This window comes from Etheostoma spectabile, chromosome 1 (assembly GCF_008692095.1).
Source record: "Etheostoma spectabile isolate EspeVRDwgs_2016 chromosome 1, UIUC_Espe_1.0, whole genome shotgun sequence".
NCBI lineage: Eukaryota > Metazoa > Chordata > Actinopteri > Perciformes > Percidae > Etheostoma > Etheostoma spectabile.
The window spans coordinates 21,845,701-21,904,327 of NC_045733.1; the positions used below are offsets into that span (position 1 = coordinate 21,845,701).

At 41.4% G+C, this 58,627-nt stretch overlaps 4 protein-coding genes across 6 annotated transcripts; 1 reads left to right on the forward strand and 3 right to left on the reverse strand.

Annotated features, from left to right (window-relative positions):
• Positions 1 to 7,050: 7,050 nt before the first annotated feature.
• On the reverse strand, positions 7,051 to 10,200 carry LOC116692205 (uncharacterized). Its single transcript, XM_032520300.1, has 2 exons — positions 9,347 to 10,200; positions 7,051 to 7,987 (listed from the first exon to the last, which is right to left on the reverse strand). The coding sequence occupies exons 1-2, from the start codon at positions 10,125 to 10,127 to the stop codon at positions 7,104 to 7,106; spliced, it is 1,665 nt and encodes a 554-aa protein (XP_032376191.1). The 5' UTR covers positions 10,128 to 10,200; the 3' UTR covers positions 7,051 to 7,103.
• A 13,523-nt stretch (positions 10,201 to 23,723) lies between these two features.
• LOC116692215 (kelch-like protein 23) lies at positions 23,724 to 31,590 on the reverse strand. The gene is given in 7 exon segments (XM_032520312.1): positions 23,724 to 24,586; positions 24,589 to 24,780; positions 24,955 to 25,107; positions 26,756 to 26,892; positions 27,505 to 28,074; positions 29,323 to 29,580; positions 31,331 to 31,590. Coding segments are annotated over 7 exon segments (1,689 nt in total). The 3' UTR covers positions 23,724 to 24,467.
• A 7,763-nt stretch (positions 31,591 to 39,353) lies between these two features.
• phospho2 (phosphatase, orphan 2) lies at positions 39,354 to 44,545 on the reverse strand. Of its 2 annotated transcripts, XR_004331923.1 has the most exons (5): positions 44,281 to 44,545; positions 43,172 to 43,250; positions 42,744 to 42,838; positions 41,046 to 41,928; positions 39,354 to 40,200 (listed from the first exon to the last, which is right to left on the reverse strand). XR_004331923.1 is itself a non-coding variant. In XM_032515531.1 (4 exons), the coding sequence occupies exons 2-4, from the start codon at positions 43,240 to 43,242 to the stop codon at positions 41,363 to 41,365; spliced, it is 732 nt and encodes a 243-aa protein (XP_032371422.1). In that variant the 5' UTR covers positions 43,243 to 43,250; positions 44,281 to 44,545; the 3' UTR covers positions 39,354 to 41,362. The 2 variants fall into 2 exon arrangements, 1 of the variants encoding a protein (XP_032371422.1); XM_032515531.1 differs by having other exon boundaries at positions 39,354 to 41,928.
• Positions 44,546 to 44,619: 74 nt separating this feature from the next.
• On the forward strand, positions 44,620 to 53,091 carry LOC116689116 (synapse-associated protein 1). Of its 2 annotated transcripts, none has more exons than XM_032515505.1 (9): positions 44,620 to 44,971; positions 47,558 to 47,676; positions 47,958 to 48,024; positions 48,816 to 48,889; positions 49,022 to 49,161; positions 50,070 to 50,221; positions 51,327 to 51,373; positions 51,486 to 51,642; positions 52,217 to 53,091. In XM_032515505.1, exons 1-9 carry the CDS (start codon positions 44,767 to 44,769, stop codon positions 52,345 to 52,347), a joined length of 1,092 nt encoding a protein of 363 aa, XP_032371396.1. In that variant the 5' UTR covers positions 44,620 to 44,766; the 3' UTR covers positions 52,348 to 53,091. The 2 variants fall into 2 exon arrangements, with proteins under 2 accessions (XP_032371396.1, XP_032371387.1); XM_032515496.1 differs by having other exon boundaries at positions 44,622 to 44,971; positions 51,324 to 51,373.
• Positions 53,092 to 58,627: the final 5,536 nt, after the last annotated feature.

Consider the following 58,627-nt stretch of genomic DNA (forward strand, 5'->3'; position numbering starts at 1 on the left):
TTTTAGGCGGTAATGAATCAATCTTGGGTGTTAATAATTTAATCTTAGGTGTTAATAAATCAATCTTAGGTGTTAATAAATCAGTCTTAGGTGTTGATCTGTCCTGCTGTTTAATTTTTACGTTTCTCCTCGTAATGAAGACTTTCAAATGGCTTTGCCAAAGTCCCGTCGACATTATGAGCGTTGTCTGCCTATGTTCGAAGTTTGCTAAAGGATAGTCCACCCCTACGACACTAGCCTAGCATATTAAATATTTATCAAAATCACAGCAACCACTACTAGTGATCACTAGGGAGTCGGCTTTGCTTTGGTTGTTGAGAGAAAACCCCAGTGCAGTTGCTACACAGGTCCAGGTTTGTTGCAACAGGGGCACTGGCAGCCCTGGCCCCTGCCTAGACCCGCCACAGGTCCTAAAATCTTTTCACAAACTGAAGACAGCAGTCTAATTGCATCCTTATGCCCCGCACAACCTTCACAGTTTTAGCGGAGTTCCTCAGCCCAAAACTCCATTTTGTGTGCCATTCTCTGGTTCTCTCTATTTTTCCTTGTTGTCTGGAAAAAAACTCTCGTGATCCAAATGCAACTTTCAACTCCCAGAAAGAACTTTCCTGGATTTATGGTAAGACCTGACAGAGATGTCCTTCATGTGAATGAGTGCTGTTGCCATGAGAGTCTTTAGATGACGCGTCACACGGGTAAGCTGCTGAAATTGATTCTGTGCTAGAGAGAACTTTTATCTATTAAGATTGGAATAGAAACCTGGCCTCTCTTGAGACAGGCGTGGTGGTATGATGCCCTGTGACTTTGGTATGATGGTATGCGGCTGTACGAGAAATTATGTGTAGACATGAGTCCCTTTCAAACTTGGAATGTAACCCTTATTGAGACATTAGCTGTATGCGAGAACGCAAATGTCTCAATTGAACAGACTCTACCCTCCCAGCTCCCTAGTAAGTCTGTGTAGTGTCTGATTGAGCCCTTGTGGGAATAGAGCAGCAAGTAAATGGGCGGATTGATGACATTTCCATCATGTGACTGGCGCAAATCCAGAAGGATACAAACATCCGAATATACTTTACTTTAAGATCTAACCGGAGAGACGGCGAGATAAGGGAACTTCTTTCGGCAAGAGCCTGTGACGAAATTGTCAGACAAAGTTAAGGAATGGCAAGAGACTCTGTTGTCAAGGAGACGAAAGGTAACATCTCTAAAAATAGAGTCGTAAAGGGTAGTGACACTGAGGGTGATCACAAAAAGTAGCACTAACATGGACTAATTAGTGTGAAGGTAGTCTCAAGTTTATAGAATGAATTTTGTTGCTTAACGTTTTTATTTTTAATTCAATTCAATTCAATTCAATTTTATTTATAGTATCAATTCATAACAAGAGTTATCTCAAGACCCTTTACAGGTAGAGTAGGTCTAGACCACACTCCAGAATTTACAAGGACCCAACAGTTCTAGTAGTTTCCTCCAGAGCAAGCAACAGTGCGACAGTGGCGAGGAAAAACTTCTTTTAGGAAGAAACCTGGGACAGACCCAGACCCAGACCCAGACCCAGACCCAGGCTCTTGGTAGGCGGTGTCTGACGGGTCGGTTGGGGTTAGTGGAAATAACAAAAATAGAAAAAATAGTAGTTTGTAGCAGTTCTTTGTAGTAGTTCATGGCATAGCAGGGCGCTGCGCGGCATTACAAGGCACAGCAGGATGTAGCTGGGCACCGCAGAGTGTGGCAGATGAACCTGGCACCGCAGAACGTGTAGCGGGACCATGGCGACAGCTGCTACCATGATTTTGGGGCATCCCTGATCCGAGGGAACATGCTGGGGAAAAAAGAACATAAGGACTCCGGGGAATGACTCCCCAGAGCTAGGTTAGTAACACGCATTTCTGGGACATGGATGCTCATAAATGAAAAGATAGAGAGATAGAGGAGAGAGGAGCTCAGTGTGTCAAAATAAGTCCCCAGCTGTCTAAAACTATTACAGCAAAACCAAGAGAGACAGGGTAAAGAGAGGAGCCTGGTCGGGCTAGAACTCTCCCCAACCGGATCGGGCTGCATGCCAAGTCTCCCTTTAGTTTTATTATATGCTTGATTATATGATAGATAAATCTGACAACTATGACGAGAAGCAGGTGGGCCGGGTTAGGCGAACGCTGCGACTCCTCACTCCCTAACAATATTCAATTTTATGCCCTAACTATAAGCTTTTTAACTGTTTATACTTGTGTTTTATCAGTTTTTTGTTTTTTTGTTGTTGTTTTTTTAAACTGAAATGTTGCTGAAATGTGCTATACAAATAAAGCTGCCTTGCCTTGATTATGACCAAATTTAAAACCGTGGCCGTGGTGGGCATCGACATTGTGCTATGAACAAAAGACACTGCAATTTCCACGGGATTTTTGTGTCACGCACGCTCGACCCAGACGCCACGCCTATCCGACACAGATCTCCTGTTCTGTCCTGCATGTGTGAGTCGGGTGTGCCTGTAGCCTGGAGACCTCCTGCCTCACGGCTCCTGTCTCATGCCCTCCCGGCTTGTCCCATCCCCGAACTTCAACTTTTCAAAATAAAAGCTTGCGCGTTGTCCGCTATGTTTCAAATTTTCAACTAAACCGTAACCGCCATCAAACAAATGAATGAAATCCTTTAAAATATATTTGTCTATAAGATAAATACAGACTACCATGCTAATGAATAAAATACTTAAAAAATATATTTGGTGTTTTCTGTGTTTTTTAACTAAATAGTAAGATAAATGCAGACTATCATGCTAAAAAATAGAATACTTAAAATATTGTTGGTGTTTTTCAACTAAATGGTAACAGCAATCATACAAATGAATAAAATGCTTTAAAAATATCTATCTGTAAGACAAATGACAACTATCATGCTAAGAAATAAAATACTTAAAAACATATGTCTGTCTATGAAATAAATGCAGACTATAGACGAAGTAAAAATCCATTAATTTGATGGTGCCTTCTCTAATTTGCTATGTTGTATATTTGACCCCAGAACTTAACATTGGACACACACAAGCATGACACAGGAACAATGAGACAGGAGGTCTCCAGGCTGCAGCCATACAATCTTGACATACTGTATGTGAAGTGGAACTCTGACATTAATCATTTCCGGCCCTGGTTCTCTGGACATTGTCCAGAGTTCACAAGAGAAAACAGCTATGAACTAATATGCAGAAGCATCTTTCTCACCTACAACCTGAACTAAACCAGGACAGGGTTTCCTCTCTCAGTGTTGCATGTGAAGGTTCCCAGTTCTCTGGGGGAAAATACATCAGTCCCATTTGTTTGCTAGCAAGTTGCCAACAGCGCAATTTTCACTCCTGTTTAGCTCTGGTCGGTACCAACTCCTAAGGGGAAATATCTGGCTCTTTAGCTGCTGAATGTTCTACCATGTTCCACAGCTGGTCGCTGAAGGTGTCTGTCAGCTGTTTATTGCAGAGCAAGTAGTGTATAGTGGGTTATTAGAGTTTTTTTTTGCTGATAACAGCTGTCTGTTGCAGTGGAAAACAACACTACGAGAGCTGTGACAGTGAACCAAAATGGCAAAGTTGCAGCCGGACTGCTAAATAATGAGCTGACACTCACTATAAAGCTCTGTAAAACTGTGAGGAGCTGCAGAGTCGGGTGATAATCTCTCTTTACATTGTCATTTGCCACATTGTTATAAATATCTATTATAGCCATGTTAAATTTTAATGCTGCAACAAGCTAGTTGTTAAGAACTTAGGAAGGGCTTCAGGCAGAGGCTTGGCAGTGCAACCCAATAGGGATTGGTCAAGGAAGGATTGTCATCTGTCATGTACTTTTTCTCCATTTTTACCATTGTTTTTTTTGTTTTTTGTTCAACCTTCTACATTCTGGCCTGCCTACTATTACAATAAAAATTATATAAAGGACTTTCACCGATTTGCTGCCTCAATTCTAGCTCAGTCTGAAATAGAACGCCCCAGACGCGTCCGTTTTTTCTCTGGCTCCTGTTTCATGGTAGGTCTCCACCACTTTGTTACTGGGTGAGCCATTGTCTTCTCATGTCCCTTGACCCATGCTCTGACCTCTGGTGACAGAATGAGAATCTCACTAAACCTGTTCTGTGGTTCTGCTTGGTCACTTCCACTTCTGGGAGAGCTCCCTTGGTGGCAGATCTCCCAGGGGACCTTGTCCTGCTTGATGTCAAACTCTGTGGGCTTCAGTCTGAAGACCTCTACAAATGACTTCACAGATAGCTGGCATGTGATATAGGAAATATAGCATCTTTTTTTCAATTCTGAAAAGAAAATTGATTGTCTGATGGAAATTGGATATCATTTTATAAATCAACCATGAAGTTAGAACACATGAGCCCACAGTGGACACCTAAACTACACCAACATTTATATTTTGATTCAGCAAAAATATTTGATATCTCATCTTTCTGGACAGAGCATGTATTAGTTATTTCACTGTAACATATTGCACACTAACATCTACATTTGATGCAGCACTCCTGAACAAAAGTATTACAGATTTAATAATACCAGACAGGCAATCTGACAGACACAATCTGGCAATTCTGGCAAATGTAACATGGGTCTAGTGGGCCGCAAGTGCAGGGATAAAAAAAAATTGTGAAAAAAATGTACCTGCCAGCCGCAGATCTCTTGTTGTTGGAACCGGTCCAGACAAAAAGTGCATATTTGTGGATTTTATTCCAACCGTGCCCTCAGCTCTACAGATGTTTTAACGTCTTTCAAGCCCAAACTACTGTTTTGATTCAGTCTCTCATCAACCATGTGATAGCTACAGCATTGTAACATAGTGGCGCATTCCGCAGCTAAAGAGACATGTATTTCTATCAAGAGCGAGTGGAGACCAAACTAGACCTCAAAGTGAGTATTGGACTTCAATATCCAAAGTCCAAATTGCTTTTTGCCAGCTAAATGACAACAACAAGTTCATAAGTTGATGATGTGTCAGTGTTGTTTATTCTACTTGTTCTACTTTCCCCAAAGTGGCCAAAAAATCTATTAATGCTGAGTTACTAAAACTTAACATGTACCATTAACATTAACATGTACCTAACATGAACCATGGTTCATTTGCTGTAATCATCAAATAACTTCAACCATGTTGGCATTTTTTTTTTTTTTACTATTTTGCAGAGAAATATATTTTTCACGTAGTGCTGAGTTTTGCTTTATCGGGTTGGCCTAAACATAGGTTGAGGTTTTATGTTATGAAATGTAATCATGAAAATTAAAGTTCAGTTATATTCTAGGTATTTCTCATTGAACTGTTTCAAATTGGTACAAATTGAGCCCTTGTTGTTTTTCATGACCTGCATGTTACATAGTGAATCACATGGTGTGCAGTGCTGCTGAGCAGGTTGGTTAACTTGATAAACGTTAATTCTAAGGAGTGTTGTAGAAATATTTCTATAGTGTAGAGGTGTTATCCTCAGTATTAAAGTTGTGTTCCCTGTAAAATGTATAGCCTCAGGACACAGATAATTAGCTTAAACTATGATTACCCTATAGCCCAGGAATGGGAGTGTATGTTTTTCTGTACAAGGCAAAGAGGTAAAATGGGAGGGATAGCTCTTGGATCTGTGTGTGTGTGTGTTGTGTGTGTGTTTGTGTGTGAAAGCTGCTAAATCTTCCCGGCGACAGGAGGAGGACGCCTTCAAGCGAGATATGTGGTTAGATGGAGTTCATAATCTGAAATAGAGTTTGCTGGCTTGAACCCTGTATACATTTGTCTGCGGTCAAGGGAAACTTAGGGTCATTTTTGAAATTACAATTGTGTTCTTAAATGCTGGACTTCAGTAGACTTGCTTAACTGAACTCTTCTTCTCATAATTTATACTGTTTATTGATTCCCAGTGGGGAAATTACCATTTACACCCTGTTTTGTCACTACACACTGAACTAGGCTTGAAATACACACTAGCAATGTCAGAGTGAGGGGGGCTGCCAGCTAGACCAGCCCTTTGAGTGGTTGTGGGGGGAGGGGGGGTACAGTGCCTTGCTCAAGAGCACCTGGCAGTGGCCAGGAGGTGAAGTGGCATCTCTCCAGCACCCAGTCCACACACCGTACTTTTGTCCATATGGGGACTTGAACCAGCGATCCTCCGGTTCCCAACTCAACTCCCTACCGATTGAGCTACTGCCCCCCCGTTGCCACCCTACTCCAATTGATCCCTGTGTAAACTCATTTCAGATGAAAAAAGGAGTGGGAATTACTAATTGGAGTCATATCTGACAGGCCTTATGGGCCTTTTTTACACATAATTCCCTACAGTGAGTTGTGGTTTATATGTGCAAAGGATATAAGCAAGGCCCAAACTGGTCACGCTGACATCTTTGCATTGCAAATACTGTAAGTGTACCATAAGATACAAATGTTCCAGTGTGCATGGGTGTGTGAGGGTGAGATGTCTTGAGTCCTTTAATAACAAGTTCCTTTAGCTACAGGTGAGCAGAGAGTAAAATACAGCCTACAGGAAAGGAAATGAAGAGAAAAAGAAAATACTTTTAAATAATAGTAAATTGAAGAAATATTGAGATGAAAAGTGCTTTATTCTAACCACAAAATAACGTTGTCATTTGGTGTTTCATTGCAGAACTGGTCTACATCTCTCCAGTATTCTACTCCAAATTACACATATTATTTCTTTTAATGAAACACATCCAGTTATCTTTAATGACCAACAGCTGTCAACAACAAACGTATATTGACGTCAGACAACAGATACTATAAAGAGGATTTTTGTTAATAACATTTACATTCATGCTTGTCTGATTAAGAATTAAGAAAATATGGCTCACACTGTGTAATTTCAGATACCACCTCAGTGGCAGAAATCTACTTTTCCAGGTGTAATATCTTAAAAGTTTTTTTTTTTGTAAATTTGTAAATACATATTAAATGCAATAAATACATACAACAGACAACATGCTGTGATTCAGCATGTTTATTTGTCTTAAATCTAGAAGCTATAGTTAATTTCTCAAATTTGTGAATACAAATGCTATAACCACTCCAAGCACACCTCCACAAGCAAGTATCTACATTTATAGGATCTGAACTATATGTACTTTATAATTCCAAGCAAAGAAAATTCCTTCTCTCCAAACAGTCCCTTTGTGGCAAAATCTGCCCGGTCTGGGACATTGTCCCACAGTTCATCCTGGGTGCAGGGCAGGCAGGCGGGGACTGCAGCAGAGGCTTCCTGTTCACCCACAGCCACTCTCCTGCCAGGAAACGTAGACCTACCCATACCTCTGGTGTCTGGGCATCCAGGATCGCTCTTCTGGCATCTGAGTTGTCTCCTCCAAAGTCCATGTCTGGAAGATCGTAGGTATGACCTGAGGATGGGTCGTCTGGATTAGAATCCAGATTCCTGCAGTGTTCCAGAGCCTCCTCCCATGTCTTGTTCTCTTTCACCAAGATTGGATTATCATAACACACAAATGCACATTGGTCAGTGCAGAATATATCAAACCAAGATAGGCTTCCGGTAGCAACACAATTCTCTTTTCCCTCGTAGTTATTAGGCTGATTGTATGTGGAACTCCACTTTCTGTAGCTGCTTAGATCTCCATCTGACCAATCCCAGTCATTTTGATTAATTTGTTTTCTATAGAGACCAATCCAACAGAGATTGTTGTCCGAATAATCGCATGGACTCTGTACTGCATTCATGTCATTCTGATTTCTAAAAGTGGCCAGGTCGATATGGTTCTCCCTGCAGTACTTTTGGGCCGAAGTCCAGTTCATTTTGAGCGGAACATAAACATACCTTCTTTGAAAGGTCTGAACGAGCAGAGGAAGGCAGAAGATGAAGTTAAGGATGACGATGAAGAGACAGGTGGAGCTGCTCTTCGTCAGCATGATTCCCCGGAGGTGACTTGACTTTGCTCCAGGGACGCGTTGACGTTCAGCATTCAGATCTTCTACTCTACTCTGTTTACTCCCCAAATCTAAAGGTTGACCAAAGACAGGAGCCTGGGATTGGCTCGGAGAGTGCTACCAGCCCTCCCCTATTTCAAACTGGCCAATTAAATCATCTGCTTTGATATGGGACGGCAAAACACCACACACACACACACACACACACACACACACACACACACACACACACACACAAACAACACATCAAAGGAACTATTTAATTTAATGTGTATACTTATTTTTGCTTTTTTGCTTTTGCAATATGTTAAGTATTCAAAGTCAAGGTATAGTAGGCTATAGTTAGTGAAGATGGAGATTAATTTAATAATGTTTTATTGCTTTGTAAACAGGCACAGTACACATGAATAGATATTTTTTCTCTTCCTATTTTGTTTCAGTAAATCCGAGAACCAGGCACAGCATCCTTTCAGTCAAATATGCATTTTCATATTATTATGTAAACTGCAAGTCACTGTCGACATGGCACATGGAGTGGTGTGTGTGTGTGTGTGTGTGTGTGTGTGTGTGTATGTGTGTGTGTGTGTGTGTGCGTGTGTGTGTGTGTGTGTGTGTGTGTGTGTGTGTGTGTGTGTGTGTGTGTGTGTGCCATATAGTGCCATACAACAACTTTATAATTTGATAATGCGTCAGTGTTGTTTATTCTGCTTGTTCTATTGTCCCCAAAGTGGCCAAAAAATAAATTATTGCTGAGTTACTAAAACTTAACATGTAGGTGTCTAACATGAACCATGGTTTATTTGCTGTAATCATCAAATAACTTCAACCATGTTGGCATTTTTTTTTTGTGTTTTGTAGAGAAATATATATTTTTTTTAAACATTGGCAGTGGTTATTTCACGTAATGCTGAGTTTTGCTTTATCGGGTTGGCCTAAACGTACTACATGTCTCCAGTATTCTACTCCAAATTACACATATTGTTTATTCAATAAAACACATCCAGTTATTTTCAATGACCAACAGCTGTCAACAACAAACGTACTGTATATTGACGTCAGACAACAGATACTATGTAGAGGATTTATGTTAATAACATTTACATCCATGCTTGTCTAATTAAGAGTTAAGAAAATTAAGGCTCACACTGTGTCATTTCTGTGTAATATCTTAAAAGTATTTTTTGTACTATTTGTAAATACATATTAAATGCAATCAATACATACAACAGACAACATGCTGTGATTCAACATGTTTATCTGTCTTAAATCCAGAAGTTATAGTTAATTCCTCAAATTTGTGAATACAAATGCTACAACTACTCCAAGTACACATCCACAAGCAAAAATCTAGAAGACAGCTTATTATTGACTAATAAAACAAGTATCTACATGTATAGGATCTGAACTATATGTACTTTATAATTCCACGCAAAGAAAATTCCTTCTCTCCAAACAGTCCCTTTGTGGCAAAATCTGCCCGGTCTGGGACATTGTCCCACAGTTCATCCTGGGTGCAGGGCAGGCAGGCGGGGACTGCAGCAGAGGCTTCCTGTTCACCCACAGCCACTCTCCTGCCAGGAAACGTAGACCTACCCATACCTCTGGTGTCTGGGCATCCAGGATCGCTCTTCTGGCATCTGAGTTGTCTCCTCCAAAGTCCATGTCTGGAAGATCGTAGGTATGACCTGAGGATGGGTCGTCTGGATTGGAATCCAGATTCCTGCAGTGTTCCAGAGCCTCCTCCCATGTCTTGTTCTCTTTCACCAAGATTGGATTATCATAACACAGAACTGTACGTTGGTCAGTGCAGAATACATCAAACCACTCAAGTTTTCCCGTTGCAACACAATTGTCTTTTCCCTGGGAGTTATCAGGCTGATTGTTGATGGGACTCCACGTTCTGTAGCTGCTTAGATCTCCATCAGACCAAGCCCAGTCATTTTGATTACTTTGTTTTCTATAGAGACCAATCCAACAGACAATGCCAGCCTGAAAATTGCATGGACTCTGTACTGCATTCATGTCATCCTGATCTCTAAAAGTGGCCAGGTCGATATGGTGCTCCCTGCAGTACTTTTGGGCCGAAGTCCAGTTCATTTTGAGCGGAACATAAACATACCTTCTTTGAAAGGTCTGAACGAGCAGAGGAAGGCAGAAGATGAAGTTAAGGATGACGATGAAGAGACAGGTGGAGCTGCTCTTCGTCAGCATGATTCCCCGGAGGTGACTTGACTTTGCTCCAGGGACGCGTTGACTTTCAGCATTCAGATCTTTCTACTGTACTCTGTTTACTCCCCAAATCTAAAGGTTGACCAAAGACAGGAGCCTAAAATTGGCTCAGACAGTGCTACCAGCCCTCCCCTACTTCAAACTGGCCAATTAAATCATCTGCTTTAACCCTTGTGTTGTCTTCCCATCCAAATTTAAAATCAACACTTTTGTTGACGCTTTTTAATCAATGTTTTTCAGTTTTTGACATTTTCACCACTATGTAACACTACCTTATTAACTTTATTTTTACAGTTATTTTGGGGAATTTATGGTCAATAAACCTCATTTTTAGGAAATTATACCTAATGTTTGAGTTGGAAAAGCAGAAATTAGGAATTATTTAGACTAAAATTAAAGGAATGGATGTTGATGGATAATCACAGACTGGAATATGTCAACTTTTACTCAATACTATTTCAAAAGCACTGCAACTCCCCCCTTTTTTCCCCCAAAGGTTAAAAACCCAAACGGTAGTTGGATTGGTAAAAAAACCCTTTTTGTGGGAACAAATTGCTTTTGGGGGTTATGGTTTTGGGAGGGTTTTTGGGGGTGGGCGGGGGACAAGGGGGTTTTAAATTTTTGTTTTATAAAATCCCCCCCCCGGAAAATTCAAAAAACCCGAAACCCGTCTCCACTCAAAACCCGCCAAAAGGTCTCCCTCATATTTTTTGGGGGAATCCTTATTTTGGAAACAATTTTTTTGGGGGGAAAAAAAAAAAAGGGGAAAATTTAAGGTAAAGAAGAGCCGGGGGGGAGGCCCCCAAAAAAACCCCAGGGACTATTTCTGGGATTGATTGCCGATTTTACCCCTTTTTAAAAACCCCAAAAAGGGGAAAAAAAGGGGGAAAAAAAAAAACCCCCCAAAAAAAAGGGGTTAGTTAAAAAAGGAATTTAAATCTTTTTAATTGGGCCCCCCAAAAAAAAAATTTTTGGAAAGTTTTAAATTTTTTGTTTTGAAACCCCCCTTTGAAAACCTTTAATTTATTTTTACTTTTTTGGGGAAATTTAGGAAAAAAAATTTTTTTTGGAAATTATTTTTTTTGGGGGGAAAAGCAAAAGGGTTTTGGAAAAAAAAAGGTGTTTGAAAAACCCGGGAAAGTAAATTTTAAAAATTAAAAGCTTTAAAAATTTTTTTTTTATTTGCAAAAATTTGGGCCCCCCAAAAGAAAAAGTTTTTTCCAAAGGGATGGGTAAGATTTTGATTAAAAAAAAGGGTTTGGAGGGGGTTTTTGCCCAAAACTGGGTTAATATGACGGAAACCTAAAAACCCCCCAAACCCCGGGCCCTTTTTAATGTTAATGAATTTTTTTTGCTTTTTTTTAAAATTTTGTAAAAAAAAGGGTGTTTTTTTTTGGGGAAGGGGGTTTTTTTAAAAATTTTTATTTTTTTAAAAGGGGAAAAAATGAATAGACTTTTTTTTTTATTTTAAAAAAAAGGGGCCGGAAATTTTTCAAAAAATTTTTCGAAACCCCCAATCCCAGTTCCAAAGGTGTGTGTGTGTGTGGTGTGTGTTTGTGTGTGGGTGTGTGGGGTTTTTGGGGTGTGTGTTTGGTGTGTTGTGTGTGTGGGTGCGGGGCGGGGCCGGGGGCGTGGTGTCTATGTGCTGCGCGATATGTGCCCATAGTCAGGTTTCTTTTTTGTTTTGGGGGCAAAGGACAGACAACCCCCAAAACTGGTCTATGACCTCTGTCTCTTTGCTTCAAATCCCCGTAAGTGTACCATAAAAAATACAATTTTCCAGATGCAGGGGGTGTGTAAGGGGATGTCTTGATCCGTGAAAAAAATTTTCTTTTTGGCTACAGTTGAGCGAAGAAAAACAGCCCACAGGGAAGGAAAATGGGAACAAAAGCGCTTTTGGGGATAGAGACGGAGAAAAATGTGCTGTACCTACCACAAAATAATTGTTCTTTGGTGTTTTTTTTCTAAAAGGTCCCATCTCTCCGTTGCTGCCCACCAAAACAAAACTAAAAAAAATACCTCTTGCGTAGCCATATGGTATTTTTCGCTCTCCTTTGGACAATTTTTTTTTCCCCTGACGTATTATCCAGGCTTCCGATATGTCATCGTGGGGGTAAAGGGGGGGAAAAAGGAAAAAAAGCCACCCTTACCATGTAACTTTTTAATAATTTATACTCTTTATTGATCTACACACACATGCTCAGGTCCTCTACATGCACTAATGGAGAGATGTCAGAGAGAGAGGGCCGCCAGCGCCCCGAGCAGTTTAGGGGGGTTCAGTGCCTTGCTCGAGAGCACCTTGGCAGTGCCCTGGCATCTCTCCAGTTACCAGTCCACCACCATACTTTTGGTCCGTATGGGGACTTGAACCAATGCAGTGTTTTTTGAAAAGTAAACCATGTAAACCTATACTGGTATAACCACTAAATACAATTATGAGCCTGGAAATGAGCAGAATAGGAACACTTAAACATTATTCTAAAAGCCCTGCGATGTAGAGATTTTGATAAGCTCATGAACAGGTGTTATATTGCTGTCACACAGCAGTACAGACAGCCCTCATGTGCGACATCAGAAACTTTAAACCAATATCTCACTTGTGTAGGACATTTTTTCTTTTTTGCACACATGCCTCAACCACTGATATTGGCTGCCCCAGGTATCTTACAATACCTAATTTGCTTTCAACTTAAAAAAAATCTAATCTTATTATCTTTTATTGTTGTACAGTAAGGTGCTTACAGCAATGTGAGACTATTTTCCTCTGCACAGCACACTTCAGAAGAGGGAATTCTGCCTTGTGCAGACATTAGGTTAAATGTTGTGAAGATACTGAAGCTCACACCGAAATAACACTGGGCAAAACTTAATCAATACGGTCAAGTTTGCATCTGTGAACGCTGGACATCTCAGAAGGCAACCGGTGTAGCCTTGAGTATGTGAATCAGGTCCCGTGCAGTGAACTAGTTCAGCATCATTTCCATTTCAACTCTTCAGCTAAGCAGGGGTATCTGCTCTTTCCAGTTCGGAAAGCCAGAATCTGTGTGGTGAGATGACTGAATGATATCCAGCTTGGGAGCTTCAATTCATCTCAAAGCGCAACTCTCGCCAAAATGCAACCTCGGGTCTTTTTGTGAATGTACCTGAGTCAAACTTTTGTTTAAAAGTCATAATTAGGACAGAAACGTCACTTTTAAGATTGACTGTATTCTCGTTTTGGGTCAAAAGGCCTTTTGAATGGGAGAGCTAGGGGCGCCATTATGATCGCATCAAAACCACTATTTTAAAAACACAACACTGTGGCAGTAGCTCAGTCCGTAGGGAGTTGGGTTGGGAACCGGAGGGTCACTGGAGGGTCACTGGTTCAAGTCCCTGTGTGGACCAAAAGTACGGAGTTGGATTGGTGGCTGGAGAGATGCCACTTCACCTCCTGGGCACTGCCAGGTGCTGTTGAGCAAGGCACCGTACCCCCCCCCCCCCCCCCCCCGCTCAGGGCACTCACTCTGACATCTCTCCATTAGTGCATGTATAGAGCCTGAGCATGTGTGTGTAGTTCAGGACATTGTGTAAACTAACAAAGTGTGGACACAGAGTGTAAATTGTAATTTCCCCATAGGGGATCAATAAACAGATTAAATTAAAATAAAAGAAGGCTCGTGAGAACACTGTGAACATTGTGTTGGTTTTCCCGGTTGCCGTCCATCTCACCAGTCTCGGGGGGGCAGTAGCTCAGCCCGTTGGGCGTTGGGTTTGGAACCGGAGGGTCGCTGGCTCAAGTCCCAACACGGACCAAAGTATGGTGGTGGACTAGTAGCTGGAGAGGTGCCAGTTCACCTCCTGGGCACTGCCAAGGTGCCCTTGAGTGAGGCACTGAACCCCCAACTGCTCGGGGCGCTGTTCCATGGGCAGCCCCCCCCCCCCCCCCCCTCACTCTGATATCTCTCCATTTAGTGCATGTACAAGTACTGAGCATGTGTGTGTAGCTCAGGCTTGTGGGTAATAACAACAGAGTGTACATTATAATTTCCTCTTGTGGGACCAATAAAAGATACATTATTATTATTATTATTATTATTATTATTATTATTATTATCATTATTATTATTATTATTATTAAAAGAGTCTCAGTCTCTGAGGTCTCTGAATGCAACGTAACAGGGAGGAGAGTCAAGATGGAGCTTAGTTCCATATAAATGCACAGTTGTTTTAATGTTAGTGAAAAACAATATTGACCTTGTAGTTGAAAATTAGCCTCATATAAGAATGAGATTTCCTCCTACGGAGTCCGTTCATTCGCAGTCAGAGATCGACTCTTTTTGACTGACAAGATGGCGGATAGCGTAAACGACTGCTAAAATGAGTTGTTAAACCGTTTCTTTTAGTACACTGTGTACACAAACCACGTTTTCAAAGCTGAGTTCATGTGTAGAGCCCCTGGTGATCCTTGGAGCCTAGTGTCATGTTGTGTCCGGCCGTCTAACAGTGCTTATGGTGTCTGATTAAAAGAATGGAATCATACATTGTATGCAACATCTGATAAAGATGTTACAGGATTGTACTATAAAAGATAAAGTATGATGAGGACCAAATGAGTCTGGCTCAGAGGAAGTACATTTCCAGGATAATCGCCTTTCGCTCCCGTGTGTTGCCGTTCTCAAACTCTGTTCGCTTCAGAAAACAACAACAAACTTGGAGCTAGCAAAATACACGCCATAAAAATGTCAAGTTTTGAAGATGATTTGAATCATGCGACAAGGCAGGGGACTGCTGGGACGTGTTGGGACGGATTGCACTAAGTAACTTTAAATGTGTATCGTTCATTTCACTGTTTTCACTGCAATACATCCTGCTGCTACTGCTATTTGCACTAGTCATAATTGTCTTATAATACTTTTTTAATTTTACATATTTTATATTGCACGTACTTATATTTATACTGTTACTCTTTTTACTTGTCTTCTGTTCCTTTTCTTTTTTCGGAGCCTTGCAACGTAATCTGTATGAGAATGTGCAGTTGAATGACTATAAAGTCTATCGGTGGGTATTGCTGTGGACAAAGTACACACAGGGATACACTAGTAGGAGAAAATTATGTTTAACCATGTATCCAGCTAATTTTAATAGCTGAAGTTACTGTATTGAGTCAACAGCTAACTTCATTAAATCTTGTATGTGATTGGAAGATGATTATGGTCTTCTTAGGTCTTCACTTCCGGGACCTTCTCGTATCCCTCGGGTCAGACTGACCCGGGACCCTTTTGGGGTTTTATATACAATTCTGAAATAAAACTTTTCTTCATAATCTATTAACAAATATTGTCTTTATCTCAATTTCAAACCATTGAGATAACATGTATGTTTAGGGAATGCAATCAGTCTCAATTAAAAATGGAAGTGTGATTTGTTTTTTTTCATAAAGTTATACGTTGTGTTAAAAATCCACCATGTGATCCTTCTTATCTCTGAAAAAACATAAGTGGTCATATCCACAATAATTTCTGAATTGAGTCAGGAATACATCACAGGTTATATATTTATATGGTTATATGTATCACAGAAAAAAAAGCAAGGCCATTGATTTTCAGGTAGAAAAAAATGTATATTTGTACCAATTTTCTTCTTGTGAAAATTTAAAATGGGTCAATTTGATCCGAATACCATACAAGGGTTAAACAAATGCAAACAACCCAGAGTTTAGTTTTTTTCTCCTATCCTAGAATGTGTGTGTGGTGTAGTCAGACCTCTGTCCACAGCGCTGTGGAGGAAGGTCTGGCAACACCAGACTAGGACAAAATAAAGTTATTGAGTCCAATGCAGAACCAGGATCTACTTAAAATCCATTTTACATTTTTTTTTTTCATAAGCTTAATCTTTATTGTTATCACATCTAGGCTTTATTTATTGTCTATTTGATCTGTTCTATTTGTTAATTTTCTGCTTATTTTACCTAATGTTATTCATAGTTAGTGCTATTTTTTTTTTTAAATCTTGACTTCCCCAGGATTATAAATATGCTAGATACTATTGTAATAACATCGTCATCTGTGTATTATGAGGATACAGGGGACAGAAAGTATCAAAAAGACACTAAAATGTGTATTAAGGACATCATCTGCACTCTTTAAATGTGAAATACTACAGGCAGATTACTTTTGATATTTCTCTAAAGATAATACCACTACATATTGTGCTATTAAATTGTCGGCCCAGATTTATCAGGCCAGCGAAAGTGACAACAGCCCACCAGCAGCCTTTTCCTGGCCGAGAAGAGACGCGATCGCTTCTGAAGTGTGAGGACTTTTCGACACCGGCTAATTAATTGTAATAAGGCAGGCTGGCACATACGTTGGTAGTGACAGCCGTGGGGTGAGAGGCGAGGGCTCTGCTTCCCTACTGAAACCAGTGTGGAGTCTGAGCCGTCAGGCCCCTGTGCTCCTGAGACTTGCTCTGGCACTCACCTAGATACACATCTGCTCTGATTAATCGCCTGCTTCGCCCAGTGCATCCATTTCATTATCAGCTTTAAGTGGGCGAAAACAACAAGGATCAGGGCATGGAGCAGAGCTATGATGAGGAAAGATGAAAGCGGGGGGGGGGGGGGGGGGGGGGATATATTGGGTGTGTATAAGAGGTTGATTTCCAACGACCCACCTCATTTATTCTCTTGGTCACATTAAATAATGTATGACCTTTATCAACCTTCATCGATAACCAGTACCCACCAATCCTATCTGCTCACACTCAGGTCCCTCAACCTTTTTATTAAAGAGACCTTATTATATTCCTTTTCACTGTCATATTTGTACTCCTGCGGCCTACTACAATAGGTTTGCATGCTTTCATGTTTGAAAAATACATCATGTTTCTCTTACTGCCCTTTGCTGCAGCTCCTCTGCATGAAAGAGTCTGTCTGAGCTCCTGGCCCGCCTAGCCCAGTGTGATCTGATTGGTCAGCTGGCCCACTCTGTTGCGATTGGTCAACCAGATTCAAACAAGCCTCAGGCAGCACCTGTTAGCAGCACAAATGAAAAACTGGGCTGGCATTCTCAAAATATGACATCATTAATAGAGGATTATTAAACGGGAATGTGGGCGAACGGTTTACAGACAGTTGTGCTGTCTGTGGGAGAGAAAGCCCCATTAACACTAAAAGAAAATCCCCAAAAAAGCATAATCAGGGCTCTTTAATGGCTTGCCATTGTTGCCACAATCAATAGATTCATCAAAAAAAAACTATAGTAAAAAGGTAAGACGTAGTAAGGCTTTGTGGGTGAAATATTTGATGACACAGGTTGTTTCCTTGTTGCAGCGTGCACCTGGCTAAGTAATAGTAGCGTCACTAGCTGGATCAACACCCCGATAAAGCACGGCCAGATGTTTTCACTGCATCTACTCGCGGTTGAGAGCCTTGCTTAAGGGCAACTTGACCAAAGGATTTGAGAAGGTTATAAAAGCTACTTGCTTCCCAGCCTTTTAAAAGCATTCTGCAAGTGTAAGTGGTTTAGATGAGGGGGCTTTACCCTCCACAACATCACTGATCAAGGATGAACACTTACTTAGGCTACATCCAAAGGTATTCAGCCGGATTCTCTTGTCCATCAGTCCCTTTTATTGATTTTATGATTGTATGTGTCCTTGCTTGTCAAGAGAAAAGCTCCTCTGAGTTTGGTTTCAAGATGTAGAAAAAAACTCAAAAGAGCATGCTACAAACCAATTATACTTAGACACAGACGTTGTATTTCTTGCCAAGCATAGTCCCAGATTCAGCATAGAGCAACACTGCCATCCCCTGGCATCATGTGTTCATTACTCTGACTTTTCGCCGTACTGAAAGAGCGGTTATGCATGTCTGGTGTTCAGCCTTCAGAGCACAGCAGTGGAACTTGAAATGAAATGGGTCAAGGAGATTTAGATCTGGGCCATTATTGTCAAAGAGAACAATGAGCATAGACATTGGAGTAATTGGTGGAAAAGGGTAAGCATTTGTCATGTAAGTTCAGACTGGGATCTGTGCATATACCTAATGGGGTTTCACACAATTTACAGAGACATTTTTTTTATTGCAGCCAGTACCATATTAGCTATTCCCAAGTATAATTAATACGTGACACCCTTCAGCTGCTTGTTAAAGACACCCTCTATCTCTAGCACCACAGATGGAAACTGTAAAGTCATGGATTACATTGTACTGTATATTTACATTTGAATTTATTCAACTTATGTGGTGATTTCATTATCAATCAATCATTTTCAAAATAAAAATTGTGTTATTCTTTCTGACATTCAAACATTGAACTATAGTCCAAGAACTTGTAGAATAAAATTGATGTCATCATATTTATAAAAAAGGTAGTAAAACAATCATTAATAAACTAAAATGTAAAATTGAATTAGCCTTGTAGCATCGTTAACGTAGTTACTAGAGACTACAGCAGTGATGGCAGGACTGTAAGGCTAAATGCTAAATGCTAATGTCAGCTGCTGACATCTTCACAATGACAATGTTCACCCTGTTCACCATCTTAGTTTTGCATGTTATAAGGCTTTTTTGTGCTAATTGGCACTAAACCCTAAGTCTCTGGAGGTATTAGACAAATTGAAATGCTGACCTGATGATGGCCTACAGGGAAAGTTTGGCTATTATTACAGAGGTTATTACAGTTCATCCTGAGGGGGACACAGATGTATGTGTTAAATATCATGGCAATCCATCTCATAGTTGTTGAGATATTTCACTTAGAAAAACAAAAATGTCAATCATGGTCTGGACCAAAGGGCCAATGAACAGACGTGCCATCCCTAAAGCCAAGCCACCAACATGGTTAAATATAAAAAAGAAATTAAAAACTACGTTTCAAACCGTAGCTTTGTTGATTTGCTTAAACACTCAGTAGCAATGATGGACAATCAAGTTTAAACACGTTACAAAATACACATATAATGCAGCTCCAGTTACATGAAGAGTTTCTTGCTCTCCTCTTACTCTCTGTCCCCTGGATGGAACCTTTTCTCTGTAACGACCTGTGTACGACTGCACAGAGAGAAACTCCCTGGGCTTCAGGAGTTCAGATAAGGGTGAGGTCGAAAGACACACAGATGACCGGAGACTGTCCCTGCGTGTCTGCCTCTGTCTGCCCCGCTATCTGCTGGACAGCCTGTCAATCTGTTTTCATCTACTTCTTCCTTTTACTTTGTTAACTCTCAAACAGCCCCCACACACACACACACACACACACACACACACACACACACACACACACACACACACACACACACACACACCACTCCATTCAGAATAGATAAAACTCTAAGTTGATTAGGAGTTACTAGATAAACTTGCTTAAGGATACCCAGGAACCAGAGCCAGGTTGCCTCCTTTTCTGGAGGAGTAAAAATCCAAAATTTGAGTTTAACCTCACTGGGCAAAGCCCAAGAGCCTCAAACTCTGTCTGTATGTCTGTCTGCCTGTCTGTCCGTCTGTCCGTCTGTCCGTCTGTCCGTCTGTCCGTTTGCCCGTCTGCCCGTCTGTCCGTCTGTCCGTCTGTCCGTCCGTCTGCCCGTCTGTCCGTCTGCCCGTCTGTCCCGTCTGTCCGTCTGTCCGTCTGTCCGCCTGTCCGCCCGTCTGTCCGTCTGTCCGTCTGTCTGTCTGACTGAAGCCCAGGAATAAGGGTAGGATATGTGGTAACTACTGTCATGGGGCTAGCCCATGCCTTCATGTAAATCTGGGGTAGCATGTGGTATCATGCTAAGCTAACCTTTGTATGTCCAGTACTAGGGAACGGGTAGTGTGATCATTAACATTAGCATATGGGCTTGCATCAATGAACACATGGTTTCATTTTATTTCAGTACTTGTCAAACGACTAGGAATCATGTTTGGATAAAAGCAACACATACATAATTCATTTCAAGTTATTTATTTTAGTTTCATTCACCTGTTCTCATTGCAAGCAGGGATCGGGGTCGAATTGGCAAACAGGAAGTGATAAAGTCTGGAGTAATTTATAGAGGGGAAGATCTGGAAAAAAAGTAAGTAAAATAAGAGAATCATGAAACTTGCCTTCTCATGAATGGATTACAATAAAAAATGGCTCTCAAATGTCTTACCCTCGAACACTACAGGGTTAATTTTGCTTTCAGGGCCTCCTCTATTTTGTATTTTATTCAACAACACTAATCATGCTCTTTTCTACTTTTGTTATTACCCATTTCACATAGTCAGTTATGTTTTGTTTTGATTTATCTGACTATCTTTCGAACTGTCCTTCCCCCCCAAAAACGACCCCATAGGTTGTTTGCACAAGCAGCAACCCAAACAACCCATATCTAAGGTTTTTTGTTAGGCGGCACCGTCTAGTGGCCACAGTAAGGTCTGAATATGTATATCTATATATATATATATATATATATATACACATACTCACACTATATGTATATGTATATGTGTATATTTTATATATATATATATATATATGTGTGTGTATATTATATATATATATATATATATATATATATGGTAATGTAATGTGGTAGTTAAAGGTTGGTGAAAGGGGGGGTTGGAGGGTCTAACAAACAGGACTTTCACCTAGCGGATCTGTCTTTGTGTCCTGTTTGAAAATAATATAAAATGGCGAGTTATTTAAACGTTACACAGCAAAGGCTGGGTCATGACCGAAACAACGAGATCCAGGGTAAAAGCGGCCGAAATGGGTTTCCTCAGGAGGAGGGGGCTGGGTCTCCTTTAGAGATAGGGTGAGACACTCAGTCTTCCGAGAGGAGCTCGGAGTAGAGCCGCTGCTCCTTCATGTCGAAAGGAGCCAGTTGAGGTGGTTCGGGCATCTGGTAATGATGCCTCCTGGGGGCCTCCCTAGGGAGGTGTTCCAGGCACGTCCAGCTGGGAGGAGGCCTCGGGGAAGACCCAGGACTAGGTGGAGAGATTATATCTCCAACCTGGCCTGGGAACGCCTCGGGATCCCCCAGTCGGAGCTAGTTGATGTGCCTTGGGAAAGGAAAGTTTGGGGTCCCCTACTGGAGCTGCTGCCCCCGAGACCTGATACCGGATAAGAGGACGAAGATGGATGGACACACTACATTGTGTTTGAATTACAAAGTAATGTTTTTTAGATCAATAGGGCCACATGTTTTTTCTTGATGGAGCTTGAGTTTGCTATATTATGCTATCATACCTATATTCTACACAGTATTTGTCATTGTTTTGGATTGTCACCCTAACAATTAAAATATGCATAAAGCAAGCATATTTGTCCGGTCCCACGTTGATAAGAGCATCAAAGGCTTGAAAAATACAGTACATTTAGAACGGATAAAAGAAATGTGCGATTAAGAAGAAGTAGAAGATATAACAAATTATGGCTTTTAGGAATGAAAGGTTGTATTTGCTTGGTCTGGTATGAGCAGTAGCGTATGGTGGCTAACAGCTAGTGTGTAATTACTGAGTCAGATCATTGTTTTCACAAGTTTTCTCTGCGTGTGCTAGTGTTACATTTCATTAATAACTATTATCCCATAATTGGGGTTGCTGTTCAGCAAATGTTAGAGCCTTTCATTTTAAAAGTTTACTGAACTCTAATAGGCTGTTTTTCACACAAGGCATTTTGAAATGTCACAGTAGGAAAAGCACAGGTGTCAGGTAAGGAAAATAAAATTAATGACGGATGAATTCACACTGTCATGGATCACTGGGACGCTGCTGGAAGTGAGCCTTCATTAATGGTGTTACTTACACCTGCGCAGTTCCTGCTATGAGAAATATTGGACTGGATTATTTCTGCCCCCAAGAAACGTGCAAAACAACAGATATCAGTCTGTCAGATTTTTTTAGTGTATCTGAAATGTGGCAACATCTGTTACAGGGCAGACCAGAGGTTGATAAAAAAAACAAAAACAACTATTGACGTGGCAGATTGAGTTCCTGGAAATTAGCAATCTTGCTAATTCACTATGAACGGTTGTGGCATTTGGTTTCTAGCATGGTGGAGTGACGCCGAGAACAAAAAGTGGCTGATGGTCAACCATGTGGTACGTAGCCATAAATGTAACCCCTGGCGGCACTGGCCGCTCTACACCGACCTGTGCCGGTTGTGTTCCACCGGCACACTGTTTAACGGCAGGTGGACGTGTTAGGTAACAGACGTTAGGTAAACAAACCCTTAACCCTCGTGTTGTCTTCCCATCAACCATTAAAAAAACACTATTATCGCTTTTTCTGACATTTTCTTCCCTTTTTCAATGTTGTGGGTGCTTTTTTTAATGTTTTTTTCCAATATTTCTAATGTTGACATTTTCAGCTTATTTCAAAGACCCATTTTTTGTGATGAAAAAACTAAAAAAGGGACAAATTTGACCCAACATGAGGGTTAAGTAATTTCATTCTCGCAGATGCACCTAAAATATTAGAGCTAACATAGCTACTGTTGGCTTCGTTACCGTAGTGACTTATTTCATGGATGTATTAACGTACCACAGTGGCATATGCCATCAGCCCCTGTGGCTGGTCGGTTTAGTGGGTGGCTAGTGCCCCCAGGGGATCAGTCTATGCCGCTGTACCATAGTGGCATGAGCCTGACAAGCCAGACCCACATGAAGATGTTGAGTCTGGGAACTCCACAATGGCAGGGCTTAATCCGAGGGGTGGGATCAACGGTTGTCTTTCAGATTCCCTCTGCACGCGATAGGATAGCGCTCAAACCAACTAGAGCAACAAAGAAGATGACGTAGTCAAAGCGAAGAGGGACTTCAGAGCCGTTCTTTGTTCTTTTCTCAAAGTAAACCCTAACTCCAAGTCTCCCAGAGCCATGGCCAAAGCCGATGCCGCAGCCATCTTCTTTGTTTTCAAGTAGAAGGGAATTCCCGCGGAACCGTCGCAACTCTGCCGTCATTGTGTTAAAGCCCGCCCACCAACTCTATACACGATGTGATTGGCCTGACTAAAGTTTGGTTTATCCAGCTCGCAAGCCAACGGAGAGTTGCTAGACGACCCTGGCTGCAAATTACATCTGCTGCCGTGCGTCTATTTCTAGCCTACAGTGGCATGCCAGACCCACTTTTCGATCTCGGCGCTACTGGCAGGGTGGGTGAGAGTGAAAGCAAGGAGTGGCTCAAAGTAAGGGGACAAGATCTGAACCGACACATGGTGCACCTACTGTATATACTGTGGCCAACTGCGCTACCATACTTTGTTGAATATGTAGCCACAGCTACTAATTTTAAAGAAATAGTTGGTCATTTTGAGAAAGCTACAACCAGGAGATAGTTAGCTTACCATAAATAATGGAAAAGAGTGAAACAACTAACACAAAATGTAACAAAAGCCGCCTACCAGCACCCCTAAAGCTCTCTAATTAACAGGTTATAACTCTTTTGTTTAGTCTGTACAAAAACACGAGCGGTTGCAGTTTTACAGGGAGTCATGTGCTGAATCTTTGCTTGGTGGCTGTGCCTTCCTGCAATAACTAGTGAGACTTTAAGGTGCTGGTTGGTAGATTTTAAATTCAGACTCTGCAAAATAGAGTCAACTTCGAATGTAAAGTTTATTTTGTTTGTTGCTTTAACCCCAAAAATAATAAAATGTACATGATAATTGAACATTCCCTTTCCAGTTTATTTTCCTGTTTTCTCTGCTAATTTGGAAGGGAGGGGGGGCGCAGTTCAGGAGACAGACCCTGGGGAAAACCACATACGTACTGTACTAATGAAGCTTAGCATAACTTTATTTAGGAAGACTTCTATGCTTCATATATTTTCTCTCTCTCTCTCTCTCTCCTGACTCTGTGCGTTCCCAATTTCATTTAAACCCACGATCTCAGTGACCTCTCGCGTTTCCATTCAAACTTTAAATCCGCTCTCCTCTCTGCTGCTGGTAGTTGTGATTTCAAACTAAATGGATGCAACGCTCACCTCCAGTTCTCATCATTCTCAGTACCCAGGGTTCCTCCATCAGAAGCCCCGTTCTACATAACATCCATCCAGATCTTCAGGCTTCCTTTACCCCTTCGTCACCTCGACCAGTGTCTAGACTCCATAGGGGGGATATTCCTATATATCCATGGCCTCTATACCCCTAATATTTAACATTGAGATAGAGTCTATTTACTAAAGACTTTAACATATCAACCTATTATGCACTATGCTCATCAACTGTTTTCACTCTTAAATATAGTCTCTCCTGATTTGAACTAATAAAACTCAAACCAGGTGGTACATCACTGCCTACTGGGAGCTGTTCAACCAGTTTACCCTGTTGACACTACAATCCAAGAGAAGATGATGATGCAGTATCTTTGACTTGACAGTCTTTCCACACTATGTGTCATTATAAACACATATACAGCCATGCAAGCGTGCTGCTTCTGTCAGATCTCCGACTATGTCCCATGTATCTGTTTGAGGGTCATATTTCTCCACACTCTGCAGGTAGGTCTTTTAGAGCAGGAATAGCCCCCAGTGACGTACACGCAGCCCAGCATGGCCACTGCGCCGCACTCTATCCTCCCCTCCTTCATCATAGCAAGCGGGATCCATTCTTCTGTGTCTGGGTCGAAGCGATCCGCGAGGGTGGTCTGGCCCCCTACCAGGTACAGGCTGCTGTTCAAAGACACCAGGCACATCCCGTACTCTGCTGGGGGCAACGACATGACAATATGTGGGTTTCAGGCCAGGCATTTCCACCTAAAGGCTAAATTGGAAACAGCTAAGGTTGGTGCTATCTCTTACTGCATGCACAATCAAAAGCAGATACTAATTCTTTAGTATTCCTGAGAAGCTGGTTATTTGATAATTAGATCAGAACCTGGATGGGGGCAAGTGGTTAGGATACTCCACTGATCGATGTCCACCTTGTAACTCTGGATCTTGTTGTAGCTGCAGCTGCCCTTGAAGCCATAATTACCACCTGCTACGTAGATTTTGTTTCCCAACACTGTCGCGGAGGCGTTCCCTACACCTGGAAACACGGACAGTATAGAGTCAATTTAAAGTTTGACCTTTAGCGAAATAGACTTATTTGCTTTCTTAGATTCTTAGTTAAATGAGAAGATTAATAGCTGTCTATGTGGTATTGATCTTCTCTTCTACGTCTCTGCAATGAAAAGCATGTATTTAAGCATTTTTCCCAAAATTATCAATGAACTGTTCATTGATGTTAACTTGTTTACAAAAATTCTATTGGAGGCATTCACATGGAATATTTGCAACACGTCCTCACACCTAAATGATAGAATATGCCAAAGACTTCCAAAAATGACACATATAACTATTCTAATTAACAGCGTCATACACATTTTAAACACGTGGCCGTAATAATAGACAGTCCCGCAAGAAAACCCTGAGTATGCAATCGCATTATTCAATGCATAATCAGCCAATCTGCATATTTATGCGGGGGGGCGTTTTTTTTTTTTTAATTACGCCTCACTTTCGCCGCATAAATTCATCGCATTTCTGTGAGTGATTTTTAATTTTATTTTAATTTTATTCTTAGGTATGTGTGATATATGTGTGTATATGTGTTTTGTTGTGTTATGGTTGTCTTCTTACTGGATGCCTAAAATTTCCTTCGGGATGAATAAAGTACCTTTTCTATCTATCTATCTATCTATCTATCTAAATTGCTGATTTCCGCACAAAATAATGCAGGGCTTGCATGATTTCATAATCCCCGCATTTTGGTTGCAAAAAAGTCACATACAGTATGTCTTAGCAGAAAGTTGAAAGATGTTGCGTTAACTTCACACAAAAGCACCCATTTGCCCCTGTTGCCATGGGAACGTTATGACGTGATGAAGTCACGCAACAAGACAAAAACAAGACAACAATCTTTTTTTCATCCAACCGCAATTTTTGCAAGTTCCCGCAATTTCATCGCATAAAATTGCAAAAATATCCCGCAAGTTCCATCACATTTTTTTAAGAAATCGTGCCGTATAATAAGGATTTTTGCCCACAACAATCCAAAAAAAAACGCAACATTTGTCTGGAAGCACTGACCAGATGGTGGCAGTAAATAACATGACCATTCGATCTAACGTACCAGTGTTAAACATGTACTCAGGTTGTGAAATTGCACTAGTTAAATTTAGGCAACAAAAATACTTAGGGTTAGGAAATCATCAGGGACTGCCATGGACGTAACTACATCACAGAATTGGGTCCATAACAGTTATTTTTTTAAAGTGACCGTTGATTTTTGCTTTCACAGTGAACACAAGTGTCCTTAGTCAAAGTCCTGTTTGTTCAACCCATCCACCCCCCCAACCTGCCTCCTTATGTGGCATTTGTCACGTCACCTCCGCCTTTTCTCCCATGATTATAACTATGGCCACTAGAGGACGCTGCCTATTAAGAAATTCAAAAATGGGTTGAAGCTGCTATGCCTATATGGCCGTTTTCTAAATGAGGAATATTTGGCACCCATCATTCATTGAAAGTCAAGCTTTACGTATTAACCTTTATGAATCACATAGTTCAGTCACCAGTTTAAAATGTTGTATGATCTCAGATTTGATACTTTTGACAAACAAACGCTCATGTGATACCTGGATTACAATAAAACAAAGAGCAAAGAGAGGAAAAAAGGACTTGTAGAAACACACCATGCGCCATATCAGCCACTGCCATCCACCTCCTTTTCAGTGGATCAAACAGTTCAGTCCGCGACATTACTGAAGCTCCTCTGTAGCCTCCCATGACATACACACAGCCACAACAGGCCACAGAACAGTGGTAGTACCTGGGGGGGGGGGGTTCTGATTAGTATTAGATACATTTTAAACCAAATTTCAAACAGTATTGCCATGATGGAAAGAGTGGTAGCTTTTGTGTTGAATAATTTGATCGGTAATGCGATAGTGGAGAGCAAGTACATTCACTCAAAGACTGTACCTCCGAACAATTCTGAGGTGCCTGTACTTTGCTTGAGTATTTTTCATTTTCTGCTACTTCATACTATTACTCCATTACATTTCAGAGGGCTTATATTTCTTTACTTGATTACATTACTATGACTGCTTCAGTTACTCTGAAGATTTAAATTGAACATGCCAACCTATGGCCAGTAAAGTAGTTGCTATAAGCGCCAATGTAGACTAGCTACAAAAATATCCTATGTAACATTCTGTAAGGGGTTGATCTCCACTATTAGTATTTCATTTTTATATTTTCAGTACATCTATTGTTATATAAAAAATATTGATTTTATAGCAACTTTGAGTAAAGAATCCTAACACTTTGTCCAACACTGAAGTCATGCCAGGAAACTCTGAGCCTAACAAAATTATTCTTATTATTTTTTTAAGAAACAAAGCTTAAAACAAATCGCATCAGACAGTATGTTTGTAAGTACCTGGCAGTCAACATGGGCTGCCCTTCAGTCCAATAGTCAGAATCGCTGTTGTACTCCCAGACTGTATCCAACACCTGTGTGGTGTTGGTTCGGTACCCCCCGCTCACATAAATGGTACAGCCCAGTAAGGCCACCGCATAGCTCTCCTTGGAGTGATCCGGCATGTCTTTACCCCGCACCCAATCCCCGTTCAGGAGGTCCCAGCGCTGAATTTCCGACAAAGGGCGCCAACGGTAACCCCCAATTACGATCATCTTGGAGCTGGCTCTCATCCTATCAAATCCCATGGAGGCCTGGGTGAACCTGGGCGCGGGGGTGAACGTGGAAAGGAGGCTGTCCGAGTCATTTAGCTCATTGTAACCACGTATTTTCAGCAAGGCATCGCTGAGGTCCATTGGGTCAATATCCAGTGCCAGGGAGGAGAGACGTCTCGTTCGCGTGAGAGGGTCACGGCCCAGCCACCTGACCAATGCCTCCGCCACCACTTCCTGGTTCTCCTCTTTTAGGACAGTCCTCAGGCTTTTAGGATCCAGTTCTAGAAATTCTTCTTCTTTGATCACTTCCTGAAACCTGCAGCAAAGTGGTCAAATTTAGAGCCTTCCTGACATTAATTAGGAATCTCTTACAGAGTGACGTTGGCAACCATACAGTAAAAAAATATGTATATGTAGAGGGCATGGATGTGTAATAAGAACTGGATCCAAGAGCCCTGTTCATACCTCTGAGAGTTGCACAGTGGCACATGAAGCCAAAATGACCCAGGTAGTGGGCCCTGCTTGTGCATCGTGCGGCCCATTGAGCAGGCGGACTAGAGACCTCCACCTGCCGAACCGGCTACTTCCAGATTGAAGTAGAGTGAAACAAGTCATTTTGCAGAGGTTGTGACTCTCTGAAAAATGATCAACTGATTTACAGACGTCTCTTTCGCCCAAACAGTATATTTGGGACGGAGTGCATAACGTGACGGGCTGAGAGTTGCAATTCCACTGTTTGGCCACTACGTTCAAATTGCTTCAAAGCCTGGCGCACTTCCTGGTGGCCTGGTAGAGCGACTACAGTAGATCAGTATCATATCCTAGAAGGGAGCACTTCTATAAAAACTACGATTTTTGTCTGCATTCATTTTTGTACAGTACAGTATCCACATAAGGTTGATGAGCCCGGGGTCTTGGGTCTTGAGGAGTAGCATTTATTCACCAACAAAAACTGTAACATTACACACACATTGCTATGTTCACAGCTATAACATTACTGCTTACTTCATGTTCACCATCACAAACACTCTGTCTCTATGTCTCTCATTGGCTAACATCACGCACACAACCTACGCACATTATACATTACGCACATTACGTTATAACTTAAAGAAGTTTGCCACTTCTATAACATGTTTTAGCTTGACAACATCTTAAATACTTTATTTTTTTAATTCCCAGATGCTTAACACTGGCTGGGTGTAGACTTTGACCTGGTGGGCCGCCAGGCTTACAATTCACTTGTGGAAACCCTGTCTCAATACAGCATCGCCGTATGAGTTTAATAAAAAGAGGAGCGTCTGTATATATGATGGTTTTGAAAATCATACCTTCAAGATTTCTAAATACCCTGGTATACCATGATACCTTGATAACCGTCCAAGCATATTTGTTAATGTGTTAAATTTCCTTTAATCACTGCATTGTGGAAAAATACTCGATGGCATGGAAAGCAACAACTACAATTCACTTTTGTGCCGCTTTCACTTTGTCTTCTAAAATGTTCATTTTCCCCATTGCAAAACTTTTTCATTAAATTTATAGAGAAAAACTGATTTCTGACCTGGCGGCTAGCAGCCTGCGGGCTTCTTTCTCCAGGGTGAGACATGTGTGGAGCTGAGAGAACGCCAGCATGCCAAGGCAGTTGTCCACATCCAGCAGGCGCACCAGGAAGGCCTCGCAGGCCCTCTTCACGGCTCCGAGCGGCAGCAGGTCAGCGGTCGTCAGCAAGCTCTCCACATTCAGCTGGGTTATGGTGAGTCTGGAGGAGTAGATGTAGTCTAGCAAGGCTGACAAGACCTCCACTTCCACTACCGGCAGCCTGAGGAGAGGAGGAGAGGAGAGGAGAGGAGAGGAGAGGAGAGAGGAGAGGAAGAGGAGAGGAGAGGAGAGGAGAGGTTTTCAAAGTCCCTTTATTGGACCATTTTCAGATCACAGAAAATCAACATACATAACCAATCTGATACAGGCGGGGCAGAAGTGTGCTGCACCAATCACATCGGTGTATCTGATATAGGCGGGGCCAGAAGGGGAGCTGAACAGATGATAACGGCGCTGCAATGTCAAAGTCATTAGTAAACATTACAAGATGGCTACCGATGAACACCAGTTGATTGAAATGGTTTTGGCCGCTACAATGAACGAGTTAAGACTTGGCTTTTTATCTAAAAGAGGAACAGAAGACCTTCCTTTGCAAGAAGGACGTCTTTGCGGTTTTGCCGACCGGATATGGCAAGAGTTTAATCTAAGTGTTATCCAATTACATGCAGGGAGATTTTCAAATGCATGCTTGGTGCCGCCCTTGGGTTGGACCATTTTCATTACTCACTGCCAGACCTGTAATCTGTAGGATTTGGGTCTGGATTTCCAGGCTAGTACTTCCCTGGAGCAAGGTGAAAAGTGAAACCACTGGAGGTCAAGAAAGATGGACGTTACGCTTAAAAAAAAAAAAAAAAAAAGTGACGTTGAAAGAGCAAACAAATGTTAAAGCCTCTATGCACGTACACAGAATGGACTTCAGAGTGAAAAACGGTGAGGAAAGAAACGTGGCTCAGGAGGTGAAGCTGCCCTTCACTGTGGGGTTATGGGTGAATGCTAATGACCATTTGTTAAGAGTTTCATCCATTAAGTTAGGAAAGCTCTATATAAGTGCAGTCCATTGACTATCTAAGGTACCTATACATTAGGATAGTGACAGTGTCCTATAGTATGACACGCATTCACAGATCTGTCAGTAAGTGTAGAAAAAATACAAAGACACAGATGACGACACAGGCAATTCATTTCCAGTTATAGGTGGCACTATTGACACGTCATAAAGAATAAGGGCGAAGCTAGGGTAAGTGTGTCATAATTACTGAAACACAGTGCATATTTTACAATGTGCCAATATCTTGTGTTCCCCAAGTACTGCTGAAATCCATTAAGGGGTATTTAACATGACTCACGTCCCCTGTTACCATCTGGTCCCGCAGAACACAAGACCCTGGCTACACTTTCAAAGGGTTTTGTGATAACTTATTGATCCCTTAAAGAATCTTTTCTCCCTTTCCTCCTCCCCCCCCTCTCTTACAGGGAGGTCAGAGGTCACGGGGCTGGCAGGGCTTCATTGTCTGCCTAAAGGCTGGTGCAGCTCTGCAGATGGTTGCAAAGATGAGCAACGCGGATCATGAACCAAGCTTGTCCGCATGAAAACCGTTACGTTTCCTGTCTTCCAACTGAATGCCAACAAGGTGTTTACAACGCTGCAAGCCACATTTTGAACCGGTGAACTCCATGGCTATGTCGATGCTGTTGATTTCATATTTCTTATTCCTACATTTAACATCGCCCTAAGTGCTTTTTAGTCAGCCATTAGTGTCATCCTTGAATATTTACTGTAGTGTTGCTTACACGCTGAGTCAAGGCAAACCTGACTGGTCCGTGATTAGGTTGATGCAGATGCACAGGGTGGGTCAATGCCGAGTACGGGTGGATGGCGGTGGGGCATGGAATATGAGTGCTTGGCTGTCTTTAATTGGCATAATCAATCTACGATGAGCCCTACCTTTCCCTCACACACACATGCATACCTGACAAGGCTGTCGGTCCTCTCCCTCATGTCGGCAGTGAACATGACCCTGAAGTATGAGCTGCGTGCACAGAGCGCCACCTTGTGGCAGCGCAGGACCTGGCCCGAGGAGCACTGCAGGGCGATGTCTGTGAAGAGGCCTTCGGAGTAGAATCCTCTCAGGGCACCCAGCACCTCCTCAGGGTGGCTCACATCGTGGAAATCATACGCATAGAGTTCCTGGGCTCTTGTGGGTGACGCGGTTGTAGTCTGTCTGTGCATTACAAAATAAGAATTGGTTTGGATAGACATTGTACGGAGCCCCTAAGCGACATGGGAAATTCTTTTTTTCTTGCGCGCACCAGAAAGTCTCAAGTATCTCATGCTCACAAGAAAAAAAAATCCCAGATACTGTCTGGTGCGCATGAGCTACTTTCTGATGAGCAAGAGATACTTTATTGTGAGCATGACATCCTTTCTGGTGCGTACAATATACTTTCTCAAGAAACCAATCAAAGGCTAGCGACAGAGCGCAGACGAAGTACTGCTAACGTTACGTGGCTATAGGGCTGGGCCATGTAGAGAAATCAAATATCACGATATTCTTGACCAAATACCTCAATGCCGATATTGTGACAATATTGTATGCTTGACTATTGGTGCTTTAACAAAATGTTATTTACACAATGAGATTTTTGATAAGTATTCTCCAGAAATTATTTAATGACTTATTGGGTAACGGTAAATAATAAAACAGCTACAGTCTGGTAAGTTCAGAAAATGACATCACTTTACTGTAACGCAGCCTGTAAACCAGGTACAGACAGCTCTTTCCACGATACATCCAAAATCTAAGACGATATCTAGTCTCATATTGCAACATTAATACATCAAAATCAGAATCAGAAATACTTTATTGATCTCCAAAGGGACATTTTGTGTTGCAGTTGCACAAATAGTAGAAATATCAAGTAGAAATAAAAATAAAGAAATATAAGGAGTGTGGATATGTACGGTATTTACATAGTTAAAGTAATTTTATGATACGGTATTTAAATAACTAAGGAGTTGTAATGTGAACAGTAATAATAATAATAATGGTAGCAGTTGAGTATTGCACATATTTCAAGCCAGTGTTATTGCACAAAACAGAAAATATTGTCCAGTTTCAACCTCTCTAAGTGTCCATGCAGGAATGAGAGGAGTGATATATTGCTAAGTAAGTTAATCTTCCATATTCATAGCATGAAATCGGTGAACAGTTGCCTTATCATCTTTATGTTAATAAAGTTAATAACACTATCAATACATTCCGTTGTGTTTTTAGGAAAATGAATACCTCCTCCTTGGCAGCCGTTCTGACCGCTACTCAGATTGGTTCATCATGCGCACCACAAAGTTTCTCAGGAAAAAAACAAACAACACCTTTGGGTGCCCGGGGAGCTCACCTGGTAAAGCGTGCACCCATAAACTCAGTCCTCACGGCAGCGGCCGCGGGTTTGGTTCCGACCTGGGGCCCTGTGCTGCATGTTATTCCCCATCTCCCCTTTCATGTCTAAGCTGTCCTATCTAACAAAGACCTGAAATAAAAATAATAATCAAATAAAAAATAAGTATATCAATCATTACTTTATTGAATACTAATAATACTAATAATTATTATTAAACACCTTTAGGGGCTCCGTAACATTGTCAGTACGGTTGTGACATATTAAAGTTACACTTGGTCTGCATGTCAGTTGTAATGTAGACGTCTTTGGGGTTTTCTGTGATGTTAGTCTGTGTTTTTTGGAGAAATAAAAGTGTAACGTATCAGAAAAGAGGGATGTAAATTATTGTGGTGCCCCCGAGGTCTCTCACCCCATTATTCAGTTCGGTGTGCAAATGAGACAGTTGCCCGCTGAAATCAAGGATTGCTCCTTTAAATATTTATTAACACTTCCTGCATAATTTATGGTGTTATTGTGATATAATACATATACATGCATCATTTGCAGTGTTAAATTATGGTGTTGAGTTTCTCCCATAGATCTGTTTGCCCTTGAATAGCTCTTGCTAATATTATAAAACACATGGAAAAACACATTAGAAAACTATTATTAATTGGCTGTTAGGTAGCCTACAATTAAGCTACAATACTGTCCCTTGTATTATGATTTTTAGCTTTGCAACTCGTTGGCATTAGATATTCCCCCTTCATAATGCACTTTAAAGTAAGTGGTGAAGTATATTTTTTGGATTAGTTTTAAAAAAAAAGAAATAGAAAAAAAAGAAGCAACAAAACGATATTTTGAACATGATAAAATCAATAAGAATGGACAATGGTCATAACATACCTGGTCAACATAGTCCACAGGATTTGATGTCGGTTCCACTGAATTTCAAAATAATTAGCAAATATAGCTTTTGAATTGCTCTGTAATCGATTCTAAGGATTCATCTTAAAGTCATATGCCGTTTAATGTGGAAACGTAGCCTTGTTAGTGGAAACACACCGTTAGGCCACTGTTAAGCTAGCCAGAATAACTTCTGGTCGTGATTTTCAAAATAAAACGCCGGTTTCCATTTGAGCTCACAATTCTCTTCCTGAAGCATGAACAAGCATTTGATGCAGACCGTTAATATTATATATAATATATGTACAGTCTATGCTTTGATGATAACCTGATAACTATACCAGTGGTGGGCTTCAAGGTACTGGCCTGCAATCTAGACTACTTTAAAAGTAACAGGCCTATTTCTGTTTTCTGCCTCTAAGGAAATTTGTTAGTTTGCTAAATGTTACAGTGGTAGCTAACTTACTTGCAGATGGAGATTTTATATACAAAATATTTTATCAAAATGTGATGCATTATTGTTGGTTGAACACTATTTTATGCAGTCGGATTTCTGTCTGTCTGAATGTAGGTCCTACATGTAGGGTTCTGCTTATATAGAAACGATCAATAGTAATGAGAAAATAGTATCATATTACACTGACCGCGTTATAGCCTACTACATTATAAAATTTCCTTGTTTGTTCTGCATTTGTAATTTCAAAATGTGAAGCTTTTATTTTGGAGACCAATTCAATACAGTTCCGGTTACGTGTGTCCAACTTTACTCAGCTGCCCCTGATGAGCCTTCTGAGCGCGTGAAGGTTTTGACTGATGACTGACGCCTTTTCTTCGCTTCAGTGGTGTAGCCTATGTGTAACGAATATATGAATATCGTATGGTCTATGTGTAACAAAGGTATACGCATGTACCCACTTAAAAATGCCCAATGACACGCAACAACATACTGTCCATTATATTTTTTATATATTTTGAATTGTCATCTGTATTTTTCTTCTTTATGTAGTAAATAAAGGTATTTCCACCGTACATTGGTGCGTACAAGTGTATCCGAATATAGGAAATGAAGTCGTTGATGCTCAAAACTTCCCTTGGGGAACACCAAGGGGGTATGCGAGCCTCCACCGTCCCTCCTATGAAGCCATTTTGATGCTAACAAGCCATCACCCACCATTAGCATTTCGTTGGCTGCCATTCATTATGGCGCCACTTTGACAGTGAATAACTTCACATCTGAAGCGTTTATAGACTCTTTTTGGTCCGTTGTTTATTTCTAAAGAAACACGACAATGTGTAAAAGGCTCCATTACCTTGTAGCTCACGTTATGGCTCCGTAGCAGACGTTTTAGTAACCACGACCCTTTCTGTTGCATAATAGACAAATTACCTTTTGTCAGGAGAAGCTCACAGGCAGTGCCAACTTACATCAGCTGTTTAGGTTTAATTACTAATGTTAACTAGCATGTTAGTTAGCAGTAATTCGCCGGTGCCTATGTTAATGTTAACCAGCATGTTAGCAGTAATTAGCCTGTGCCTATATATGTCAACTAGCATGTAAGTTAGCAGTAATTAGCCTGTGCCTATGTCAATGTTAATTAGCATGTTAGTTAACAGTAATTAGCCGGTATCTATGTTAACGTAAACTAGCAGGTTAGTTGGCAGTAATTAGCCAGTGCCTGTGTTAATGTTAACTAGCATGTTAGTTAACAGTAATTAACAAGTGCCTATGTATGTCAACTAGCATGTAAGTTAGCAGTAATTAGCTGGTACCTATGTTAATGTCAACTAGCATGTTAGTTAGCAGTAATTAGCTTGTGCCTATCTCCTAACATACCTACCTTTCCATCTCTGCTGATTGGGAATGGTTGAGATTTCTCTTGCACAGCTACCTGAAGACTTACAGCTTTCAGACAGGTTGCTCACGTCACATCTACATCTTCAAGCTCAGTTGGATGCTGCACAGTAACACTCAGCCATCACCAGAAAAGAGCTTCTAAAAGACTTCACTGCCCCCCCCCCCACCAAAGTCAATAACGCAGCATTTAATTATTATTTTATTTTGCCTTCTTCACCTCGTGGAGTTTTGGTGGCATAGGGCTTGTGCCATTGATGATCTGCTTGCACGCTTTCACTTCACTCACGAGCTATCACTTTCTTCTCCTGAACATCTCTCCTTCCTTCTTCAGCCATGCGCCAAGGTACATGCGTCTGGCTTTTAAAGAGAATGGGAGATTACACTCTGATTGGTTGATTGCATGTTATGCCCAAAACACACCTATGATTCATGAAGACACTAAGTGCAACCCTTTTGAACCATGACATTTTGTCATCTATCGCACGCATCTAAAACAAATCATCTATCAATCAGCAACCAGGATGACCTTTCTTTTGATTGGCAAAGGGGACACCTTAATAAACCCATGTAGCTGCATAGCATGCTGGTCTATTGAGTTTACTACAGATAGAAAGAAAGGCCGATACCTCCTTACCTACAATAGACCACATTCTTTGTTATTTTAGATTTCCCTGCATAACTAATGTGTTGCACAAACAGCAGGACAATACTGCATGTGACTAAGGAGTGTAATTGTAGTTCAGCTATCACACATAAAAAAACAACTCTTAAAGTGGCGGAGTAAAATCTCTGGGCATTCACGGACGTGTTTCCGAGCCCTCTCTCTGGCCTGAACGCTAAACTTTCTGAGTAAACTTCCAAGACTAGTATCCCAGTTTGACAGCCTCCCTGTTGAGCCTGCCTGGCTGTTACTTATGCAACTAAGCGTCTTCCTTTAATACAGCGAGCCTCGTCTAAAGCTTCTTCCCACCGAATAGTGCATTTAGAAAGTAAACAAAGCCTGCTGAGTCTTGGATCATAATGCCAGGTTAGATCTCAGGCAAGCGCTGTCTCAGTGAGTTGTTGGCATGCATCCATCTTCAAATCCGTCTCCAAATCCCTCTCCATTTGTGCCAATGCTGTGATGCTGTTTTTCTTTTATTTCTGTCAGTCTTGGGAAGGAATGTCTTTGCAGGTTGGATCTGCCTACCTGAGAAGTGAGGATGAATCAGTTCTTCAGTTAACTTTTGGCTAAAGGTTGGGTGAAAAACAGATCCGTTATCAATAATGATTTTAGCACAAAAGGGAAGATGAATCAATGACCGTTACTAAGTTGGATATGTTTACCATCTCTTATCATTTCCATAGGATGAAGCCCACTGGCTTTGGTAAGCCCCTGAACGCTTCTCCAGACTCTCGACGACCTACCGTACTTGGTCGGCTCAAACCTTTCATTCACCATAAAGGAACTTACCCCGTAAGTTTAGAAGGGGGACATGCAGTCACTCAAGAGTCCTGGCATCTGGTCTGGTCGCGCACTCTAAATCCTGGCAAACGTCATTCTATATTGCGTGTTGTAAAAAGGCCTTTACTTCTCCCATGTGCAATATTAACATGCTAACCTGATAAACTAAGATGGTGAACACAACTAATATTATAACCTGTTACCCCTCATGTTGTCCTCATGTTGTCCTATATCAATGTTCTTTTTAATTTCCCAAAATAACATGATTGATTCCACACAACGCTCTTTGGCGAGTACAAATCTCTACTTTCATTAATTTTGGGGTCTCTAATTTTATAGTCTCTAATATTTGAAAAAAAATTGAAGTTTTGAAATAGCATTGAGTAAAAGTTGACATATTCCAGTCTGTGATTATCCATCAACATCCATTCCTTTGATTTTAGTCTCAATAATTCCTAATTTCTGCTTTTCCAACTCAAACATTAGGTATCATTTTTTTTTTTTAATTGACCATAAATTCCAAAAATAACTGTAAGACTGAAGTTAATAAGTTAGTGTTCTGTAGTGTTGAAAACGTCAAAAAAAAGTGACAAACATTGAAAAAAACACATCAAAAGTGTTGAAAAAAGGGACAAAAACATAAGAAAAAGTTAAAAAAACATTAATGAAAAGCGTCAACAAAAGTGTGGATTTTCAACTTTGACGGGAAGACGACACAAGGGTTAAAAGTCAGCGTGTCGCTCAGGGACCAGCACATAAAGAAAAATGGATCCGAGAGGTTTCTTTATTTTTTTTTAATTCCCCAAAATAACATGATCAACGCTCTTTGGCAAGTACACATCTCTAGTTTCATTAATTTTGGGGCGTCTTATTCAATTTCATAGCATTTGAAAAAAAACAAATTGAAGTGTTTTTGAAATAGTATTGATCAAAAGCCATTCCCTGTCATTTTAGTCTCAATAATTCCTAATTTCTGCTTTTCTAAGTCAAACATTAGGTATCATTTCCTGTTAAATAGGTTTATTAGCCATAAATTCCCAAAACAACTGTAAAACTAAAGTTAATAAGTTAGTGTTATGTAGGCTAGTGTGTTGAAGAAAGCGTCAAAAGTGTTGAAAAAAAGGGACAAAAACATAAAAAGTTAAAAACCATCGATAAATAGTGTCAACAAAAGTGTTGATTTTCAATTTTGACGGGAACCTGGAGGGTATGGTAGAAGACGAAAAAAGACCTGGGACCTTTTGTTCATTTAGCTTCAGAATTGGTTGAGGTTTATTCATTTGATAGAAATTAACATGATAAATGGTTAATCCAAACCTGGTTTTAAACAAAAACCAAGATAGCTTCACATGTAGGACTACAAACCCCAGACCTGAGGTGTGAAACGGCCCAAATCACCGAAGAGATGGCAGAGATGTTTACAGCCACAAAGAGCCAAAATGATTATTATTATTCCAAATCCAACCTGTTGTATGAATGTGCGTGTTAAGTAATATTAGCATGGGCATCAGTTTGGTTTGAAATGTGCTGAGGACAGAGACGCATTCCGAAGTGCGTTCCGAAGTGCTGGGTACAATGATGCGTTCGTTTTGTTTTCCTCGTTAGCGCAGGTCATGTTCTGAAAGACGCTGTCCTGTAGCTTGCTCGTGTAAATGAATAAAAATGGGGTTTAACGTACTTAAACAATGATCAATCATCACCAAATATCTCTCCCATATTGCTCCTCATAACCACTGAAAACTCTCAAAAATATCTAACCCAAAGTCCTATTATTATGGCTGTTACGTGACATTGAGCGTTTCTGCTGTGGGTTGACTCCTAATGGTTCTCATGGGCTTTATAAGTCAGAATTCAGTACCATGAATTCTCCCATCATGCACTGCACTGTCTGAGCCAAAGGACTACATGCTTTCATTTTGATTATAGTAGTTAAGTGAATATATTTTTATTATTTTCATATTTCAGTTAAGCTGCATATGGCCTAAAGCAAACCGTTGATAACTTGCTAACACCTTCTGCTAGCTTCCGCTAGCTGGTAGGGTGTGCGATGTAGCGTTAGCTTGTTTGAGCATGTTAATTGAGGAGGTGTAATTCATCCGTGTCCATTCATTCTTTATTGAGAAACAGTTATTTTTATAAATGAGTTGTTCACTTTAAAACCTAAGTTTGCACACAGCTCACATTGTCGGCTCAAATTCCCAAGCTAGCTAGCTACCTCGCCACATGGCCCAGTTCACAAAATAAAAGAATTATTTCCTAATCTGCTTATAATATATTAATAGAAGAGTTAGCTTCTATCTGCATTCAACACAGAGGCCAGATTAGCCCTATATTTTCATTTTATTCACATTATTTCCCTTTCATTCCCAAATCCAAAGTTCCCACCTTGAATATTAAATATGAGTTTTTTCAACCCTAGTCCCTGATTTTCAATTATATTTATTAGCTATACTATAATACACCTTTTTCACAGAAGACATTTTGACACGCACCAATAGGAAAGCACAGGTGTAAATAATAAAAACGACGGATTCCGTTTAGCTGCCTTAGTTTCAGATATAGAGTATATTCTGGCTCGCTGTCACACCACCTTGGCCATGTTTTTAGTTCAATATGTACCGGTAACACAGATGAAGCCATAAAGTGTATTTTTATGTTTTATAGTGTTTTTTTAAAAGCATAAGTTAGCTAAAGTGCTCTGCAAAGGGCTTCGTGTGTAACTGATTTTTATAAAATGTTACTCATAAACATTGTGTAATGACATTAAAGGACAATTCCGGCGCATAATGAACTTAAGGGGTTAATAACACACAAACCACGAACGCCGGGCAACCAATAGCAAAGCTCAAGCAGGGTGTTCGTCGTTCAACTGGTCATGACTGATTTCCCAAGATGCCGCCTGCCTCTATACACGAATGGTAATGTCTTAATAAACTAAATAAATCTTTTTAATAAACTGTCTGTACACTTACAACGTTCTCAATGCTTCGGTTTTTATGTAGGGACCCTCATCACGCTACCATGGAAGTGTGGTGCTACGCTGAGCCTTGATAGTGGGATAGAGATAGCGATTTATTTTTACGTCCTCCATGCCCTGACTATTACCATTATAAGGTAATCAGCTGTTTGCGCTAGCTTGTTTCAAGCAATAGATTCTCTCAATACTTTAAAGACTTTTCTGTGAAAATAGATCCCCAAATTTTAGTCCAATGTAATTAGTGTTTTTATTACAGTTGGGCACAGGATCCTCTATTCCCCTAGCCTGGTCCTACCAGACTCTGGTCCATTAGCCTGGTCCTACCAGACTCTGGTCCATTAGCCTAGTCCTACCAGACTCGGGTCCATTGGCCTAGTCCTACCAGACTCGGGTCCTTTGGCCTAGTCCGACCAGACTCGGGTCCAATAGCCTGGTCCGACCAGACTCGGGTCCATTAGCCTGGTCCTACCAGACTCTGGTCCGTTAGCCTGGTCCGACCAGACTCGGGTCCGTTAGCCTGGTCCGACCAGACTCGGGTCCGTTAGCGTGGTCCGACCAGACTCGGGTCCGTTGGCCTAGTCCGACCAGACTCGGGTCCAATAGCCTGGTCCGACCAGACTCGGGTCCGTTAGCCTGGTCCGACCAGACTCGGGTCCATTAGCCTGATACTACCAGACTCGGGTCCATTGGCCTGATACTACCAGACTCGGGTCCAATAGCCTGGTCCTACCAGACTTGGGTCCATTAGCCTGGTCCTACCAGACTTGGGTCCATTAGCCTGGTCCTACCAGACTTGGGTCCATTAGCCTGGTCCTACCAGACTTGGGTCCATTAACCTGATCCTACCAGACTCTAGAGCTCAAAATCAAACTTTTCCCAAGCCCCGTGGGGAGGAGGGCCACATCATCACGTCCACCAACAGAACTCAGCAAAGATTCTTCTTTCTCAGGTTTTAACTTCTGGATATTCACGGACCGAATGGCTTTACTCGCATCTTTCTCTGCCACCATTAGTAGGGAAATCACCGAAGATTACCAGAAAACCCGCGAATATACCACAAACCCACACAGAGTACTGAAAAATGAAAATTGAGCGTAAGTACGTACGCGGGCGTAGCCGGGCTACCATTCCCCCCTCCACCTCCGAATTAAAGACAAATCTGATAATAACTGAGAGTCCAACCTTGTTTGAGGGGCTTGTTACTGTTTTGAAAAAAGAAAATATTCTTATTCATATTTGCTGCAGACACATCACCAATTTTCAACGATGTTGTACCTGATTTGACCTAATTTTCCCGAAACAATTGTACTTTAAAATGAGAAATACTATCTAGGCAATGGGAAAGAAAATTTTAACATTAAGGAGAGCAGCATGTGCCCTCTACAGTACACACTCACAGTGCAATATTTCAGTTACAACTGAGAAGTCAGTCAAGTATTGTACTACGGCTGCATACTAGCTTTCAGTTCCTCGAGGATGTCGGTGCCACTGCTCCAGGAAACCACTTTAGCTCGCAGAGAAGCGTTATCTTCCCGTTGTTCCAGCCTGGCCAGCAGTTTCTCCAGAGTGTAGCCCTTCCTGGGCATCACAACATCACGCCCTCTCAGACAGGAAGTCGGGCAGAGATCGTTCCCGCCATCCCCCGCGTAGAACACCCGCTCGTACTCCACGCCTCCGTCCGCCTGCTCTGACAGATACCGCTCCAGGACTCTCCTCTTACAGAGGTTGACGGGGCATCGGTCGCAGTCGTGAGAGTGGTGGCACCGCACCTCCATGTACCCGAGCTCATTGAACCTGGCCGGGTTGGTGAAAACCTGATCCACAGCCGCCTTGAACCCAGATGCGTGGAGGATCCAGTCTATGAACATGGTGTTGGAGTCAGAGATGACTATGCAGTCAATGGTGCTTTTATGCTCCGATATGAACGTCAGCAAGTCCGTCATCCCAGCTGTGAAGGGGATGGTCTCCATCACACTGCGGACCCTGTCTGGGCTGATCTGCTGTTCTCCTGGAAGGACACATGGAGTCAGTAGGTTGGAGGTAGCAATAGAAATGGCAGGGTTCCCCCTGCCTTTATAAGGTCTAGGTGCAGCACCCGAGCAGTTTTGAGCACCACCTAAGACGATTGAATGTAAAGGACTTTCCTCAGATCTAATGATTGTAGTTGGTCTTCTTAGGCTTTAGGTTTTGTCTTTAAGCTTTTTGAGGGGTATTTATTTATTATCTGCTTCAGATTTTGCAACGTTTTAGACATGTTTTTAGACGTGTGGCGGCGCTTTAAATAGCTGTGGCCCTGAGGCTCTATCTAAACTGCATTTCGTTGCATTGTACCTGTACATGTGTAATGACAATAAAGTTGAATCTAATCTAATCTAATCTAATGTATCAGTATTTGCACCCCCCATTGGCTGCCGCTCACATTGCAATTTAACAAAAAGTAGAACTCTGCAGAGGTTATTGGGCCCGTCCAGTTAGCTAGCTGTTGCTGTGACCTGCTCTCACTACTAAAAAAAATCCTAAAGGAAACACTGCATATATGGAAATAATAAGGGTCCAAAATGATGTGAAAAAAGCCGCAAAACTATTACAAAAGGGACACAGCCACAACTCCAAAACAACCCCAAAGATAACAAAAAATGTCACAAAATGTATGGGAAATTTGCTTCTTTTTTTTAAAGAAAATGCACATTTTCTTGAGGAAGGACGCCTAAACCCACCACCATATACGCACACCTACGTCTTCCACAAAGCCAAGGAAAACACTGAAACGTTAATGTAGTAACGAATGAATTAATGGCCTTCAACAGGATAAGGAATTCTCACCTATATAGTTCATGACTCGGCCCATGAACTCCGTCCAGTGGCCTTTCCTGTAGGAATTCTTCACCGAGTCGGGAAGAGTCTGACCTGGAAGGCATCTGGGAAGAGAGAGACAAAGAAAGAAAAGATCCACAGAGGAAAAAGTGAGGATTTCAACTGTGGTTCTTTACTCTATAACGTCCTTGTAATAGTGCTCGTATATGTATACTTGTTATACATTTTGCCAAAGTACACATATACCAAACTATCATCTTAGATTTTGGACATATCGACTGATCTATTAGTTAACATTTTGTTAAAGCACCAATGGTCAACCACACAATATTGACATTGAGGTATCTGGTCAAGAATATCGGGATATTTGATTTTCTCTACATTGCCCAGCTAGGGTTTATAGCTATAGCTCTTTGATTCATCATTTTATTATTTACCTAATCACCCAAGTGTCACTGTTGTCGTCGATCACAGTGTGGTCAAAGTCAAACACCATCAGAGTCTTCATTTTTTCACCTGGAAAAAAAGACATAATTGTTTCAAATAAAGAAAAATGTAGAGCAAGACTTGAAGTAAGGATGCAATTGTTATTATTTTGGACCAAAAATTAAATGAATAAATAATGCGTCTTACTATCTATTATTATCTTTAGATAAAGTTGTATTACACATATTTGCCCGGCCATTTTAACCTCTCTGGTTTGGCCGTTACAGGGCTGGGTTAGTATATTATAACAATAATTTATACTTTATTAAGCCCGCAATGGAAATTACAATGTCTGTTATTATTATACACATTACTCACAGGCCTGAATTACAATGGGAATACACACGCATGTTCAGTACCTATACAAGCACTAGTGAGGGGGGCTGCCCATGAAAGGTGCCTCGAGCAGTTGGGGGTTCGGTGCCTTGCTCAAGAGCACCTTGGCAGTGCCCAGGAGGTGAACTGGCACCTCTCCAGATACATGTCCACCACCATGATTTCATTTAGTCCATATGAACCAGCAACCCTCTGGTTCCTAACCCAACTCTCTACTGGCTGAGTAGGGAGTTGCCCCCCCCCCCATCTAAAACTATCTACTTGTAACATCCGGTCCATGACGCTCGACCAGTTTATCTTTTATCAGCACAAACCATGACTGGCCACGATAAACTGTAACGTTGACAACCAACTGTTGCATCGCTATAAATTCGACATTAAAGTTTTCGCTTTTAATGCCGAATGAATCACAAGACATTAATTAACCAGGAGATATTTACAGACAGAATTCAAATAACTATATAGGTAAAGTTTGAACGCACTATGTTTTAAATGACTGATTTTTATAAGAGGTCTGGCGTAACCTCGTCTCCTTACAAGGAAACGGCCTAGCAGCCTGGAAAACCTTAAAGTTCTGCCTGATACAATTCAGATTAGGCTCAGGGGGAATAACCGGGATAACAGGGATTTCTGTACTAGAATAGTTAATAACTCAGGTTCAGATACATAACATACGAGATTTAGCTAGCTAGCTAGGTAAAACGGTGACTAACGGCACACTCACCTGTCTGCCTGACATAAATCCGCCGCTCTGTCTTCCTCCTCGTCTTGTTATGTAAACCACAGACAAGATGTCAACATTCTGAGCTCACTACCGCCAACTGCTGGTGAAGTGATTTTTTTTTTTAAGAGTGTGTGTTAAGAGTTTTTTAAAATTAATAATTTCGTAATAAAATTGCTACAACTAACCCACTTGTCACAATATACCGTATTTCTGTTAACATTTTCGACCAAAACACCGAGTATGCAGCATGTTCCTATTAATGACAAGTGAACTACAAGCGAAGTGTACCCATAGAGAACACCTGAAGGCATCATTCCACCCCTTTAACCACTCGGTGGCAGTAACAGACAACTTGAATGACACAAAGCAAACAGAGAAGAAAAAAAACCTGTCGGTTTAGTTCCTGGTTGGATAAAGTCAAGAATCATCTGTTCAGATTGTTGTTTTGTCATCTGTAGGCGAAAAGGTCGTCTGATTTCGAACGAAATGTTCAAAAGCTTCGGTACGTGGTTGGGTTATGAGGACCAGACGTACACGAAGAAGTCGGAGGACACAGAAAAGCTGAGTGTGGAGCAGGAAGAAAGGGTCGTGGAAGCACAAAACGAGGTAAACCAACAACAACCAGCTGACCAGGATGGAGAACCAGAGGCCAACCAAGAAGAAAACCCTGAGCTCGGCAAAGGACTCGGGGGTGAGAAACAACAGTATCATTGCTGTTTTGTTACTGCGACACAAGTTGATTTAGCTAGCTTTGGCATTAGCTAGCTACGTGCTTCTCAGTGGCTCGAGGATTTATAAGTCTGTCTGTGTTACCTAAACATAAACCATTGTAGTTCATCACATTCTTCATTCTCATGAAGTATAACTAAGGTTTTTTTCTGCAGGAAGAGCTGTCTTCTGATACATCTGTGTTGTGTTGTTGTAGCAATGTTTTTAGCCCCACAGTAGTCCCTGTCACTCCCCGATATGAGTCGAGTGCAGATGTGAGATGCGCATGCTCAGATTTAAATGGTTTACATCACAACATGTCATACTAAAATTTGTGAAATTGCTAACGTTAGCTTAAAACGCCATTTGTTGTGTGTGATGCTAACTTGTAGCCAGCAGTGAACCAACGCCGTTGTGCGTTTATTTTTACTGTATTGACATTACAGAAAGCAGGGCTGCCAACTCTCACGCATTGGCCGTGAGACAAAAGCATTTGTCTGGTTTCACACTCTCACGCGCCACACCCCCGATTTCTCACGCTGAGGTGTCAGTCAAATTTCTGAAAAATGAGTTTACCTATAGATCTACCTGTTGAGCCTAGTCGACTAGTTGTGCTTTTAGAGACAATGAGGGGGTTTAAGACCGCTCCCTGTCTGTGGAATTTTCAAAATGTCGCTAAATGTTTTTTTCACGAGCCATCCCAGGTGCATTTCGCCGGTGTTATGTGTCTTCTGGTTTTTCCACCTAACGCTACTAGTTTCCGAGCCCGTCCAGATGCCATGTAAAGCTATCCACGGCTACCTGCGTCAACAGATTTGCTACTTATTCATATACAATTCACGGGACGTTCTAAAACGCTTAACGTGAAAAAGCTTAACGTGGTTTAATGTACCTAAACAACGATCAATCATCACCATATTTACCATGGCCATATCTTGTCATAAACACTTAAACCTGTCAAAAAAACTAAACTGAAATCCAACGATTATAGAAGTTATCTTACGGTAACGTTTTCTTCTTCATTGGTGTCTATGGCGAGGAAAAGGCTTAACGTGGCTTAATGTGCCTAAACAATGATCAATTGTCACCATATTTCTCTCACACATTGCTCCTCATAACCAGTAAAAACTGTCAAAAAATCGGACCCAAAGTCCTATTATTATGGACGGTAGCTGACATTAAGCGTGTCTGCTTCAATAAGGGATATTGTAAGGAAAAAGGTTAACGTGAAAAAGCTGAACGTGGCTTAATGTACCTAAACATTGATCAATTATCACCATATTTACCATGGCCATATCTTGTCTTATCATGTCCGATTTTTTGACAGTTTTCACTGGTTATGAGGAGCAATGTGTGAGAGAAATATGCTGACACAGCATCATCACCATATACCCATCACCGTACATAGAGATTGGCATGGGGGACTTTCCATAAAATCATCTCTCAATGCAAATCAAACCAGCTATTAGGCTAACTGAAATAACACCATGCCAATCTCTATGGTGAAGGGTATGTGATGTTACGGGTGGGTGGGCTATTTTATCAGGATGCGTAGTATCCTGATCCATGAAAGAACTGGCCTTTAAAAATAAAAATCTGCCTGCCTCTATGGAAATTTAACATAGGGGGTGTATACTTATGCCCCTGTATTTTAAGGAAGAACCCTTTATTTATTTACAATACATTATTCATTCACAAAGAAAAATGGTGTATTTAAAAGGTTGGATTTTTCCAATTTTTTTGATTAAGGCATTAAGATCAATTTTCAAAAGATGATTTTTGTATTCCTCTTTTTAGTCAATTTTAGCATGGGTTCATAAACGTATGATCATCACTGAACGTGTAATTTCCTGCTTTTGTCCCCGGCCAGTTGTCAATAGCCATCCTACAATACAACAGTTAAGAGATTAAGATAAAGTAAATGACATTGCATTCATAATTACCGCAGGCCTAAGTAAAAGGCAGCAAGACAAACAAACGTGTGGCACACACTTGGAGCAAGCACAACTGATGGCAAAGGCTTCAAAGCAGACAATAAAACCAATAGAGAGGAGACAAGTGGAAGGAGAATGGTCCCAGAGGCCACATTGAAAGCACATACAAAACCCAACATGGAGGCAGGCAGCAGAGATGGAGCGGCAGCAACAATAACTACGTCACATCAAACACACATCACATGTTTTAAGGTGTGTTGTAAAGGTGGAATATGTATGTATATCTTTGACAGTGGTGAGAAGTGGATTCCAATTTCCAGTATTACTGGGACAGAATATGATAATTGACTAACTGCTTCATCTTTTTGCTGAATGGGATTAGAAGGTCTGGTGATCTGACTGCTGTTGTTACGCTGGATTAGGAATTGAGGAGGAGCGGTGTTTTGCAGAATGTTGTAAACCAGACAGATGTTGTATGTTCCCCGCTCAGTAGTTTACGGTTACTCAGGATAATACAGCGATGTAAACTGTTAGGCTCCTCATCCCATACTTTCAGGAATTTCTTGTAAAGAGTTGCTAATGGCTTTAACGATGATGCAGTTGTCAACTTTCTCATCTTCCTCCTCCATCTGAAGATTACATCTTCAGTTTTGCCACCAGTGCCACGAAGAAGATCTCTGATTCGATGGTAGAGACGGCGCAGAGCATCAAGAAGACTGTGGAAGAAGGGAAGATCGACGGCATCATAGACAAGGTGCGTTGCTTGTTTGGCAGCATTTAGAAGACAACTCGTGGGTCAAAGCTTTTACTTGTTGTTGTCAAGAGCATCAATTCACTCAACATGACATAAAATAAGATAAGTTAAGATAGATGTTATTGATCCCACACTGGGGAAATTTCCCTTGTTACAGCAGCTCAAATGCACACACAGTTATAATATCATGACAATAGTCTAATAGAAATGTTGCCCCCGTATTCCTTTGCTCCATTTAATGTGTGTCTGTGTGTGCGTCTGTCTCACTTGTGTATTTGCAGACTTTCCTAGGAGACTTTCAAAAGGAGCAAGAGAAGTTTGTCCAAGAGAAGAAGGCAAAAAAATCAGGTACAATAATTAAAAAAAAAAAAGCAAGAATCATCTTTACAACATATACCAACACACCCCCTTGCTTTAAAGGGCAAACTATCTTCCAAATACTTGGTTTGATGTGGGGAACAGTAATGCTGTGAACGTAGTAACAGTGAAACAAAGCTCTTTTTTTAAAATTTATGTATTGATGAGTCCTCACTAAAATAATATGATAATGCAGTTTAAAAATAAACTTTGTTTATTGTCTCAACAGAACAGAGGAACATCAAAATCAAAACATATTAAAGTTCTGGTAAGACAGATCAGACAGATTTGAATATTTGAAACTCAAAGTCCTTTGAGCAACTAAAAAAGGGAGGTTGTAGAGCGCCCTCTGGGGGACAAACTATACAACGCCAACACTCCTAATAGGGTTGAAGGGTGTTTGTTTGTTTTTATTTTATTTTTATTAATATTAATTCATCTTAATCCTTTTCATTGTCATTTTAAATGATTTGTGATGAATTAATATTTGAAAAAAATATATATAATTATCGGACATTACAAATGCCGATAGCAATAGTTTGGAAAATGCTTAATATTGGCCGAACTCCACTATTTACCTAGGACACAGTCACAGTATCCGCTTCTAAAACTTGCCGACCAAGCAGCTTCTACTACAACACATTTTTGGTGTGGCTGTATCTGAGCGTTAAGACGAGCGTGTGCTGATGTGTGTGTTTAGAAGCAGCGTTAAGACGAGCGTGTGCTGATGTGTGTGTTTAGAAGCAGCGTTAAGACGAGCGTGTGCTGATGTGTGTGTTTAGAAGCGGCGGTGCCTCCCTGGGTCGGCTACAACGAGGAGGAGACGATTCAGCAGCAGATCCTTGCTCTGTCCGCCGTAAGCAAAGACACCCTGCACTCTGGCAATGTGTCAACATATCTGGGACATGATTGCTCTCTATCTCTCTATCTCTGGGGGATAATGAACCCCTTTTTTGTACTAACTGAGCCTTCTGACTGCTGATTCTAGGACAAGAGAAACTTCTTGCGAGACCCCCCCGCTGGTGTTCAGTTCCACTTCGACATGGAGCAGATGTATCCTCTGGCTGCAGTGATGCTGGAGGAAGACCAGCTCCTCAACTGCATGCGCTTTGACCTGGTCCCCAAACAGTCAGTAGTCTTCCACCATGGTGTGTGTGTGTGTGTGTGTGTGTGGTGTGTGTGTGTGTGTGTGTGTGTGTGTGTGTGTGTGTTGTGTGTGTGTGTGTTTTGTGTGTGTGTGTGTGTGTGTGTGTGTGTGTGTGTGTGTGTGTGTGTTGTGTTGTGTGTGTGTGTGTGTGTGTGTGTGTGTGTGTGTGTGTGTGTGTGTGTGTGTGTGTGTGTGTGTGGTGTGTGTGTGTGTGTGTGTTGTGTGTGTGGTGTGTGTGTCCATGGAGTTTCAAATTCAACAGGAAACCATATTCGGCAAAAAAATTACATTTTTTTTCACACTGTTGTTAGTTACACACTCGAAGCTTCGGTGGTAATCCATGCCAAATATTCAAAGGTTCTGACCAGGACTTAGCCAGCGCCACACATCACCCTAGCTTTACGTGCAGCCGTACACATTCTACCGCCATTAATTCGCCTGAAAACGACACCAGGCTGCTGCAGTATAACCACACACATCTCTGCACCTCCGTCTGGTTCTATACCTCGACGTTTCTCCGTTCTCGGCTGAGATGGACGGAATAGGACGCTGCATGAATTCGCCAGCAGCTAGCAGACATTTCCCTTTTCAATCCCGACTAAACATTATGGTGAATTTCAGCACGCATGCACATTTTTACAGAGTTTATTTTATTTAGTTATTTTCATTTTTGGATATTACAGTATTGAAGAAAAAAGAATACAACAAAAACAAATATTTGCATTCCAAAACTGAAATGGAATACCTACCCAATGAACGAATATGCCAACAGTGGAATATTGGGGTCCAGTCATAGCGTACAGTATGTCTTTCACACTATGAGCCTGTTTCTGGGAGCGTGTCCACCTGTGGCATCAACTTTGAAATGCGATGCGTTTGTGTGCGACAGTGTGAAGGAGGAGGTGTTCTGGAGGAATTATTTCTACCGGGTGTCTCTGGTGAAGCAGTCGGCCCAGCTGACGGCGCTGGCGGCCCAGCAGCAGCAGAAGGACGGCGAGGACAGAGCGGCCAGCGTTTCCCCCGAGGACGTCGTTCTAACAGGTCCGACTTTCATCCACGCCTCCATTTCACCTTTTCATACAACATCAACATCAACAGGGGGCCACTGGCTTCTTATAGAACTACACATGTACCTCACGAGCCCCCCCCCCCCCCCCCCCCTCCCCACCCACCCACCCCCCCTCCCCCACTCACTGTATGCTCGGAGGGTCTGCTAATACAGCCAGATGTATCAAACTGAGTGTAGGTTCAAACTCCAGAAATGTGTGTATGCGTTGTGTTTTGGACAGAGATATAAAGCCATGTGTGTGTTTTTTTTAATAATAATAATACATTTGACTGTATTAATTAAAAAGGGAAATAACAGTGTTTTCAATCTGTTATTATTAATATTATTATACACATTACACACAGGTCTAAATTACACACATGCTCAGTACCTATACATGCACTAATGGAGAGATGTCAGAGTGGGGGGGGGGGGCTGCCCATGAAAGGTGCCCCGAGCAGTTGGGGGTTCGTGCCTTGCTCAAGAGCACCTTGGCAGTGCCCAGGAGGTGAACTGGCACCTCTCCAGATACCAAAATCCCGTAAATGAATTGTCATTGATGCAGACTAATATTAAGGCTTAAAGTAGCAAACTATCACTATCCACACAAGATAAGGTATTTAGATATTAGAACCTTAAAAATGATTCTTCATCTAACCGAGTATCCTGCCTCAGAAATACATTTCTGGCATTTGTAACAAAGCAGACTGCTTGACAATCGGTTGAAAATTCAGCAAGGCTTGATTTTAATGGTGGAGACAGCCATGCATTAGAAGGTGCAGCTACTCTGTCCCAATATGGCGGCCAGGTCAAAATATCACTCCAATGAACAGCAGCGCCCAATGCAGTATCTATGTATATATTTACAGTATGAGTGTCATTGACAGCAATGACCGTAGATATACTCTATCTATATATATATATATATATACTGCCTATACAGTCTATACAGTATATCTATGGTCATTGCTTTCAATGACACTCATACTACACATAACAGGGAAAGAAATCCACGAGTCATTAAATGAAGCAAACACCACATTTTGATTTTCATATGGACATCTAATGGCACTGTAATCTTTTTTTTTTTTGTAGATAATGTCAGACCAAAAACACCACCAGTTTCCATCAGCGACATACAGGAGGTAAGAGCACTAAAATGAAGATGTGTGTGGGTGTGTGTGCATATCTTGCTCTCTTACTTTCCAACAACCATTCTAAGACTTAACTACAGTCAGTTGCCTTTTTCTCTCTCAGCCCCGTCAGGAGGAGGAGGAGGAGATGTCGACCAGCCCCGGAGTGTCGGAGTTTGTGAGTGATGCTTTCGACTCGACAGGCATTGACCAGGAGGACCTGAGGAAAGAGATGGAGCAGCTGGTGCTGGATAAGAAGAAGAGCGCCCCTTCTCCTGATGGTTAGACTTTCTACTGATCCTTTAGCTAAATGTTGTCTCCTAGGTCAGTGGTCATTGCCAGAATTTCTCGTTTCTGGGTCTGGCTACTCCACACAGCATTCCGTCATGGGAGGAAAAAAACGTGCTCTGGTTTATACTGTCTTAGTGGAGTTGCAACACACAGTTGAAAGTTTTTACTCTACTTATTCAGCCAATCTGGATGTTGGAGGACAACGTTGTATAGAATAGATAGAATAGAATAGAATAGAAATCCTTTATTGTCATTATACACAAGTTCAGTACCCATGCAACGAGATTAAAGCAACCCCTTTACAGTGTCAACACAAAATATAAAATATAAAAGTATAGGTAGTGCTGAAAAAACAGAGGGGGGGGGGGACCTGGTGCACAGTCCTGAGAGCATCTACATACAAACTGGAAATGAAATAGTTTTGTTTCCACATTATGTGAAAATATAGTTTGGTGGATCCAAAGTCCAGAGTATTAATGAGGCCTGAGTATTAAATCGTGTGATTGCATTGATTGAGTGTTATTAAATTAGCAGAGTAAATGGTTGTCTTGCTTTTCCATCCAGACGAGTCCGCCGACTGGGAGAAGGAGCTGCAGCAGGAGCTCCAGGAGTACGAGGTGGTGAGCGGCTCCGACAACAAAGACGACCAATGGGACCAGGAGATCGAGAAGATGCTCCAAGCCGACGACAGCTAGACGCTCGCTGCGTGTCCTCCGCGTCCTGTTCAGCAATCTCGCCCAGAATGGAGGAAAAGGGACTGCGATGCACAAGAGCAGGAACTTCCACATTCCCCCCCCCCCCCCCCTCCCTTCACACAAGTGTGATTACTATCTTGTAAACATTCTCCTGTACCGGATGAAGGTGTAGATTCAGTAATAGCAAAGGGTTTGCTCCGTAGGGCCACACGATATGAGAAAAATACACAATAACGTTGAATATTAAAAGACAGATAAAAGTGGACTCAGTTCTGAATTTCTGCTGCATTCAGTTTTCTGCAAAAAAAAAAAAAAAAACTTCATTTAACAAATTGAATTGAACATAAAAAGCACCACGAAAAAAGAGTCTTTCCCGATGTGTTTAGGTGAAATCGGGACAAAAAGTGATATACTGTTCAGGCGTATTTATGAAGTGCTACTTTATTGCTCCTTCCTAAATTAGTTTCCTCTACTTGCTTTCCCAAACTCTCTCTCTCTCTCTCTCTCTCTCTCTCTCTCTCTCTCTCTCTCTCTCTCTCTCTCTCTCTCTCTCTCTCTATTCTCTCGCGCTAGAGGGCGCCCCAGTACAGTGGGTTTTATAATGGAGGGGGCTTGTTTTGAAATGACATGACATTATTTCACACTGCTGCTTTCTGGTGGGGTGTACAGTGTAGTCTCGGTATAGTTATAGTCAAATGTAAAGTTCCATGTATGTAAATAAAGAGGATTTCTAACACTACACTTCAAGTTGCATTCCCCTTTCATTACGTCTGCTCATCATCTATCATTTAGCATTTTCTATCGTGTTTTCTCAAACTCCTGTGTGCACGTCTGCTTTGTTTCTGAAACGCTGGATATTTTCTGTTTAACCCCTTATTTTTCAATATGTGTTTGTTCTTGATTAACAAGAGAGAAATATTCACATGATTGCATCAGGCAATCAGCCACAAAAACAACAATTATAATGAAGGGCTAAAGTAGAAAAATGAAAGGAAAATTACATATTTATCTGTTGTCTTTCAGTAAGAAGCCCGGGGGAACTAGTGTGCTGAACAATGCTACGAAGCCTTTGACAAAAAATGATGTAGTGACCTAATGTAAATTTATCATATCATATAAATTCATATTAAGTACTCATTCATCGAAACTTCTGTGCTTGCTTTTTCAAATTTGAGCTAACTGTACAAAGACTGTAATACAATCTTTCCACGTACCCCCTGACAACTGCAGAGGTTGGGAATCACTGTAGGCTAGGACCTAAAAACTGAGTTGACGTAGACTTTGTTATTGTAATAATATATATATATATGATATATAATATATAGGTTTCCATGGACAAACAATCCTAGGTGAATGGGAGGTGGAGCTGAGATAGGTGTACAGAGGTGGGCTTAGACTCAAGAGAGTGAGTAAGTCAGTGTGGAATGATGGAAACGAGGGCCTGGATGTTTGGTAGTAGAAACTCTGTAATCATGTGAAATGAGACACGCACATAGCTGTGCCTGTGCCAACCAGACAGCCAGACGTGTCTCTGCATGCTGCTTACGCTTTCTGTGGACGAGTGGGGGAAACAGATGGTGGCCTACGCTGTCTGGAGTGTCAACACACCTCCCACCACAATTAGATACTAAAATAAATCTGCCAATAAATACTCATTTGCCACGGGCAATGCAATCAACACACAGATCAATAGATATGCTGATGTCCTCTCTCCTTCTTTGGTGTGTCCAAGCTTATCGTGTGTCAAACAGACAGTTTAATTAACAGTTCTCCTTGCAGCACGGCGTGTTGTCTCTTTGTTGTGTCTCACACACACACACACACACACACACACACACACACACATCACTCCCATGACCGCATCACAGTCAGGGGTCTACCAGCTGGTCTCTTGCAAGACACACTGTTGTCACCATGGTGACAAAGCCCTGCAGATGAGGACATGTGTGCGGTTTATTGCTTGTGCGTGATGTTGGTTTAACAATCTTTTAATAATGCATCAGGGCAGGCCTGTGTGTGTCTGTGTGTGTGTCTGTGTGTGAAACCAGTAGCATACAGTAGAAGACCTTTTGCTGTTTGTGATGAACCTGATGAATATTAAAAGGTCTCTGTGTGAACTAATTATTTATTTAAAAGAATTGAATAAACAATTGTGTAAGGGAAACACAACCATTATACTAAAGGTGTAGAATCACATGACCTGTTCATCTGAGGATGTGGGCAATTTTACGAGTGAAGGCCAGCACCCTGATTAGAGGATTTAGGCAAAAACAATCATTTTTGTCAAAGAGCAGTTTTTTCAGATTTTAGGGAGGTGACGATTTTTGAATGCATGATTTTTCCAAAAGCTTTTCGTGTGATTATTTATGTCTGTATATCTGCGTATGAACTCAGATTAGGAACGTTGAACTTAGAATGGGTCCTTTGTGCTTTCAGATGACTGCGGCTATACTTCCTGCATGCAACCACTCAGCGTGCGCTCATACCACAGCGACCCACACACACAAAGAACGGGATCAAAAGTACTGTGTCCACTTTTGACCGATGTTTATGATTGCAACAAGTCAAAATGCAATTGTGCAAAAACTTACTTTGACACAAAACTCCAAAGATGGATGTCTGAACGTGGGACAGGTGTAGAGCTGATTTAACCCCCCCTGTAAAGCTGTTGCCGGCCTTTTCGCCTTTATGACACTGCTGTAAAGTCATACAAGCGAGAGAGGGTGTAGCCCTGAGACCCCAAAAAGCTCGGACCATTGTTGGTGAATTTAACAAGAAAGGGCTTCTGTGAGCATGCTTCGTCATGGAAACACGGGCAGATGTGTTTGAAAATGTCCACTGTTGGACTGAAATTGACATATTTGGGGTTTGGGATTAAGGGGTTGATAAATACATTACATTTACTTTAGGTTAAGGTCAAAATTCAGATTTGGAACATGATTAGATTTTGGTAAATAAATACATAATAAGGCTCTACATGTAGCAAAGTGTGTTGTAGTTGCCAGTACTGGTCCTTACAAGTACAGTAACACCAACGTGTTTCCCAGTACACAATGCATCATTGTTAATACCTTTGGCAGTGTCTCACCTAGAGGAAGGTGTGTGCTTTCCTTCACAGTGCGCCGTAAAAAAGATACTTTCACAGACAGTAGCTTTCTTTCACAGCATGTAATATTTGTTGCAAAATAGCACATGTGAGCGGGGTGGATTTAAGAAGATTTGCTTTTGGATATCAGTATTTAATGGTTGTTGGTGGGCAACCATAATTGCAGGATGTTCAACTGACTGAATCACTAAGTGCTGTTTTATTACCAGTCAGGTCCATGCTCGGCTGGGTCATATAATACACCACAAAAGCGTTTGTCTTCAAGTTCAGACAGTCAGAGACTATTTCGACCATATTTGGAGCTTTCAACAAGAGATGGATTACACAATCAGGGGCCAATATACAGTAGTATACGACATCACATGCGCAGACATGTTCTGCTCTGCTGCACCTTACCCTGTTAATGCGGGCCGAATAGATCATCTATTAGGAAGGACCGCAGTCACCCGCAAAGTCGGCTATGTTTTTTGACATGGAGATGGGTGATAAGATAGCTAACTTGTGCAGGCTTGAGATTGTCGGCCGGCCCCCAGGAGCTGCGTCCCAAGCTGCTGCTTGTCAGTGTCTCTACTTTCTCTGTTCTGTCCTCAACCTCGTTCACTTTCACTCTCTCCGTCGGCACAAATCTCATCGCAGAGCTGTTAAGTCACAAACGTCTCACTTTCGTCTCTGACCAAAGTCATTGTCATTGTGTGTGTGTGTGTGTGTGTGTGTGTGTGTGTGGTGTGTGTGTGTGTGTGTGTGTGTGTTTGTGCTTCCAAGCACACCTGTCAGCACCGACACAGTGGGCCCTTTATTACCCAAGCCCACGCAATTCAACTGACAAACCCTGCTCTAGACAAACACACACACACACACACTGAACCAACCACTCACATAGACAGTTGAACAGAAGAGAGGAGCCAGGTGCTGAATCCCCCCCCCCCCCCCCCCCCCCCTCTCTTTTTCCTCTCTGTCTTTCTTTAGTTTCGGAGAAGATACCGGCCTAAATCTAGGAGTTTAATCTTTCTAGTGGGAAACGGGCTTTGTATTGTCGGGTGAACACAAACAATGGCATGAGTTAATGCTGTGGGTTTAAACATTAACCTGCTCTTAACACCTGCAGCTGCGTCATGGATATTTTCATGCAAAGCAGAATTCAAATACAAGTCATGGTCACGTTCATTCAGACTATATTTCTTGGACAAATCATTGGCAAGAAAACATGCCTCACATAGCCTACAACAAGAAAAGCACAACACAAAAGACACAAAAGAAAGATGTATCCATCTTTTGGACAAAATACAAACACAACACAGTGGACAAAGGGTATTTGCACATGCACAAACATGCACGTGTATGTGTTCTTGGCCTTCAGTGTCCTTGAGGGTTTGGTTCACTTCAAGAGGCCAATACCAGGGGACAGGAGAGACCTTGTTGGCTCATATCTTGCAACAAAGCCAGCTATTAAATTAATTATGGTTCCACTCGGGGCAGCAGAGCCATAAAGTCAACTGTAATATCTGCTGGAAGACTGTGTAGCCATAAAAAGTTCAGTTCTGTTTGTCTAGACTATCACAAGTTCCGGGTCTATAGTAATAGGAAATGTCGTGCACAATGTGCATTCCCAGTGATGATCTTAATGTGATCTGTGTTTGTGATTTTATTTTTATGAAAGGGAGCAGTTATATGAAGATGATAGCAAGTTTCAATTCTTATTCGTAGCTGTTCTGTTTTAATATCTCTATGCAGCTTTACAGCTGCCAATCTAAAAACCCAACACACCTCACCCAAGGGACTTCATTTTTCTGTTCCCAGACATGCTTGTTGTTCGGAAGCAGTTATCAATACCGTTGTTTTTTCTTCTTTTCTTTTCTTTAAAGTTCAAAGCCCTGTCAAAATGAAGCTGCGGTTTGTGGTAACATTTGACACCTCTTAGAGTGCCAGCTGCCTCTGGCATCGTAGTACAGTGCTAACGCTGGCTGATATCAGTGCCACAGAAGAAATGAAAATACATCTTGCACAGGCTGTTAAGGCTTTTGGAGCTAACATGTTCCTGTAGACCCAGAGACGGGTTGACAGGGATCCTAAACAGTGGTGTAGTCTAGTGTATTTTAGCGGGTATACTGTATACACTACATAATACATGGACCAGAATGGACGTATCCTAGTGGGGGGGGGGGGGGGGGGTCTGGGTGTCCTCGCCAGGGAAATTTTGAGCGTCCCAGACTTTATTTCCTGCATTTCAATTTTTTTGCAACAATTTACGATAGAAATACCTTTATTTAGCCTATGCAAAGAAAAACACATATGACAATATATCAAAATATAATAGAAAGTAGGTTGTTGCGTGTCATTGGGCATTTTAAAGTGGGTACAGGGAAATCCTGGAGCATTCTTAGTGGATATATTGCATACATATATATATATATATATATATATATATATATATATATAATATATATAGATATATATATAAATACCTGCATGCCACGTAGACTACACCACTGATCCTAAAGTGTCCAGGCACTAAAGGAGCGCATATTTAACATAATTTATAATTTTTTTATGCAATATCCTAAACTGAGCCCCAATGCTTCAATGGAACGCGGCTTTTCAGGGGGATATAAGATGTAAGAGCAAAACCTAATGACGAAGAACTATTAGGTCAATGATAATTAAATTAAATTTCTTCATTCATTGAAAAACATATGAAAGGCTTTGTAATGCGGGTGTTTGGATTGAGAGGGGCTGTGGATTGATTGGACGGTCACTCTTACATGAAGCCCCCCCCCCCCCCCCCCCCTTCTGCTTCCAGAACCACTCACCAGTCACACAGTCTCACACCTTGCGGCTCGGCAGCAGTCAATGGAGCCACAGCTAGTAGAACAAAACCGGAAATGATTTGGCCTTCAAAATAAAATCGCACATTTTGACACTGGAAAACATGTTCCATTAAATTAGCCAGGGAGTGAAACTGGAATTTAGCCAACCTGAATTGGCCTAATAATAAAGAACAGGTTACACCCTGGCTGAATAAGGAACTGACCTAAGCATGCATTCAGGGGAAGTAAACCTATGTATCAGGATTTGTCATTTTCAAAAGGGTTTTTAATTAAGAATGAAACATCCAAGGACCTTATAAATTACATGTTCCTTTGAAGCGCAACTTACAGAAATCCCCCATTTAGTAAT

Bases quoted from the DNA above. Each gene is read 5' to 3' on its own strand.
- LOC116692205 (XM_032520300.1), bottom strand. From the start codon at position 10,127: ATGCTGACGAAGAGCAGCTCCACCTGTCTCTTCATCGTCATCCTTAAC. The intron at 7,988-9,346 runs GCGTGGAATTAT...GTCAACCTTTAG, and splicing joins GGAGAGAAGGAATTTTCTTT to ATTTGGGGAGTAAACAGAGT.
- LOC116689116 (XM_032515496.1), top strand. From the start codon at position 44,767: ATGTTCAAAAGCTTCGGTACGTGGTTGGGTTATGAGGACCAGACGTAC. The intron at 47,677-47,957 runs GTGCGTTGCTTG...GTGTATTTGCAG, and splicing joins TCGACGGCATCATAGACAAG to ACTTTCCTAGGAGACTTTCA. The intron at 48,890-49,021 runs GTAAGCAAAGAC...TGCTGATTCTAG, and splicing joins AGATCCTTGCTCTGTCCGCC to GACAAGAGAAACTTCTTGCG.
- phospho2 (XM_032515531.1), bottom strand. From the start codon at position 43,242: ATGAAGACTCTGATGGTGTTTGACTTTGACCACACTGTGATCGACGAC. The intron at 42,839-43,171 runs GTAAATAATAAA...CTCTCTTCCCAG, and splicing joins AGTGACACTTGGGTGATTAG to ATGCCTTCCAGGTCAGACTC. The intron at 41,929-42,743 runs GTGAGAATTCCT...GTGTCCTTCCAG, and splicing joins CCGAGTCATGAACTATATAG to GAGAACAGCAGATCAGCCCA.